At 36.7% G+C, this 72,089-nt stretch overlaps 2 non-coding genes across 2 annotated transcripts; both read left to right on the forward strand.

Moving 5' to 3' along the window:
- Positions 1 to 38,793: 38,793 nt before the first annotated feature.
- Positions 38,794 to 38,901, forward strand: LOC130956663 (small nucleolar RNA R71). The gene has a single exon (XR_009077184.1). It is a non-coding gene; the product is annotated as a small nucleolar RNA R71 (small nucleolar RNA).
- A 5,881-nt stretch (positions 38,902 to 44,782) lies between these two features.
- On the forward strand, positions 44,783 to 44,890 carry LOC130950863 (small nucleolar RNA R71). Its single transcript, XR_009073756.1, has one exon. It is a non-coding gene; the product is annotated as a small nucleolar RNA R71 (small nucleolar RNA).
- The last annotated feature ends 27,199 nt before the right edge of the window (positions 44,891 to 72,089 follow it).

Consider the following 72,089-nt stretch of genomic DNA (forward strand, 5'->3'; position numbering starts at 1 on the left):
AAGAGCGAAAACAATTATTGAAATATAAATCTAAACATGGATTAAATTAGAAAGATCAAACGAATAAATCCATACAAATAGACAGAGCTCCTAACCTTAACAATGGAGGATTAGTTGCTCATGATTGAGAGGAAAAATAAGGATTTAGGTAACAATGTGTTGTGTGTCTAAATGTACAGAGTTTCTATTTATAACTAATCCTAATAAATCTAAAATCTAATTATCTAAAACTAAAAATAATATCTTTTCCTAAAAGATAAGATTTGAATTTTAATTTGAATTAATTGACAAGTCTTCAGCTGATGGGTGGGGACCACTTGCTTTGTCCTTTCTGCAGCTTCTAATCTGTATTTTCTGGGCTGAAAACTGAGTCAAAATGTGGCCCAAAATCCACGCCAACGATTTCTGTAAATTCTGCAGATCACGCACGTCATGCGTACGCGTCAGTCACGCGTACGCGTCGCTGGTCTTCTTCGCAAGTCACGCAGACGCGTCAGTCATGCGGCCGCGTCGCTGAGCAACTCCTCAAATCACGCGTACGTGTCGGTCACGGGTACGCGTCGCCATGGATACTTCCAGATCACGCGTACGCGTCGCTCCTCGCAACCATCTCCTTTGTTTCTTGTGCTGCAGAAACTCCATCAAATTCTGCCGAATGCTACCTGAAATAAATAAAATTGTACAAAACTTAAAATAGCATCCATAGTGGCTAAAATATAATTAATTCTTAATTAAACTCAACAATTTAAGTGCAAATTCACTAGAAAAAGATAGAGAAGATATTCACGCATCACACACCTACACACCTCACTCAACATACATACCTCTAAGAAGAAAGAAAGACAAAGGCAAAGGGAGAGAGAAGTCGGAAAGGAAAAGAGGATGAAGGGAGAGGAAGGGAAAGGCAATGTCGGTGAGTCAAGGTGTTGTTATCATCGTTGTTATTGAAGAAAAAAGTGAGGAGAGAGGATGAGAAAGAGAAGCAACTCAAATAGTAGTGAAGAATTGAAGGAGGAATGAAGAGATGAAGAAGGAGGAGGGTGCAACGGCGATGGAGGGACGAAGAGAAAGGGACATCATGCAGAAAGGGAGAGAGAGATAACCGAAAAGGGGTTGACGGAGGAGTGTTGTTGTCACCGTCGTACGCTATTCTGGTCTTGCATCCCTCTATTCTGACAGGTCTCGACGCTACTACACTTGTTGTGCCCTTGTTCGGCAAAAACGCACCAAAGCTTTCAGACTCGTCAGCTGCATCACCCTTGTCTGAATTCTTCTATCCGTCAATTTATTCTGTTTTCATATTACCTTTACCTCCAATAATGATTTTCTATCTTTCTTTCATTTTGTTTTGCATTCACTGTGAGGGTGTTCAATGGGGTGTGAGAATGTTTAGATCTATTGATGAAAGTATTTTAATTGGTTGTTGATGTTGAATTTGAGAATGTTTTACTTTGTTGTTGTTATTGTTTTTCTTTATCTCTTCTTGCAGAATGTGCAAAAATAATGGATTTATGAAAATAGTGAGAGAAAAGGTACGGTATTTTTGTAAAAGGGTATTTTTGTTTAAAATTTAGAGAAAGAACGATTTTAAAACCAAATTAAATTTTAGAGACGAATTCGGAATAAAAAACAATTTGGAGATGAATTTTATTTCCGAGTTAAAACCATAGAATCCAAAATCGTACCTAACCCAAATATTAATGATCAATAATTATTAAAAATCACTAGAAATTCAGTTTTACATTTTTTTTAATTTTTAATTAATGATTTTAATTTGTGTTCTTATAAAATAGGTTTAATTACTCTATTGGTCTCTATAGTTTCACCAAATTTTTAATTAGGTTTCTATACTTTTTTTCTTTCAATTGGGTCCGTGCACTGCTTTTAATTCTGTAATTAAGTTCTTCCTAGTGTAAAAAATATTAGAATTAACGGAATATTTTTTCGCAAATTGAAAATATTTTTAATTAAAAACTTAATTAAATCTTTGACCTCATGTATTTTGGTAAAAATATTATGTTAATATTTTTAACATGAAAAAGATGTAATTACAAAATTAAAAAATAGTGTAAGGACTCAATTGAAAAAAAAGTATAGGGACCTAATTAAAAATTTGGAAAAACTATAGGACCAACAGAATAATTAAACCCTTAAAATATATGTTAGTTAAATATTTTAAGATACTAACAAATATATTTATAATTTATAGTAGTAAACAATAAATTTGTTTTATATATTGAGTATAATATTTCTAAAAATATAATATAAATTTTTTTGACATAGACTACATAGTAGTCAACGTAGCATCGGCTTACAATTCTATAATAGGTCAGACAATATTAAATTGACTTGCTACAGTAGTTTCTACCCCTCACATTTGTATGAAGTTTCCTACTTCTGGAGGAATAGTCACTATAAGAGGAGACAGAAACTAACAAGAAGATACTACCATGAAAACCTAAAACTAAGAAGGTATACAAAAGAAAAAGAAGTAAACACTATAGAACTTGGAGGTGACCGAGTTCGGGAAGAGTTGAGAGCCCAATCGGAAGGAAAGATCGAGGAAGTCCAGATTGGGGATGAAATCAGAAAAACAACCAACGTGGGGGCTAACCTTGGAGAATAGTTAAAACAAGACCTTATTAAGCTTCTGTAAGAAAATTCCAATATCTTTGCCTGTAAAGCTTCCTACATGCCTGGAATCCACCGCGTCCTTATGAGCCATAGGCTCACTGCCTATCTTGACTCCTGACCTGTTCAACAGAAATGACAAAAGCTTAGACTCGAATGAGCATAAGTCGTAGAAGAGCAAGTCTGACCACTTTTGGAAGCCGGATTCATAAGGGAGATAAAATACCTGTTATGGCTCACTAACGTGGTGCTCATGAAGAAACAGAATAGGAAGTGGAGTATGTACATTAATTACACTGACCTCAACAAAAATTATCCCAAGGACCCATATCCACTTCCTAGTATTGACGCTTTAGTAGATTCGGCCTCATGCTACAAATACTTGTCCTTTATGGACGCATATTTGGAATACAATCAAATTCTGGTGTATAAGCCGGATCAAGAGAAGACCTCTTTCATTACTCCTAAGATGAACTTCTGCTATGTGGTAATGCCCTTTAGGTTAAAAAATGCAAGAGCCACTTATCAAAGGTTAATAAGCAAGATGTTCTCATCCTACCTCAGAAAATTAATGGAGGTCTATGTAGATGATATGCTTGTAAAGACTAGAGAAAAAACCAGTATGCTATCCTACCTTACCAAAGTGTTCAACATGATAAGGCAGCACATGATGAGATTAAATCCTATAAAGTGCATCTTTACTGTAGAAGCCGAAAAGTTCCTAAGATTTATGCTCACTCAAAGAGGCATTGAAGCCAACCCAGACAAACATAGGGTCATCATGGAAATGAAAAGTCTGATCTGTTTAAAAGAGGTCTAACAGTTAAATGGTAGGCTAGCAGCCTTATCTAGATTCTTGGCCGGGTCGGCTTTGAAATCTTGCCATTGTTCACCATTCTCAAGAAAGAAAAGCAATTCCAATGGTCTCAAGATTGTGAGCAAGCCTTCCAAAACTTTAAAAATTCTTGAGCCAACCACCAATCCTGACTCAACCCAAAGAAGGAGAAGAACTCATATTGTGCGTAACCATTGCAGACAAGGCCATGGCCTTGTCCCTTGTCTGATAAGATAGGGGGCAACGACCTATTTATTTCACGAGTAATGCATTACAGGGGGTAGAACTGAACTATTAAAAAATAGAAAAATTTGCCTATGCTTTCGTCCTAGCCTTCAGAAGACAACGACCTTACTTCCAAGCCTACACTATCAAATTCCAAACAAACCAACCTATGAAGCATATCCTCCAAAAGATGGACATTGCAGGACAGATGCTACAATGGGTTGTGAAATTATTCGAGTTCGACCTTAAATATGAAATTCGTACTACAATCAAATCTCAATACTTGTCCAACTTTTTGGCCGAATACACAAGTGAATAACAAGGAAATCTAATAGCTTGGCATTTGTATGTGGATGGATCATCAAATAAAGCTGGTAGTGGAACAAGAAATATTCTTGAGAATGAAGAAGAAACTCGAGTAGAGCTTTCATTAAAACTCGAGCTTCCAACCTCCAACAACCAAGCCGAATACGAAGCCATACTTGTTGGCTTAAAGCTAGCTAAAGAAGTCAAAACATCAAAAGTCACAGTGTTTAGAGTGACTCCCAAGTGATAACCTCTTAGATAAATTGGGATTATCAATCTAAAGATCCTAACATGAAGAAGTACTTAGAAAAAATACTAGAGCAACTCAAACAATTTCAGGAAACAGAGGCCAGATATATAACTCGAGAACTCAATTACCGAGCTGATACCCTCTCTAAATTGGCTAGCACTAAGTCAGGGGGCAACAATAAAAGCCTGATCCATGAAACTTTTCATACACTATCAGTGCCTAAAGAAGTCGACAAGTTGGATGCACTGACAATCTCTAATCTAAACTTAGGTTGGATGACTCCTATTATCGAATATCTCAAATTTGATATCATCCCTAAAGAAGAAAGGGAAGCATGAAGACTCATAAGAAAATCACAGAATTATACCCTGGTTCATAATGTTCTCTATAGAAGAGGAGTATCTACACCCTTACTGAAGTGCGTCTCGACCTCCAAGACTAAAGAGGTCCTAGAAGAAATTCATAGTGACATCTGTAGAAATTACCTAGGAGCACGGTCACTAGCTAAGAAAGTGATATGAGCTGGCTTCTTTTGGCTGACCTTGCATAAGGAAGCGGTAGACTTTGTTAAAAAGTGCCCGCCATGACCTTTTGCAACATGGGGTTTGGACCTGCTCGGATCATTTTCACAAGCACCCGGACAGGTGAAATACCTCATAATTAGGATTCACTATTTTACTAAGTGGATTGAAGCAGAACCTTTGGCAACCATTATAGTCCAAAGAAGTCATAGATTTCCCTACAAAAACATTGTCACCAGATTTGGGGTCCCATACTCCATTATTACGGACAACGGTACTCAATTTACCGACTCGACCTTTAGAAACTTGGTGGCAAGTCTCAAGATTAAGTACCAATTTACATTGATAGAGCACTCTCAAGCCAATGGACAAGCAAAAGTTGTGAATAAAGTCATATTGGCTGGGCTCAAAAGAAGATTATAACATGCAAAAGGAGCACGGGTGGAAGATCTCACCCAAGTTTTATGGGCATATCGGACAACTCCTCACTCCACAACTGGAGAATCTCCGTTCTGACTTGCTTTTTATGGAATAGAAGCCATGATCCCTATTGAAGTAAATGGAGAGAGAAGCCAAGGGTAAGGTTCTACAATGAAGTAGAAAATCCAAGCTCAAAAAGAAGAACTCAACCTCCTCCTAGAAGTCCGAGAACAAGCTCGGATAAGAGAGAAAATGTTGAAACAAAGGATGTCTACAAGGTACAACAAGAAAGTCATCGGAAGAAACTTCACCATGAACGACCTCATACTGATCAGAAATGGAATCGGAGTATAGAAGTCGGACGAAGAAAAATTGGCTGCAAATTGAAAAGGACCTTACAATATCATTGAAGTCTTGGAAAAAGGTTACTACAAAATGCCCGACCTACAAGGGAACAAGCTCCCAAGGTCATGGCACGCATGCAATATGAAAAGATACTACAACTAGAAAAGTGCACATCGCTCCTTGGTGTACTCTTTTTTCCAACTTCATCGTTTTTTTTAAAGGGGTTTTCCTGAAGAGGATTTTAACGAGGCATTATAGCAAGGGCTGGTAATTAAAAATATAAAAACTCTTAGTATTAGAATAGCATTTGTAAATCATTTTTCATCAATGATAATTTATCTTATTTTCTACCAATTAATTTTTCTACTGCATGCACCGATTTAAGCCCGACCTAGATGGTTGGCAAGATAAAGTGACAAGGTCTAAATTGGTGTAAGAAGTTATATAAGTAGATCGTGGTCCGACTTCATTAAGTTGCTTGTACAAAAACAAGTTGGCAAAAGAGGCAAGCCTAAAACGAATTGCAAAAGTAACTTGATAAAAGGCCGACCTATTAAGGTCAGATTTAAGTCTCGAAAGTAAACTATCGTCTGACTCCACAACATTCCGTTAAAAAATATCTAAACAAAGTATCCAAGAAATTCCTCAACACTTACCGACTCCCAAAAAGAGGATAGCATCCTCAAATAACAAAAAGTTTGTTAAGTGATGTTTGACAAAATAAACAAAAGTGCGACAGGCAAGTCAAGCAATGCTATAAAAAATCACTTATACACCTCAAAATAAGTGTGATATGCAAAAGTTAGAGCACTTTAAAAAGACCCTAAAAAGATCGACGGAAACAAAATCATAGTAAAGAAAGTGAAAAATTGAGAGAGACAAAGCAAAAGCATAGAAGATGAAATGAAAAAAGAAGAAAAAAAAATGGCAACATTTATATATATATATATATATATATATATATATATATATATATATATATATATATATATATATATATATATATATATATACTAGTGGAAAAATGGTATATTTATCCTTCATTTAATGACAGGTGCAATTACCAAGGTAAATGAAAAGACGAGCGAACGATTACAAAAAGACGAAAGATTTAGATTAAAAAATGCGTCGAGTATCCGACCTAGCCCCAAGAAAGGTGGTATACCCGATGTGATGAACTGGAAGCCACAAAAAGTCAAGACCGACTTGGAATGCTTCAGTCCGAACCAAAGAAGCTCGGCCTCGAGTAGGGGCACTGTTCATACCCTGACCTACTACTTATCCAGGCCCAAAATGAATAAAACCCAATCTACATATATTGTCTAGACCAGTATCTACCCAACCTCATAGAGGTCGGACACTATGGCAGGGGCTTAATCCTTCTGACGATTGGATTTTTGACGGTTTAGAATTTCTCAAATAAAATCTCGTCAAAGTATAGTTTCTAAACCAAGCAATAATCCTTTCATACAAAAAGTTGTTTGTCACTAAAACAAACCCCTAAATTTATAAACCGAAGTATTCAAACCTCGGGTCGTTCTCCCTAGGAATTGTAATGAAGTGTTTTGTTATTGGTTGTGAGTTATTTTTGGGGTTTTGATAAGAAGCATAAAAGATAAATGGCAAGAAAGTAAACTACGGCCTAAAAAGGTCTTGGCAAGGGTTGGTGGTCAAGGATCTCTATCCTAATCACTAACCACAATATGGGAATTGGCAAGGATTAATCCCATTAAATCATCCTCTAACTAGTAGTAAAGGAAAGTCGAATGAGCTATATCAATCCTAGTCCATAAGTCCTAACTCTCCACCAATTCAATTAGTGAGAACTAGAGTCAATGGCTCCCAATCATCAATCATTTGGACATTAGTAACTCAAGAGTTCCTAAGTTACCTTTCCAAGCCAAGAGTATAAAATTCTACTCTAAAATCCAACCAAGCATTTCATCAAACACTTGGAAGGCATAAAAGGAAAGCATAGTAAATTGACAACAAGAATTAATTCTAACAACAATCAAATGTAAAGAATTAACAACAACAATTAAAGGAAACAAGATCTACATGAATTACCTCTTATTGAATTGAAAGAGAAAGGAAAGAACAAAAGTAGATCTACAACAAAACATAAGAACAACACAAAGGAAATTACAAGAAAAGAATGGAAGAAGAATGAATGTAACTACAAAGAATTGAGAGATAGAAGTGGAAGAAATCAAAGATTAAAACCTAGATCTAAAAACTAAACCTAATCCTAATTCTAATTCTAGAGAGAAGAGAGAGCTTCTCTCTCTAGAAACTAACTCTAAACTAATCCTAATGAGTGTGTGTGAACTAATGAGTTGGAATCCCCTTTTCTCTTCAATCCTTGGCTTTAAATAGCATCTTTGGCGCCAAAGTTGGTTGGGATTGGGCCCCACAACCCTTCAGAATTCGTTGGCCACGTTTTCATTAAAAAAATCATAAACCAACACCGACGCGTACGCGCACAGCACGCGTACGCGTCCATGGAGTGATTCGCAGGTGCGCGCAAGCGCCAGGTGCGCGCGCGCGTCCATGGGCGAGTTCAACTTCTTTGACTTTTCATGATTTCTCCACTTTGCATGCTTTCCCTCTTCACTCCTTTGATCCATTCCTAGCCCTTTTCAATCTGAAATCACTAACAAACATATCAAGGCATCTAGTGGAATCAAAGGGAGATTAAAACCATCAAATTAAGGGTCTAAAAGCATGTTTTCACATCTAAGCACAAATAAGGAGACAATCATAAAACCATGCTATTTCATTGAATAAATGTGGGTAAAAGATGATAAAATCTCTTAAAATCAATATAAGACAAACCGTCAAAACGGGGTTTGTCAACCTCCCCACACTTAAACCAAGCATGTCCTCATGCTTAAACCAAGAATGAAGTAAGGGTATGGCATTTATTCAATGGAAACTAACTAAATGCAATCTACCTATATGCAACTATCTAGATGAATGCAATTGCTTGGTCAAAATAAATTAATTCCCAAGAAGCATATATGAACAAGGGCTAAGGACTAACAAGTCTAATCCACAATTGATTTGAGTTATTAAATATTTTTTTACAAACTTGCATGAAGATTATGATCATAGGTGAAAACATGTAATTGAGCATCAAACCCTCACCGGATGTGTTTGCACTCTATTCGCTCAAGTGTTTAGGGTTGATTCACTCAATTCCCTCCTAATCATGCTTTCTAAGATTTGTTTTTCTTCTCACAATCAACAAATATTTCATGCATGCATACATATATCATGAGGTCTTTTCATAGGTTGTAATGGGGTTAGGGTCAAGGTAGGATGCATATTTGGTCAAGTGAGTTTGAAATTTGAATCTTCGATAAGCTTAAACTTCCCACCTAACCTATGACATCCTATACAATTAAATTCCAACCTAACTACCCATTTTTCACTCTTTCACATACTCATGTATTCCTTTTTAATTTCGCAACACCTATGCATGGATTTTATTGGACTATACTTTGATTTGGGGCATTTTGTCCCCTTTTTATTCCTTTCTTTTTTTTTCTTTTTCTTTCTTTTTCTGTATATTTTTTTTCCATATTATTTTTTTCTTTTTTCTTTTGTTTTTCTCATTTTTTTTATATACAAGAGCATCAATGCATAAGGTCTATACATTTGATCAATACATGAGCATGTACCCAATTCCCAATATTCTCAATAAAAATACAAAACTACCCTTTTATTCACCCAATGTCCCAAGGTTCCCACACTTGAATGATACACACACACTCTAGCCTAAGCTAATCAAAGATCCAAATAAGGACATTTATTGTTTTTCGCTTTAAGGCTTGTAATGTGCTAAAATTAAGAACAAGTGGGTTAATCGTAGGCTCAAATTGGCTAACAAAGGAATATAAAAGGATTGGCTATTTGGATAAGTGAGCTAATGAAATGATAGCCTCAATCATATAAATGCATGAATACACAAAATAATGGACATAAAGAATCAAACAAATCAAAGATTACAATCATAGAAAGAGAATAATGCACACAAGAATGGAAAATAAGTGGTTATAAGATGTAACCACACCATTAGGCTCAAATCTCACAAGCTTGTGTTTTTAGCTCAAAACATGATCCACAATATATATATTTCAAGCAAGTTCTATGAAAAGTTTTCACCCAAATCAATTAAGGTGCCTTATAGATAAAAATCTTGAAAATTTTTATTATTTTGACTAAGCTTATTGTGTATACATATACAAAAATTAAGAGAATGCAAGTAAAAATCCTAAAATCCTAGAATGAAATGTAAAAGTGTTGGGATTAGAAACTTGTCACCCAAAATCGTCGAACGGTCGGACGACCTCCCCACACTTAAAAGTTTGCACCGTCCTCGGTGCACTCAAAGATGAGCAAGGGGGTACGACGACTCTCCGGATTGCTACGTGTTCTTAGTCTTGCTTCCGTTATTGCTTGTGGTGCATTCATCATGAAAAACAAAAATATAACACCATAAGGTAGGGTAATACAAAAGCAAGGAAGCATAATTGTTGGAATGAGGTAAATCACTAGAATTGAGTTAGTGAATTAGTGTGACATTAATGACAAATAAGTGTGTGAATTCTAAATTGCGCGGTTTAGAACACACATTAGCATAAAAGTTATGTCACAAGAGAAGCATGCACTTTACTCATTCTAGTATGCTTGAGATGCTTTAAGTGAACTTGTAAGGTAAAACAAGCATTAAAGAAGCATGAAAGCATTCAAGCCAAACACATATGGATGCATATAATCATAAAATACAATGCATTAAGGTAAATGCACAACATCATCCATCAAGAGGTTGCCTAATCACAAAATAAGGCTCAAATCACATGGTGGCCAAATCATGTAATTCAAGAAGAGTTACAAGCTCGAAGGCAATTCTCATCACTTGGTATTTTTCAAAAGATAAGCATGAAAAACTCAAGACCAAGTAGCAAAATATAACCTCAATCATTGGATCCAACAAAGATTATCTAAAAACATTAATGCTAAATTAGCATTTAGGCAATAAGGGGGAAGCAATGCATAGTAAACAAAGTCAATAATCCAACACTCGTAATGAAAAGAGAGAAAATAAAATGAAAACTAAACTAAAGCTAACTAATCAACTAACTAACTAACTAATTAACTAACTAACTAAAATAAATGGTTATCAATGGTGTTTGGAAGTGTTGGATGAGGGGTAGAAGAAGGGAAGAAGAAAGGGGACAGAAAGAAATGGAAAGAGGAGAAGAAAAGGAATGGATGGTGGTATAATGGACGCGATGCGTACGCGCACATGGTGCGTCCGCGTCGATGGTTTATTCCGAGAGTTGCGCGTACGCGTCATGTACGCGGGCGTGCGGGTGGGGTTGTGCCAAAGGCACAACGTTGGCATAGCATGGGCATAACTCTCTGGAAAATGTACCAGGAGAGCAGAAGGCATTATCGGCGCGCGCGCGCATAGTGTGCTTGCGCGTCAAACCGCAAGTTGCCAAAAGGGCGCGTACGCGTCAGGTGTGCGTACGCGCGAATTGAGTTATGCCTTAGGCCCAGTTTTCGCACCGTGCAGGCCTAACTCTCGGGTTAATGCATGGAAGGTGGAACTTCTCAACCGACGCGCACGCGCGCACGGCGCGCTCGCGTGGGTGGTCAAAAATGCTCAATGTACGCGTACGCACGCAGTGCGCGTACGCGTGGATGGTGCTCTGTTTTTCAAAATATTTATTTTTTCTATGTTTTTGCACCAATCTAAGCATTCTAAACCTCCAAACGGCTACCAAAACACCATAAAACCTTATTTAACATACTAAACTACCAAATACACTCAACTAACAAAACATGAAATTAGACTAATTCTACCAAATATTTACAAAAGAGAAAATGAAAAGATATTACCATGGTGGGGTGTCTCCCACCTAGCACTTTTGTTTATTGTCCTTAAGTTGGACTTATGGGAAGCTCCTCTCAAGGTGGCTTGTGCTTGTACTCATCTTGGAACTTCCACCAATGCTTGGACTTCCAATAAGCTCCATCATTCAAGATTAATATCTCCAAGCTTTGATGGAGTTCTTCACAAACCATGGGCTCCCAATGTTGATTCTCATGTGTTCCCAGATCCCATATTTTGTCTTCACACCCATCTCCAAGTTGATTATCATTAATCCATGTGGGTGGTGAGCAAGGTGAATTCTCAATAGAGTGACCAAACATCCTTCTAGGCTCATGTATTCTAGTTATACACCAACCTTTACAATTAAGCTTTGAGCATGCAACCATAATGAACCTAGAATGATATTTCAAACCACTAACCATTTCCTTTTTACTCTTAAAGCCACAAATATGTCTAAGTTGACCATCCGTCTCAAGTAAACCATATTCAAGGGGAATAATAAAGCTTAAGTATAAAGAATTTACCCACTTGAATGAAAAGATAGATGGTGTTGGCTTAGGGAGAGGTATCTCCAATGTGCTTGCAAGCTCTCCTCCCTTGTCAACTTCCACCTCTTCATAAACTTCTTCGTTTTCAATCCTTTGTTCATCATTTTCATCTAGCTCTTCTCCATCACTCAAATCATAAATTGGAGGACAAGAGAAATCTACCTCCACATCACTTTCAAATTCATTGGGAGAAGGTTCTTCAAATTTAAAGGATTTTCCACCAAGAAAATTGGATGCATGATCTTCATCACCAAGGGAACTCAATTCTTGCTTTATTCCTTCCAAGTCTTCATTCAAAAATTGTTTTGGAGGTTGTGCACTTTCCTCCTCAACATCAAATTCAATCTTCTTGGAGGGGTTTTCTTCAATTCTAAGTTCCCAAGGGGGTTCCGCATCTCCTAAGTCTTCAACCACTTCTTCCTCTTCTTCAATGGCCATAGGTTCCTCCAATTGTTCTAACACAAAGTAGCATTCCTCATTCTCCACCGGAGTTTTCAATCTCTCCTTCATGCTATGCTTTTCAATTGATTCTCCACATGTAACCATGGGAGTGCCTTGAGTACTCAAATATTGGGAGACTAAATTGCTTACTACCTTGGTCAAAGTAGCCATAAATTCTAGTGTCTCCCTTTGCATCTCTCCTTGCCCTTGAAGTATAAGGCTAAGGATTTCATCCATTGAAGATTGGAGTGGATAGGAGGGTTCATTGTCTTGGAGAAATGGTTCATTATAGGAAGGTGGTTCTTCTTGGTAAGGTGGTGGTGTGTATTGAGGTGGTTCTTGGGAGTAGTAATCTTGGAATTGTGGTTCCATGTATGGCTCATATGGTTCAAAAAGTGGTTGGTATGGTGGATATGAATCATGGTCATATGGAGGTGTTTGGTGAAAATAGGCTTGAGAGTGTGGTTGAGGCTCATGTTGAGGATATGACTCATAGGCATATGGTGGTGGTTCTTGAAAGTCACAAGGAGATTCACCATAGCCATTGGATTGGTATGCATCATGGAATGGCTCTTCTTCATAGTGCATTGGTGGGGGTTGTTGCCATGAGGATTGATCATAAGCATATGGCTCCTCCCACCTTTGATTATCCCATTCTTGATACATTTCTTCATTGTAATCTCCACTTCCTACAACATAGTTGTAACTACACTCATAGCCAATATGAGAATTCATAGTGGAAAGAGAAAACAAAAATCAAAAGATAATAGAAAACAAGAGAAATAAAATTCTACAACTAGCAAATAAAGCAAAGAGCAAGATATTTACACTATTCACATATATACAATAACCAATAACATAACACCATTGCAATTCCCCGGCAACGGCGCCATTTTGACGATTGGATTTTTGACGGTTTAGAATTTCTCAAATAAAATCTCGTCAAAGTATAGTTTCTAAACCAAGCAATAATCCTTTCATACAAAAAGTTGTTTGTCACTAAAACAAACCCCTAAATTTATAAACCGAAGTATTCAAACCTCGGGTCGTTCTCCCTAGGAATTGTAATGAAGTGTTTTGTTATTGGTTGTGAGTTATTTTTGGGGTTTTGATAAGAAGCATAAAAGATAAATGGCAAGAAAGTAAACTACGGCCTAAAAAGGTCTTGGCAAGGGTTGGTGGTCAAGGATCTCTATCCTAATCACTAACCACAATATGAGAATTGGCAAGGATTAATCCCATTAAATCATCCTCTAACTAGTAGTAAAGGAAAGTCGAATGAGCTATATCAATCCTAGTCCATAAGTCCTAACTCTCCACCAATTCAATTAGTGAGAACTAGAGTCAATGGCTCCCAATCATCAATCATTTGGACATTAGTAACTCAAGAGTTCCTAAGTTACCTTTCCAAGCCAAGAGTATAAAATTCTACTCTAAAATCCAACCAAGCATTTCATCAAACACTTGGAAGGCATAAAAGGAAAGCATAGTAAATTGACAACAAGAATTAATTCTAACAACAATCAAATGTAAAGAATTAACAACAACAATTAAAGGAAACAAGATCTACATGAATTACCTCTTATTGAATTGAAAGAGAAAGGAAGGAACAAAAGTAGATCTACAACAAAACATAAGAACAACACAAAGGAAATTACAAGAAAAGAATGGAAGAAGAATGAATGTAACTACAAAGAATTGAGAGATAGAAGTGGAAGAAATCAAAGATTAAAACCTAGATCTAAAAACTAAACCTAATCCTAATTCTAATTCTAGAGAGAAGAGAGAGCTTCTCTCTCTAGAAACTAACTCTAAACTAATCCTAATGAGTGTGTGTGAACTAATGAGTTGGAATCCCCTTTTCTCTTCAATCCTTGGCTTTAAATAGCATCTTTGGCGCCAAAGTTGGTTGGGATTGGGCCCCACAACCCTTCAGAATTCGTTGGCCACGTTTTCATTAAAAAAATCATAAACCAACACCGACGCGTACGCGCACAGCACGCGTACGCGTCCATGGAGTGATTCGCAGGTGCGCGCAAGCGCCAGGTGCGCGCGCGCGTCCATGGGCGAGTTCAACTTCTTTGACTTTTCATGATTTCTCCACTTTGCATGCTTTCCCTCTTCACTCCTTTGATCCATTCCTAGCCCTTTTCAATCTGAAATCACTAACAAACATATCAAGGTATCTAGTGGAATCAAAGGGAGATTAAAACCATCAAATTAAGGGTCTAAAAGCATGTTTTCACATCTAAGCACAAATAAGGAGACAATCATAAAACCATGCTATTTCATTGAATAAATGTGGGTAAAAGATGATAAAATCTCTTAAAATCAATATAAGACAAACCGTCAAAACGGGGTTTGTCACCTTCTTATATAAATCAGTAACTAACCCCCTCAATATCTCCTATTAATCTAGAAAGGAGATCTCAACAACCTCCCTAATAAAGGAAAAATGACTACCCAACTACTCAAACGGTGGTTATTGACTTTACATCTACACTTATAATACCCTGACATCCTCAGGTATAATTCGAACCCAATCTACTAGAAACCTACTTAAATCCTTGCTAACTTAAGCATTGGAGTCCCTTGCAGGTAACACCCCCACTCTTACTCACAAATAACTCAGACGGATTCATCCTCATTGGAGAAGATGTTAGTCAAATCCTCACAAAGACATTTGGACCTCACTATCAAGCTAAAAACGACCCAGTTTTAGGCCTCGAAACATTGGCACTGTTGCTGGAGACCTAGAAATCAAGACCATACGATGGCGGACGACATCCCATAAGATGGACACACAGCTTCCAATTCGGGAGCCTGAGAGGAAGAATAAAACAACGACAAATGAGTATTAGTCAAATCCGGACAGACACAAGATAAGTTCAGAAGTACACTTACCTAAAGGATCCGGGCCAAGGGATTCCATGGAGATCATGGGACTTGTCCTTGTACATTAAGGTTGGCTAGAACAACTCGAGTAGGAGCTAGAGCGACAACGAGAATCTGAAAGAGTTCTGAGAAGGAAAATTTGATGACGAAGGGAGATAGAAGAAAAGCTCTTGAAACTGGAGTCCGACTTTAAGGATAAGAAAACCCAAGCTAACCAAGAGAAATGCCTTTGACAGGCGAAGTTCCATTCATAGAAAAAAAATATGCGAACTAAAGTTTCTAGAAATTTTAAGAATCCAAACATGGATATTTATGATGGAACCATCGATCCGAGGCATCATTTGGATAATTTCAAATTCGAATATATAATAAATATGTAATTTAAACAAAGAGTGTGTTTAATTTGTGATTTTATTTTTTATTTTTATTTTTAGTATTTTTTATTTTCATCATTTAATAAAAATACAAAAATAAATAATAAAGTTTTATTGTTTTCATAAAATTTTAAAAATAAAATTTAATGAAAATAGAAAACAAACTTTTTGGTTGTGGACCATCAAACAAAAGTTCAAGATATACAATTTCCGTCTTAGAAGTTCACTATTTTGGTTTAGCTTATTTTGATGTATGCTATACAATCAACTGAACTAAGTCATTTTTTTAAGTTATTATTTAAATAAGGTGAATTTTATGGTATTTTTTTATTGTGATGTCTAAATTATTTAACTTACTTTTAGAAGTAAAAAATAAAATATTTAAAATAAAAATAAAATATTTAAAATTTATTAAATATTATTTATTTATTTTTTTAATAAATTAAGCATATTGTTACCTTTAATTATATAAGGTAAAAGATTGTTATTTTTATTAGTATAATAATTTTTAATTAAATATTTATGTAAAACATCTGTATGCTAATATATAGTATAAATAATATTGGGAAACATCTCTTACCATCATTTTATGGATGTCACTTTTCAATTATGCATCTTTTAAGAAAGTTATTTATTAAAATAAAATAACAAGAGATTTTAAAATTTTTTAAATAAAAAATAAATATTTTATTTATGGATATAAATAATTTGGAGCGTTTTTATCAATTTGCATTGTATTACATATCTCGTTTACAGTATAAATAAGATAAGGCCTAGACGCGCTTATATAAAGAACTCGTTCACAACGCTTCAAGTGTCACACTCATTACCCCTTGACCTTCATTTCTTCATTTGTCGAACATTTTTCTTGATATTTTTGAGATACTCGAATGTTATGGCACGTGTAGATGCATGAGACGATGACATCAACCACCTGAATACGACTTGGCACATCGCGGGAGCAATCGACTTCCATGTTAGTGTTGTTGTTTTTCTCTTTTAAATAAATAAGTATATAATTAAAGTTAGGGTACTTTTATAGATATAGTGTTGTTTATACATGAGTAAAATAGATTATGTTTTGGTAACATAAAATAGATTAGTTGGCATTTTATTAGCATTTGTTAGGTGGTGAAATGTATTTTTACTAAATGTTAATTAATTAATTTAATTTAAATTGTTAGTTAATTTAATTAATTTATTAAATATTTAGGTTTTCTTATTTCTTTAAATCAAATTTTATATTTTTAATTTTAATTTTGAATATGCTAGTAACTTATTTTACTAGATATTTGCTACAATGATGTTGGATAAATTTTTTAAATATTTGATTTTTAAAGTTAATTATTCTAAAATGTGAAATAATTATTTATTATTATTTTTATTTTTTTTAAATAAAAATCTTTACAATTGAAATAGATTTGTTATTAAAATATTTTATTTTTTAACAAAGGCCTCACCTACTACTCCCTAGGCGACTAAGTCATACTCTTGCACCACCGGTTTCTATTCTCCGTTCTGAGGCTGGGTTTAGCGATACAGTCCAGCTCAAGAACTTTGTCTTTGACAACTTCCTGATTATTGTATTCGTAGAGTATTGGTATCCAGAGACCCACGCTTTCCACTTGCCTTGGGGTGAGTGCACCATCACCCTGTAGGACATTGTGTTATGCACTCACGGAGAGTCGAGTAGGTACTTGCAAGATTTTCACACATGGTACCAGCACCTGACTTGGGAGTGGGTAGAGGAGCTCCTCGGTACTAGGTCTCTTTATGCTCAGCAATAGGGAAAGCAGAGGAAGGAGTCATTCTCCATCAAGCTGACGTAGTTGGGGGACTGGTGCACGAAATTGTGATTCATTCTTTTCACTTCAACAATCCCAGGTAATGGCTCCAAAAACTTGGTGTCAATGCCATGGTTCACAACTTCGCACAACTAACCAGCAAGTGCACTGGGTCATCCAAGTAATACCTTACGTGAGTAAGGGTCGATCCCACGGAGATTGTTGGTATGAAGCAAGCTATGGTCATCTTGTAAATCTCAGTCAGGCTTATCCATGTGGTTATGGGAGATTAGATAATTAAAAGATAAATAAAATAGGATAGAAATACTTATGTAATTCAATGGTGGAAATTTCAGATAGGCGTATGAAGATGCTGTGCTCCTCTTGAATCTCTGCTTTCCTGCTGCTTTCATCCAATTCTTCTTACTCCTTTCCATGGCAAGCTGTTTGTAGGGCATCACCGTTGTCAATGGCTACATCCCATCCTCTCAGTGAAAATGGTCCTATGCTCTGTCACAGCACGGCTAATCATCTGTCGGTTCTCAATCAGGTTGGAATAGAATCCCTTGATTCTTTTGCGTTTGTCATCACGCCCAGCCTTCAGGAGTTTGAAGCTCGTCACAGTTATTCAATCCCAGAATCCTACTCGGAATACCACAGACAAGGTTTAGAATTTCCGGATTCTCATGAATGCCGCCATCAATTCTAGCTTATACCACGAAGATTCTGTTGGGGAATCTAAGAGATATGCGCCCGGCCTAAGGTAGAACGGAAGTGGTTGTCAGTCACGCGCGTTCATAGGTGAGAATGATGATGAGTGTCACGGATCATCACATTCATCAAAGTGTTGTGCAACGTATATCTTGGAATAAGAATAAAAGAGAATTGAATAGAAAGTAATAGTAATTGTATTGAAACTTGAGGTACAGCAGAGCTCCACACCCTTAATCTATGGTGTGTAGAAACTCCACCGTTGAAAATACATAAGTGAGAGAGGTTCAGGCATGGCCGAATGGCCAGCCCCCAAAACGTGGTCACTGGATCAAAATACAATCCAGGGATCAAAACCAAGATGATAATATGATAGTAAAGAGTTCTATTTATAATAAACTAGCTACTAGGGTTTACAGAAGTAAGTAATTGATGTATAAATCCACTTTCGGGGCCCACTTGGTGTATGTTTGGGCTGAGCTTGGTCTATCCACGAGCTGAGGCTTTTCTTGGAGTTGAACTCCAAGTTATAACGTGTTTTGGGCGTTCAACTCCGGATCATGACGTGTTTCTGGCGTTTAACTCCAGACAGCAGCATGTACTTGGCGTTCAACGCCAAGTTACGTCGTCAATTTCCGAATAAAGTATGGACTATTATATATTGCTGGAAAGCTCTGGATGTCTACTTTCCAACGCCGTTGAGAGCGCGCATTTGGAGTTCTGTAGCTCCAGAAAATCCATTTTGAGTGTAGGGAGGTTAGATTCCAACAACATCAGCAGTCCTTTTGTCAGCCCTTTTCAGAGTTTTGCTCAAGTCCCTCAATTTCAGCCAGAAATTACCTGAAATCACAGAAAAACACACAAACTCCTAGTAAAGTCCAGAAATGTGAATTTAACATAAAAACTAATGAAAACATCCCTAAAAGTAACTAGATCATACTAAAAACTACCTAAAAACAATGCCAAAAAGCGTATAAATTATCCGCTCATCACAACACCAAACTTAAATTGTTGCTTGTCCCCAAGCGACTGAAAATAAAATAGGATAAAAAGAAGAGAATATACTATAAATTCCAAAATATCAATGAATATAATTCTAATTAAATGAGCGGGACTTGTAACTTTTTGCTTCTGAACAGTTTTGGCATCTCACTTTTTCCTTTGAAGTTTTGAATGATTGGCTTCTCTAGGAACTTAGAATTTCAGATAGTGTTATTGATTCTCCTAGTTAAGTATGTTGATTCTTGAACACAGCTACTTATGAGTCTTGGCCGTGGCCCAAAGCACTTTGTTTTCCAGTATTACCACCGGATACATAAATGCCACAGACACATAACTGGGTGAACCTTTTCAGATTGTGACTCAGCTTTGCTAGAGTCCCCAGTTAGAGGTGTCCAGAGCTCTTAAGCACACTCTTTTTGCTTTGGATCACGACTTTAATCACTCAGTCTCAAGCTTTTCACTTGGACCTTCATGACACAAGCACATGGTTAGGGACAACTTGATTTAGCCGCTTAGGCCTGGATTTAATTTCCTTGGGCCCTCCTATCCATTGATGCTCAAAGCCTTGGATCCTTTTTACCCTTGCCTTTTGTTTTTAAGGGCTATTGGGTTTTTCTGCTTGCTTTTTCTTTTTCTTTCTATTTTTTTCGCCACTTTTTTTCTTTTTTTTTTTTGCCGCAAGCTTCTTCTTTTTCACTGCTTTTTCTTGCTTCAAGAATCAATTTTTTGATTTTTCAGATTATCAATAACATTTTTCTTTGTTTATCATTCTTTCAAGAGCCAACAATTTTAACATTCATAAACAACAAGATCAAAAATATGCACTGTTCAAGCATTCATTCAGAAAACAAAAAGTATTGTCACCACATCAATATAATTAAATTAAATTCAAGGATAAATTCGAAATTCATGTACTTCTTGTTCTTTTGAATTAAAACATTTTTCATTTAAGAGAGGTGAAGGATTAATGGATTTATTCATAACTTTAAGGCATAGTTACTACATACTAATGATCATGAAGTAGAGACACAAAATATAGATAAACATGAAGGATAAAAACCGAAAAAACAGAGAAAATAAGAACAAGGAATGAGTCCACCTGAGTGAGGGTGGCGCCTTCTTGAAGATCCAATGGTGCTTTTTGAGCTTCTTTATGTCTCTTCCTCGCTTCTGTTGCATGATCCCTAGTGATTTTGGTGTTCCTATCCTTAGTTGCTTCCAATAATTATGTGGAGGAACATGTATCCCCTGAGGTATCTCAGGGATTTCTTGAAGAGGGAATTTCTCATGCTTTCTTGATGTGCAGTCAAATGCTCTTCTACTGGGCTATAAACCCTTTAGATGAGTCTTTCCATCTCCCATGACTTGGAGGTGGAAGCTTTTTGTCTTTCCTTTTTCTCTTTTTTTCTTCTTGTTTTTTTTTTTGAGGTTTCTGTGAATTGTTGATTTTTAGTTTCTCTTGACTTCCTCTTCAGAGTCCTTTCAGGTTCATGATCTGCTTCAATAAGAATGTTCTTGTCCTTGCTCCTGCTCATATAGGGAAGAAGAGAACAAGAAAAGAAAGAGGAATCCTCTATGTCACAGTAAAGAGGTTCCTTATTGATAGTAGAAGAAGAAAGGAATAAAAAGTGGAGAATCCAATCACAATGGTGAGGATAGAGGCAGTGATTGGAGATGAAGAGAGGTGAAGAGAAGTGTTAGTAAATAAATAAAATAAATAGAAAGAGATGAGGGGGAGAGAAATTCGAAAATAATTTTGAAAAATGGGTTAGTAATTTTCGAAAATTAAAACTAAAATTTGAAACAATTAATTAATTAAAAAGAATTTTTGAAAAAGAGGGAGGTATTTTCGAAAATTAGAGAGGGAAAAGTAGTTAGGTGGTTTTGAAAAAGATAAGAAATAAACAAAATGTTTAATTAGTTAGTTGAAAAAAAAGATATTAAAATCAATTTTGAAAAGATAAGAAGATAAGAAGTTAGAAAAGATATTTTAAAATTTTTTTGAAAAAGATAAAATTTTGAAAAAAATATGATATAAAAGATATGATTTTAAAAGATATGGTTTTGAAAAGATAAGATTGAAATTAGTTTTGAAAAATATTTGAATTTTAAAATCACAATTAATGACTTGACTCACAAGAAATCACAAGATATGATTCTAGAACTTAAAATTTGAATCTTTCTTAACAAGAAAGTAATAAACTTGAAATTTTTGAATCAAAACATTAATTTTTGATGCAATTTTCGAAAATATGATGAAAAGATAAGAAAAAGATTTTGAAAATATTTTGAAAAGATTTTTGAAATTTTCGAAATGATGAAAAAATGGAAAAGATATGATTTTTGAAAAAGATTTTAAAAAGATAAGATTTAAAAAGATAAGATATTTTTTTGATTTTTGAATTTTTTTTTTGATGAGAGAGAAAAACACTAAAAATACTCAATGCATGAAAATTTTGGATCAAAACACATGATGCATGCAAGAACACTATGAATGTCAAGATGAACACCAAGAACACTTTGAAGATCATGATGAACATCAAGAACATATTTTTGAAAAATTTTCAATGTAAAGAAAACATGCAAGACACCAAATATAGAAATTTTTCATGTTTAGACTCTACGAATGCAAGAATGCATATGAAAAACACCATACAACACAAAACAAGAAAATATGAAGATCAAACAAGAAAGTTCATCAAGAACAACTTGAAGATCATGATGAACACTATGAATGCATGAATTTTTTCGAAAATTTTATGCAAGAAAAAGATGAACATGCAATTGACACCAAACTTATGACTTGACACAAGACTCAAACAAGAAACACAAAATATTTTTGATTTTTATGATTTTCTAATTTTTTTTGTATTTTATTTGATTTTTTTTCGTAAAATATATAGGAAAAATAAAATAAGAAATTCAAAAATTTTTAATATGAATTCCAGGAATCTTCGCAATGTTAGTTTAAAGCTCCAGTCCAGGAATTAGACATGGCTTAATAGCCAGCCAAGCTTTTGTGAAAGCCCCGGTCCAAAACACTAGACATGGCCAATGGCCAGCCAAGCTTTAGCATACAGCTACTAATCAAATTAGCTTGCCTCTATGAAAATGGTTTTGAAGCCTCAGTCCAAAAGAATTTAGACATGGCTTTACAGCCAGCCAGGCTTCAACATGCTTCATGAAACTCTAGAATGCATATTAAAAAAATTTTTGAATAATTTTCGAACATAGGGAGAAGATTTTGAAAAGATTTTCGAAAAAAAATTTTTTTAAAATAAAAATTACCTAATCTGAGCAACAAGATGAACCGTCAGTTGTCCATACTCGAACAATCCCCGGCAACGGCGCCAAAAACTTGGTGCACGAAATTGTGATTCATTCTTTTCACTTCAACAATCCCAGGTAATGGCTCCAAAAACTTGGTGTCAATGCCATGGTTCACAACTTCGCACAACTAACCAGCAAGTGCACTGGGTCGTCCAAGTAATACCTTACGTGAGTAAGGGTCGATCCCACGGAGATTGTTGGTATGAAGCAAGCTATGGTCATCTTGTAAATCTCAGTCAGGCTTATCCATGTGGTTATGGGAGATTAGATAATTAAAAGATAAATAAAATAGGATAGAAATACTTATGTAATTCAATGGTGGGAATTTCAGATAGGCGTATGAAGATGCTGTGCTCCTCTTGAATCTCTGCTTTCCTACTGCTTTCATCCAATTCTTCTTACTCCTTTCCATGGCAAGCTGTTTGTAGGGCATCACCGTTGTCAATGGCTACATCCCATCCTCTCAGTGAAAATGGTCCTATGCTCTGTCACAGCACGGCTAATCATCTGTCGGTTCTCAATCAGGTTGGAATAAAATCCCTTGATTCTTTTGCGTTTGTCATCACGCCCAGCCTTCAGGAGTTTGAAGCTCGTCACAGTCATTCAATCTCAGAATCCTACTCGGAATACCACAGACAAGGTTTAGACTTTCCGGATTCTCATGAATGCCGCCATCAATTCTAGCTTATACCACGAAGATTCTGTTGGGGAATCTAAGAGATAGGCGCCCGGCCTAAGGTAGAACGGAAGTGGTTGTCAGTCACGCGCGTTCATAGGTGAGAATGATGATGAGTGTCACGGATCATCACATTCATCAAAGTGTTGTGCAACGTATATCTTGGAATAAGAATAAAAGAGAATTGAATAGAAAGTAATAGTAATTGTATTGAAACTTGAGGTACAGCAGAGCTCCACACCCTTAATCTATGGTGTGTAGAAACTCCACCGTTGAAAATACATAAGTGAGAGAGGTTCAGGCATGGCCGAATGGCCAGCCCCCAAAACGTGGTCACTGGATCAAAATACAATCCAGGGATCAAAACCAAGATGATAATATGATAGTAAAGAGTTCTATTTATAATAAACTAGCTACTAGGGTTTACAGAAGTAAGTAATTGATGCATAAATCCACTTCCGGGGCCCACTTGGTGTATATTTGGGCTGAGCTTGGTCTATCCACGAGCTGAGGCTTTTCTTGGAGTTGAACTCCAAGTTATAACGTGTTTTGGGCGTTCAACTCCGGATCATGACGTGTTTCTGGCGTTTAACTCCAGACAGCAGCATGTACTTGGCGTTCAACGCCAAGTTACATCGTCAATTTCCGAATAAAGTATGGACTATTATATATTTCGGGAAAGCTCTGGATGTCTACTTTCCAACGCCGTTGAGAGAGCGCCATTTGGAGTTCTGTAGCTCCAGAAAATCCATTTTGAGTGCAAAGAGGTCAGATTCCAACAGCATCAGCAGTCCTTTTGTCAGCCCTTTTCAGAGTTTTGCTCAAGTCCCTCAATTTCAGCCAGAAATTACCTGAAATCACAGAAATACACACAAACTCCTAGTAAAGTCCAGAAATGTGAATTTAACATAAAAACTAATGAAAACATCCCTAAAAGTAACTAGATCATACTAAAAACTACCTAAAAACAATGCCAAAAAGCGTATAAATTATCCGCTCATCAGGGACCAAGTACGACATATGCCAGCTACTATAAATGCAGCCACCCTTCGTCAGTACACGAGGTGTTATACCTTGTTGCTGATTAGGATTAAATGATGACAAACAAATCAAACAATTAGGTCTATATCAGGTGGCTACCTTTATTGGAGGACTTCGAGAGGTGCCACAGTTTGTCTTGGGGATCTGCTGTGCTTGTCTGGACATACCACTCCTTATGCTCTGTAGCACATCGATCTACCAATGATATTGCTGGATACACTTCTCTACTAGTCTCATAGATCTACCATAGATTTTCTCAACGGTGTCCACCCGAGAGATAGATTTTAACATTTTCGTTGTTCATGAGGTAACTATTTTCATGTACGGTTATTGTACCTTCTATGTATGTAATTCAAAAGTTTGTTGTATAAATCAAGAGATTGTTATTGTTGCATATGTTCACAGGTTAATAGGTATGACCCAGCAGAGTAGAGACCAATTTGACCAGCAGGTCCTCTGATGGCATCTTTCATTGGATCAGTTACAATTGGATGAGGTACGTAAATGTGTTTTAGTTAGTTTTCTCTAAATGATTAGTCCTCCTATGTAATGAACTGAACCTAATGATTATATCAAACTTTATTTTGCAGTTTCTATGGACGGTGTATAACGACCCAGCCTTACAAGTCATTATTCCAGACTAGTTGAGAGAGGAGACAGAGTGGGGGACATGGATGAGTGTTGTTTCCCTTGTCTGCTTCAACATTTTTTAGTTTCAGCATTTTGAACGGGTGAAATGCTAGTTCGATGACGAGCAGTGGGCGCCTGGAGACCCGGTCAATGTCAACCTGTTCCTGACCACCACAAGACATGGCGAAGATGTGTGGTGGCCCACTTGTCATCAGGGGTGGTTTGATAGATGGAAGTCTTGATTTGAGGAAGGCCACAGAATCTTTATTCAGCCATTTGCTTACTACCGATTGGCCTAGTTCCAACATGCTTACCGCATTAGACATCTATTCGGCCAAGACGTGCTTGATGATCCCATACTTTTTTCTCTCACGGATGACGTGCAGCCTACCACCATTTAGTTTAGGGACATGCTTGACCTATGACGTGGGCCAAACGTCCGTTTACAATTTCTCAAAAAGAACTGCATTGCATGTATAGTTCTAAAGCAACAAATGATCCAAATCAAAGTTTAATTTTGTTTGTCACGAATACAAATGAATAAAATCTGAGAGGATTAAATCTCAGGTCATCTCTCAAAGAAATTGCAGTGAGGTGTGCATATTATCAGTTATGAGAATAAGGGGGTTTTAAAAACAATTAACAAGAAATTAATTGACAAGAAAGTAAAGCTAACAACTAAAAGGGTATAAATGCTAAAATAATAAGGGGGTTTTAAGAACAACTAACAACCCTAAATCACCAATCAATATTGGACATCAATGACTCTCGTGTCACTAACCACGACATGACAATTACAAGAGCAAACCCAATTAGTCAACCTTTAAAAGTGAGATAAGTCAATCGGACTTAGTCAATCTCAATCCATTGGTCTTACTCGTTAATGGAAATGAGATTAGTTAAAATCTCTAAATTATCAATTAATTTAGATATTAGTGACTCAAGGTTATCTGAATTACTCAATTCCAAGCCGAGAGTGTAAAATATATCCTAAAACTAAGAGAAGTATTTTCACAAACACTTGGAAGGCATAAAAGTAAAACATGATAACATTGCAATAATAATAAAATCTAAAACTACCAAATACAAGGAAGAAATAACAACAATTAAAAGGAGCAACAATAAGCATAAAACATAAACTGCATTAAAGAAAATCAAAATTAACAAGAGTTCATAAAACTAAAAGCAAGTAAAACTAAGGAAAGTAATAAAATAAAGGAAATAGCAAGTAAAACTACAAGAATTAAGATGCTAGAATAATAAAAAGTAAGAAAAGCTAAATTAAGACAAAATCAGAACCTAAATCTAGGAAGAAATTAAACTAAAAACCTTTGATCCTTCTTGAGTCTTGCATCATATACTTCAGAAATGTGATGGATTGGACCCAAGAAATCCCTGAAATCATGACCCGCATGTTTACTTAAGTAACACGTGCTGACAATCATGCGTACACATGACGGATGTGTACGCGCAAATTGGTGATCCTCCAGAAGATGCGTATACATGAGGTATACGTACACGCAACTTGAAATTCATGCGTATGCATAAGGTGAGCGTACGCATGACCATGAGGAACTCCAAACTTCATTTCTTTATGAATTCTCTACTTTTGCATGTTTTCTCTTCACTTCTTCAAGCCATCATTGCCTTCTAAGTCTGAAATCACTCAACAAACATATCAAGGCATCAAATGAAATATAAGTGAATTAAATTTAGCAGTTTAAGAGTCTAAAAAGCATGTTTTCAATAATTAAGCACAAGTAGGAGAAATTCATAAAACTATGTTATTCCAGTGAATAAATGCAAGAAATTTGATAAAATCCACTCAATTCAATCCAAAATTTACTATAAAATTGTGGTTTATCAATCTTCCCACACTTAAACAATAGCATGTCCTCATGCTAAACATCAAGAAAGATAAGATCAAAGGGTATCAACATTTATTCAATGCAAGCTATCTAAATGCAATATGTCTAAATGCATGCAACGAACCTACCTAATACTACCTACCTCTATCTACCTTATTTTCTTCTATCTACTTGGTTAAAATAATTCAATTTCCAAGAAAGTATGTAAACAATCAAGGGCTAAAGACAATAGAAACCAATTCAAATCTAAAAATTGATTAGATTCATTGAAAATAATTTACAACTTGCAAGATAAGAGATAATACTAGGTGAAAATATAGAATTGAGCAATCGAAACCCTTACCAGATGTGTATACGCTCTAATCGTTCAAGTATATAGGGTTGATTCACTCAATTCTCTTCGAATCTTGCTTTATATGATTTATTTTTTCATCTAACAATCAACAGTTATTCAATACATGCATACAATTATCATGAAGACTTTTTTAAAGGTTGTAATGGGACTAGGGTAAAGGTAAGGATGTATATGGTCAAGTGAACTTGAAATTTGAATTTTTCATCAACTTAAACTGTCACCTAATCATATAATAACCTATAAAATTCTAATACAAAACTAGCAACCCATTATTTCACTTCTTCTTCCACACACTCATGCATTCTTTTTAATCACAACATATATGCATTCTTATTATTACCTTTCTTTGGGGCATTTTGTCCCCTTTTTATTCTTTTCCTCAATCATGGCCTCAATCATATAAATGCATGAATACACAAAATAATGGACATAAAGAATCAAACAAATCAAATATTACAATCATAGAAAGAGAATAACACAAGAACAAAAGTAGTAGTTAATATAATGTAACGACACATTAAGACTCAAAACTCACAAGGTTGTGTGTTCTAACTCAAAAACTATATTTTTCAAACAAGTTCAAATGAAAAATATTGACTCAAATCAATCAAGATGTCCTATTAAGAGTTTTCCTTGAAAATTTCATTATTTGACTAAGCTTATTCTACATATATAATATATGTAATGTGATTGGATGAAAAATCATCGAAATGCCTAAGTGCATTTTCTATTCTAAATCAATCCAAAATATCATATATATAGAAAATTAAACTAGGTTCAATTATCGCATTATCCGATTACAACCAACTACTAAAGACTAAAGGCATATATACAAGCCAAAAATAAAAGTACTGTAAACTATAAGATACCAGTTATGTACAAACCAAACTAATAAAAGTGAAATAAACTAAAATATATCCAAAATATCAAAATGCTACCAAAATATCCAAAAAATGGCATAATAAAAACTAAAATTGAAGTGTTTGAAATGGAAGAATTTTCACCCAAAATGCTAATTTGGTGCATGACCTCCCCACACTTAAAATCAAGCATCTTCCTCGGTGCTCATGAAATCATGCAAAGTGGACGTAATCATCGTTGTCTCCACCGTCAGCTGGTGGATCCTGCTCCTCCTTCTCATTGTGCTCTAAGGAGTGTCCAACTCTTATATCCTCTCGTCTCAAGCCCGGTGTTGGCGCTTGATGTTCTCATAGCATCGCTTGGAGCGGTGCTCCAAATGATCTATATCCTCAATGAGCCAGTAGACCAGATGATAGAACGGCTATGATGATAATGATGGGGCTGTTGGTGGCTGTGCTGGATGCTCTAATAGTTCTGCTACTGCTGAAAAAGTGACTGCCTCTATGGTGGTGGTCCTCCTGCGTCCTTGGCATCTGGTAGATGACTGAGGCTTGAACCAGTTGCCATGTGGAATGATTCTCTTGCTACCGGTAACTGTTGGCTTCTCATCCGCATCCTACCAAACTACCTTAGCTCTCAGACCTAGCTGTGTAATCAGGCACGGAAATGCCAGGTTGCCAATGTGATGCTTCTGATCTATAGCCTTTCTGATGAGCCTTGGAAGCTACAGCTGCTTCCCCTCCAAGACACACCAGATCAGCACGGCCATGTCCGCAGTGATATCTGTCGCATGTGTACTAGGCATCACATGATTTGATAAGATCTAATGCCAGAGCCTAGCCTCAATGGTGAGATACTTGATTGCTATGACTTTCGGACCTGGATTCGACAGACCATAAATCCAAGGGCTGTTCGGGTGGATGGCTATCACGTGTAAAACTGCGTCCCAATCAAACATTATCATTTGAATGTCCTCATCCGCCTTCAAAAATTTATCCTTCTCATTAGCTTTAGATGGAAAATGGAGAACCTCTTCAATGGCCTCTTTTGTAACCAATATCTGCTTGCCGTAGAGGAGAATTGTGTCAAGGGTCTCGCTGTAATAGTTACAATAAAACTCACGAAGCCATGACGTGTTCACTCCTACCAGGTCCCGGTCTAAGAATACCATCCCCGCTAAGTGATCTGATGCTCAGTAAATCTTTACAGCTCAATTGGGATCTAAAGCTTCCTCTCAACATGGAGGCTCCTCTTCTAAAGAAAATCTGGGAATGTTAGCTCCGAGTAGAGATTTGCAAACTTAGACGGATCATTGGAGGGTGTGTTCTGATTAACTCTGTCTCTCTCATTGATTTGCCTCTCTGAAAGTGGCTCATCCATTGTTTCAGTGGTCTGTTGAGTTCTCTTCCTCTTACTCGGGCCAGTGGCCTTTATTTTACCCTTTTCTTTTCTATCTGTCATCCTGAAAAGAAGTAGAGAAAATAGGTATATGAAATCTATTCTAAAGCACACAAAGTAGAAATATATAAGCAAGCAGTATAATAAGAACTGAGGTCAATAATCAAGTGTATCTAAAGTGAAAGGATAAAACAGAATTGATTAGAAGTGGAAGTGAGATGACAAAGCAAAATCAAGCAGAGATCACATTCCAATAAATTAAAGTCAATCAAAGCAAGTTAACTTGCCTGTTCAATAAAAAAAAAGTAAGGAAATATTGTTGCTATGCACCAAAAAAAAAAAGAAAAGAATTAGTTGAAAAAGAAAGTGTTAATTGAAAAAGAAAAGTTAAATGTTATGTACATAACAAGCATGATCCTTAACTTTGAGAATTTTTCAAAAAAATATAAAACAAACAAGCTCACATTCAACTTCACAAGTAAAGCAATATGCTACAAATGATTAATTCAAGTATGTGTAGCGCACATATTCAATCAAATAAGGTCCATATGTCATTAAAGCATATGCTTGAGCAATTGATGATGACTAAACAAAAATGACTTAAAGACAAAGTACTAGTCAATCATCAAAGCATTCAAAACCATTATTGCAAGCTTGATGTTAAATTGAAAAGTTTAAGCCTAATGTAAAAAAAAAATCATTCAAGGACAATCCAAGTGAAACAATTGGTGTTACATAGGGTAAAAGTCATCAAACTTGCAAAATCAGATAAATAACATCAAATATGCAAGATTCATAAAGTTTTGGTCAATTAGAAACTTGAAAATACTCACTTCAATGGAGTTAGGTAAAATGAATTGAAAACAATCATTAAAGTAAAAATTTTGACCAAAAACTTTTTTTAAAGTCATTGATGCAATTTCAATAACAAATTGGTGCACAAAGTCTTATTGACATAGAAAACCGTCAATAAAAACCTTGTATTACCAGTTCATATAACACATCTTCAAATAAAAATAAAAAAATTAGCAGCATAACAGCAGTAAACAAGAATTCAGATAACTAGACAATTAGTCAATTGAGTTGGTCATAGTGTCATAGCTTTGTTGGCAATAATGCCAAACAAGTTCATTAGAAAACTTAGCTCAATTGGCAATATAGCCAAGATGATAAAGAAAATAATAACACAAATCAACAGCATAATTCAGCAAAAGTATGACACTTTACTCAGTCAACTATTTTTCAAATGAATTCAGTAATTCCTTACTCAATTCAAGGGAATTCAGACAATAATGTATAATTGAGCAAAGTACAGATTCAGCATAACAACCAAGAACAATAATACCGTCAATTATTCAACAATCAAATTCAGAAAAATTCAATCCAAACACATTCATTGCAGCAAATTAAACAGTCCTAAAATCCTCTACACACTATGTTCAACCTACCTAACTACCTAAAATAACAGAAGCATTCAATCTAACTACTTCGAACTAATCAAAATTAACTAATTACACTGACAAATTCAATCCTGAGATGAGAAAGCAGAGTTACGGACCAGAAATGAGAGACTTGTTTCCAGTTAACCTTCCCCTCTCCCAAGGTTCTTAGTTTAGGACTGAGACGGATTTCTTGCTCCTTCGTAAGGATATTTTAAAGAAGCTAGACCCTTTCATGAAGCTAGAGTTGAAAGATGATAGGAATTTCTTTCCTTTTAGGCTGAAATTAAAATAGAAGAAAAAAGGACAAACCTGGAATGAAGAAGGAAGCAGAGAAGAGAAAGGAAAAAGGAGGTGGTACAACAGCAACAGAACAATGGCGGCCATTGGGGTAGTGTTGCCTGCAGAGCTGACTGTGCCATGGCAGTGGACGGTGGCAAGCAGAAGAAGGAGAGATAAGGAAGAAAAGAAAAAGAAGAAGGAGAAATGGGAGAAGGAAAGGAGAAGAGGGGTGTTGGTGGCGGCTATGGTTGTCGCTAGTGGTGTGTATGGTGGCATAAATATTGGCAATCGAGGTTGGGAATTGGAGAGAACCTGAGACGAAGAAGATGAAAGGGAATGGGGGTGTGTGTGCCAGTTTAGGGTTCGCACAAATGGGGCTAGATTTTTGAATTTGTGCGTACGCTTAAAGCATGTGTACGCGCAAGTTGTAGAAGAAAAGTTGTGCGTATGCATGGTGTACGTACAACACCATTTTGGTTCTGGAAAGGGGTCATGCGTGTGCGAAAGGGATGTGTATGCATGAGTGGAATCTTTATATATATATATATATATATATATATATATGGTTGTGCATGCGCATAGTACACGCACAAACCAAGTTTGGTTAAGTTTTGGTATCATGTGTACGCATGGTGTACGCACGATACTCTCACACAATGCTTATATTTCTGTTTGGATGTCGTGCGTACGCATCAGGCAGGTGTACGAAAAAATTGGTGAAATTTCATGGGTTGCGTGTACACATCAGGCATGTGTACGCACAAGTTATGCTCTGTTTTTCAAACTTTTCACACTTCTTACTCCAAAATAAGCTTCTTAAACACCTAACAAGATACCAAAGCAATACCAAAACGTATTAAACAAGCTAAACTACCAATTAAACTAAATAAACCTAACTAAAAATGAAAATTCAACTTATTCACCAATATGTACAAAAGTGAAGATGGAAAGAATTTACCATGGTCGGGTGTCTCCCACCTAACACTTTTAGTTATAGTCCTTAAGTTGGACATTTTGGCGAGCTTCTTGTCATGGCGGCTTATACTTGAACTCATCCTTGAACTTTCACCAATTCTTGGACTTCAATTGATTGCCAGAATTTCCAACGAAGTGCACCAAGCTCTGATGAACTTCCACACAAGTCAGGAGCTCCCAAAATTGATCTTCATGTATGCGGGAACCCAAGCCTTGTTCTTACACTCGCCTTCTAGTTGATCTTCAAAATTCGTGTAAATGAGATATACACATACTTATTTCGTTTATACTGTAAACGAAATAAGTAATGCAATGCAAATCGATAAAAATGCTACATATTATTTATATTCGTAAATCAAATATTTATTTTATTTATTTAAAAAAATTTGAGATTTTGCAATTGATACGAAAAAAACTAGTATTAAATTCTAAGAAATATTACTTTTATAGAAAATTTTCTAATCCGATTGGTCAACCAATAATTTATTCATGACTTGATAATGTATTTTCATTATTGAATAAAATGTTTAATGACCCTATCAAAATTAACCTCACATTCTTAAAAGGATACTAAATTAGTGTAAAACGCACAATTAAACCAAATCCAACTCAAAATTATACAATTCACCCAAACCTAAAAATGTTACATGGATCTCCCTAATGCACCTCTCTATATAAATCGAATCAGCCAGACTCGATTTAGCAACTCTCATAGTAAATCGAATGACCATAACTCGTATTACTAAGGAAACATGCAAGTTAAATCAGTCTGAGTCGATTTATACATGCATGCATGTTGTCCTAGTAAATTGAATCATTATAGCTCGATTTACCCATGCACGTACGTCCACAATAATTTGAAACAACCTGTTTTGATTTATCCACAGTTTGTTGCACATAGTAATTCGAATTGGCCTGTTTTGAATTACATACAATGTGCGCCCATGGTAATTCGAATGAGACTCATTCGATTTACTAAGATTATTCCTATAAATAGAATTCAAATTGAGCTCATTCGAACCACAACTCAAAAACCCTGCCCCACCAAATCCTAGAGAAACCTCAGCCCAAACACTCTAACATTTGAATATTCTGCTAATAGGGGATAACATGGACTATCTTTATCCTTTTGACAGAGTTGCCCATTGGTGCACAAAATTGTTATCTCAATGGCACCAACAACTTGGTACGCACAATTGTAATATCACTCTTTTTCACAACTTCGCACAACTAACTAGCAAGTGCACTGGGTCGTCCAAGTAATAAACCTTACGTGAGTAAGGGTCGATCCCACGGAGATTGTCGGCTTGAAGCAAGCTATGGTCATCTTGTAAATCTCAGTCAGGCAGATTCAAATGGTTATAGAGTTTTAATAATTAAAAGATAAATAAACATAAAATAAAGATAGAGATACTTATGTAATTCATTGGTGGGAATTTCAGATAAGCGTATGGAGATGCGTTGTTCCTTCTGAATCTTTGCTTTCCTACTGCTTTCATCCAGTCCTTCACACTCCTTTCTATGGCAAGCTGTTTGTAGGGGGATCACCGTTGTCAATGGCTACCGTCCATCCTCTCAGTGAAAATGGTCCAGCTACGGGTTACGTAGGGCTAATCATCTGTCAGTTCTCGCTTGTGTTGGAATAGGATCCAGTGATCCTTTTGTGTCTGTCACTACGCCCAACAGTCATGAGTTTGAAGCTCGTCACAGTCATCCCATCCCAGATCCTACTCGGAATACCACAAACAAGGTTTAGACTTTCCGGATCTCAAGAATGCTGCCAATGGATTCTAACTTATACCATGAAGACTCTGATCTCATGGAATGGAAGGCTCTGTTGTCAGGAGAGGCAACCTTGCGTCATGGATCAGGAATCCAAGAGATACACACTCTAGCTTTCGTAGGTAGAACGGAAGTGTTTGTCAGACACGCGTTCATAAGTGAGAATGGTGATGAGTGTCACGGATCATCACATTCATCCGATTGAAGTGAGAGTGAACATCTTAGAATAAGAATAAGCTTGAATTGAATAGAAGAACAATAGTACTTTGCATTAATACTCGAGGAACAGCAGAGCTCCACACCTTAATCTATGGTGTGTAGAAACTCCACTGTTGAAAATACATAAGAACAAGATCTAGGCATGGCCGAATGGCCAGCCTCCCCAAATGGCATATGAATTCGAAAAAATGGGGAAAAAAAACCCCTAGTACAATAGTAAAAAGTTCTATTTATACTAAACTAGTTACTAGGGTTATAAAAATAGGTAAACGATGCAGAAATCCACTTCCGGGCCCACTTGGTGTGTGCTTGGGCTGAGCATTGAAGCTTTCACGTGTAGAGGTCTTCCTTGGAGTTAAACGCCAGTTTGTAACTTGTTTCTGGCGTTTAACTCTGCTTTGCAACTTGTTTCTGGCGTTTAATGCCAGAATAGGGCAGAAAACTGGCGTTAAACGCCAGTTTGCGTCATCCAAACGCAGGCAAAGTATGAACTATTATATATTGCTGGAAAGCCCTCGATGTCTACTTTACAACGCAATTGAGAGTGTGCCATTTGAACTCATGTAGCTCTAAAAATTCCATTTCGAGTGTAGGGAGGTCAGAATCCAACAGCATCAGCAGTCCTTCTTCAGCCTCTGAATCAGATTTTTGTTCAGGTCCCTCAATTTCAGCCAGAAAATACCTGAAATCACAGAAAAATATACAAACTCATAGTAAAGTCCAGAAATGTGAATTTTGCTAAAAAACTAATAAAAATGTACTAAAAACTAACTAAATCATACTAAAAACTATGTAAAAAAATGCCAAAAAGCGTATAAATTATCCGCTTATCACAACACCAAACTTAAATGGTTGCTTGTCCCCAAGCAACTGAAAACAAATAGGATAAAAAAAAGAGAATATACAATGAATCTCACAATATCAATGAAACTTAGTCCCAATTAGATGAGCGGGGCTAGCAGCTTTTTTCTTCTGAATAGTTTTGGCATCTCACTTTATCTTTTGAAATTCAGAATGATTGGCATCTATAGGAACTCAGAATTTTGGATAGTGTTATTGATTCTCCTAGTTCAGTGTGTTGATTCTTGAACACAGTTACTTTATAAGTCTTGGTCGTGGCCCTAAGCACTTTGTTTTCCAGTATTACCACCATATACCTAAATGCCACAGACACATAACTGGGTGAACCTTTTCAGATTGGGACTTAGCTTTGCTAGAGTCCCCAATTAGAGGTGTCTAGAGTTCTTAAGCACACTCTTTTTGGATTACGACTTTAACCACTCAGTCTCAAGCTTTTCACTTAGACCTTCATGACACAAGCACATGGTTAGGGATAGCTTGATTTAGTCGCTTAGGCCTGGATTTTATTTCCTTGGGCCCTCCTATCCATTAATGCTCAAAGCCTTGGATCCTCTTTACCCTTGCCTTTTAGTTTTAAGGGCAATTGGCTTTTTCTACTTGCTTTTTCTTTTTCTTTTTTTTTCTTTTAACTTTTGCCACTTCTCTTTTTTTTTTCCACAAGCTTTCTTATTCATTGCTTTTTCTTGCTTCAAGAATCAATTTCATGATTTTTCAGATCATCAATAACATTTCTCTTTGTTCATCATTCTTTCAAGAGCCAACAATTTTAACATTCATAAACTTCACTATAAAAAATATGCACTATTCAAGCATTCATTCAGAAAACAAAAAGTATTGCCACCATATCAAAATAATTAAACTAATTTCAAAATAAAATTTGAAATCTAAGTACTTCTTGTTCTTTTGTAATTAAGCATATTTTTCATTTAAGAGAGGTGAATGATTCATGGAATTATTCATAGCTTTAAGACATAGACACTAGACACTAATGATCATGTAATGAAGACACAAACATAGATGACACAATAAGCATAAAAACTGAAAACAAAAAAATAAATAGACAAGGAGATTAAGGAATGAGTCCACCTTAGTGAGGGTGGCGTCTTCCTCTTGAAAATCCAATGGAATGCCTGAGCCCCTCTATGTCTCTTCCTTGCCTTTGTTGCTCCATCCCTAGTGATTTTGGTGCTCCTATCCTTAGTTGCTCCCAATAGTTGTGTGGAGGAAAATGTATCCCTTGAGGCATCTCAGGGATTTCTTGACTTGTTGAGGTCCATGAGTGGACTCTCTTGTTTGCTCCATCCTTTTTTTAGTGATGGGCTTTTCCTCTTCAATGAGGATGTCTTCCTCTATGACAATTCTAGCTGAATTACTTAGGGATTGCCTTTTTCTTGGCCACAACTTCATAGAAGTGGTCTTGATGGACCTTTGAGATGAATTTTTCCATCTCCCATGACTCGGAGGTGGATGCTTTTGCCATCCCTTTCCTCTTTCTAGAGATTTCTCCGGCATTAGGTGCCATAAATGGTTATGGAAAAACAAAAAGCAATGCTTTTACCACATCAAACATAAAAGGTTTGCTCGTCCTCGAGCAAAAGAAGAGAGAAAGAAGTGGGAGAAGAAGAGAATGGAGGAGATGGAGGGAGATAGTGAATTTGGTCAAGGGGGTAGAAGGTGGGGATCTTGTGGGGTCTACAGATCCTGAGGGGTCAAGGATGTATCATCTCTGCTCCTATTAGGCATGTAAAACGCCCTTACTGTGCAATCCTGGCGTTTAACGCCAGATTGCTGGTTGTTTTTGGCATTAAACGCCAGCTTTTATTCCTTTCCTGGCGTTAAATGCCATGCTGCAATCTGTTTCTGGCGTTTAACGCCAGATTGTAGCCTGTTTCTAGTGTTTAATGCCAGTCTGATGCTTGTTTTTGGTGTTTAACGCCCAGAATGGTGCCAGACTGGGTGTTAAACGCCCATTCTGCTACCCTTACTGGCGTTTAAACGCCAGTAAGTTGTTCTTCTAGGGTGTGCTATTTTTAATGCTATTTTTTGGTTTTTCTTTGATTTTTGCAGTTATTTTTGTGATTCCACATAATCATCAACCTAAAATATGAAATAACATAGATAAATAAAAATTGGGTTGCCTCCCAATAAGCGCTTCTTTAATGTTAATAGCTTGACAGTGAGCTCTCATGGAGCTTCATAGGTGTTTAGAGCATTGTTGGGACCTCCCAACACCAAACTTAGAATTTGAATGTGGGGGTTCAACACCAAACTTAGAGTTTGGTTGTGGCCTCCCAACACCAAACTTAGAGTTTGACTGTGGGGGCTTTATTTTACTTGTAGTGAGAGAAGCTTTTCTTGCTTCCTCTCCATGGTTACAAAGGGAGATCCTTGAGTTTTGAACACAAGGTAGTCCTTATTCAGTAAAAGGACTAACTCTCCTCTGTCCACATTAATCACAGCCTTTGCTGTGGCTAGGAAGGGTCTTCCAAGGATGATGGAATCATCCTCATCCTTCCCAGTGTTTAGGATTATGAAATTAGCAGGCATGTAAAGGCCTTTGGCCTTTACTAGCACGTCCTCTACCTGTTCATAAGCCTTTTTCATGGATTTATCTGCATCTCTAATGAGAATTTTGCAGCCTGTACCTCAAAGATTCCCAGTTTCTCCATTATAGAGAGTGGCATGATATTAATACCTGACCCAAGGTTACACAGAGCCTTCCCAATGGTCATGGTGCCTATGGTACAGGGAATTAGGAATTTACCAGGACCCTATTTCTTTTGAGGTAATGTTTGCCTAACCAAGTCATTTAGTTCATTAGTGAGCAAGGGGGTTCATCCACCCAAGTCTCATTACCAAATAACTTGGAATTCAGCTTCATGATTGCTCCAAGGTACTTAGCAACTTGCTCTTCAGTAATATCTTCATCCTCTTCAGAGGAGGAATAGTCATTAGAGCTCATGAATGGCAGAAGCAGGTTCAATGGAATCTCTATGGTCTCTAGATGAGCCTCAAATTCCTTAGGTTCCTCAAATGGGAACTCCTTTTTGTCAAGAGGACGTCCCATGAGGTCTTCCTTACTGGGATTCACGTCCTCCTCCTCCTCTCTAGGTTCGGCCACACCAAGTAAGGTTATGGCCTTGCACTCTCTTTTTGGATTCTCTTTTGTATTGCTTGGGAGAGTACTAGGAGGAGTTTCAATGACTCTTTTACTCAGCTGGCCCATTTGTGCCTCCAAATTTCTAATGGAGGACCTTGTTTCATTCATGAAACTTAGAGTGGCCTTAGATAGATCAGAGACTATGTTTGCTAAGCTAGATGGGCTCTGCTTAGAATTCTCTGTCTGTTGCTGAGAAGATAATGGAAAAGGCTTGCTATTGCTAAACATGTTTCTTCCACCATTATTAAAGCCTCGTTAGGGCTTTTCTTGATCCTTCCATGAGAAATTTGGATGATTTCTCCATGAGGTATTATAGGTGTTTCCATAGGCTTCACCCATGTAATTCACCTCTGCCATTGCAGGGTTCTCTGGATCATAAGCTTCTTCTTCAGAAGATGCTTCTTTAGTACTGTTGGATGCATTTTGTAATCCATTCAGACTCCGAGAAATCAAATTGAATTACTGAGTCAACATTTTGTTCTGAGCCAATATGGCATTCAGAGTATCAATTTCAAGAACTCCCTTCCTCTGAGACATCTCATTACTCACAGGATTCCTTTCAAAAGTGTATATGAACTGGTTATTTAAAACCATGTCAATGAGTTTCTGAGCTTCTGCAGGCATTTTCTTCAGGTGAATAGATCCACCTACAGAATGGTCCAATGACATCTTAGACAATTTAGACAGACCATCATAGAATATATCCAGGATGGTCCATTCTGAAAGCATGTCAGAAGGACACTTTTTGGTCAGTTGCTTGTATCTCTCCCAAGCTTCATAGAGGGATTCACCTTCTTTCTGTCTGAAGGTTTGAACATCCACTCTAAGCTTGCTAAGCTTTTGAGGAGGAAAGAACTTGGCTAAGAAAGCCGTGACCAGCTTATCCCAAGAGTTCAGGCTATCTTTAGGTTGAGAGTCCAACCATATTCTAGCTCTGTCTCTTACAGCAAAAGGGAAAATCATAAGCCTGTAGACTGGTGCACGAAATTATTATCATCAACAATGGCGCCAAAGACTTGGAGCTCTCAAACGTGAATCACACTTTGTCACAACTTCGCACAACTAACCAGTAAGTACAAAGGGTCATCTAAGTAATACCTTACGTGAGTAAGGGTCGATCCCACGGAGATTGTCAGCTTAAAGCAAGCTATGGTCACCTTGTAAATCTCAGTCAGGTGGATTCAAATGGGTTATGGAGTTTTCATAATTAAAAGATAAATAAATCATAAAATAAAGATAGAAATACTTATGTAATTCATTGGTAGGAATTTTAGATAAGCGTATAGAGATGCTTCATCCCTCTTGAATCTTTACTTTCCTACTACCTTCATCTAATCCTTCATACTCCTTTCCATGGCAAGCTGTATGTTTGGTTTCACCGGCGGCAATGGCTACCTCTCATCCTCTCAGTGAAAAAGGTCCTCTACAATTTCCCGCATGGCTAATCAGCTGTTGGTTCTCGAACATGTAGGAATAGGATTTACTATCCTTTTCCGTCTGTCACCACGCCCTACAATCGCGAGTTTGAAGCTCGTCACAGTCATCCCATCCTAGATCCTACTCGGAATACCACAGACAAGGTTTGGACTTTCTGGATCTCAAGAATGCTGCCAATGGATTCTAGCTTATACCACGAAGACTCTGATCTCAAGGAGTTGAAGGCTCTGTTGTCAGGAGAGGCAATCAACACGCATGAGTCAAGAGTCCAAGAGATACACGCTCAATCTTAAGTAGAACGGAAATGGTTGTCAGTCACGCGTTCATAGGTGAGAATGATGATGAGTGTCACGGATCTTCACATTCTTCAGGTTGAAGTGTGAGTGAATATCTTAGAACAACAATAAGCTTGAATTGAATAGAAAATAGTAGTAATTACATTAATACTCGAGGAACAGCAGAGCTCCACACCTTAATCTATGGTGTATAGAAACTCCACCGTTGAAAATATATAAGTGGTCTGGAGGTCCAAGCATGGCCGAATGGCCAGCTTCCCCAAATATGAGAATGTATCCAGAATTGTCTCTATGATCCGAAGATGAAAATATAATAGTAAAAGGTCCTATTTATAATGAACTAGCTACTAGGGTTTACAGAAATAGGTAAATGATGCAGAAATCCACTTCCGGGCCCACTTGGTGTGTGCTTGGGCTGAGCATTGAGCTTCACACATGTAGAGGCTTCTCTTGGAGTTAAACACCAGCTTTGGTGCCAGTTTGGGCGTTTAACTCCAACTTTTATGCCAGTTCTGGCGTTTTGACGCCAAAAAGGGAAGAGAGATGGCGTTTTGACGCCATTTTACGTCATCAAAAATCGCGCAAAGTATGGACTATTACATATTGCTGAAAAGCCCTGGATGTCTACTTTCCAATGAAATTGAGAGCGCACCATTTGAATTTTGTAGCTCCAGAAAATCCACTTCGAGTGCAGAGAGGTCAGAATCCAACAGCATCTGCAGTCCTTTGTTAGCCTCTGAATCAGATTTTTGCTCAGTTCCCTCAATTTCAGCCAGAAAATACCTGAAATCACAGAAAAACACACAAAGTCATAGTAAAGTCTAGAAATGTGAATTTTGCTTAAAAACTAATAAAAATATACTAAAAACTAACTAAATCATACTAAAAACTATATAAAAACAGTGTCAAAAAGCATATAAATTATCCGCTCATCACAATACCAAACTTAAATTATTGCTTGTCCCCAAGCAACTGAAAACAAAATAGGATAAAAAGAAGAGAATATACAATAAATCCCATAGTATCAATGAAGCTTAGTCCTAATTAGATGAGAGGGGCTTGTAGCTTTTTGCTTCTGAACAGTTTTGGCATCTCATTTTTTCCTTTGAAATTCAGAATGATTGCCATCTATGGAAACTTAGAATTTTAGATAGTGTTATTGATTCTCCTAGTTCAGTGCGTTGATTCTTGAACACAGCTACTTTTATGAGTCTTGGTCGTGACCCTAAGCACTTTGTTTTCCAGTACCGGATACATAAATGCCACAGACACATAACTGGGTGAACCTTTTCAGATTGTGACTCAGCTTTGCTAAAGTCCCCAGTTAGAGGTGTCCAGAGTTCTTAAGCACACTCTTTTGCTTTGGATCACGACTTTAACCACTCAGTCTCAAGCTTTTCACTTGGAACTGCATGCCACAAGCACATGGTTGGGGACAGCTTGATTTAGCCGCTTAGGCCTGGATTTTATTTCCTTGGGCCCTCCTATCAATTAATGCTCAAAGCCTTGGATCCTTTTTACCCTTGCCTTTTGGTTTAAAGGGCTATTGGCTTTTTCTGCTTGCTTTTTCTTTTTCTTTTCTCTTTTTTTTGCCATTTTTTTTCCGCAAGCTTTCTCATTCACTGCTTTTTCTTGCTTCAAGAATCAATTTCATGATTTTTCAGATTATCAATAACATTTCTCTTTGTTCATCATTCTTTCAAGAGCCAACAACTTTAACATTCATAAACAACAAGATAAAAAAATATGCACTGTTCAAGCATTCATTCAGAGAACAAAAAGTATTGTCACCACATCAAAATAATTAAACTAGTTTCAAGATAAAATTTGAAATCCAAGTACTTCTTGTTCTTTTGTAATTAAGCACATTTTCATTTTAGAGAGGTGAAGGATTCATGGAGTTATTCATAGCTTTAAGAGATAGACACTAGACACTAATAATCATGTAGTGAAGACACAAATATAGATAGAACATACAGCATAAAGCTAAAAAATAGAAAAATAAATAGACAAGGAGATTAAGGAATGAGTCCACCTTAGTGAGGGTGGCGTCTTCCTCCTCTTGAAGGACCAATGGTGCTCTTGAGCTTTTCTATGTCCCTTCCTTGCCTTTGTTGCTTCATCTTTAATTGCTCCCAATAGTTGTGTGGAGGAAAATGTATCTCTTGAGGCATCTCAGTGATTTCTTGATGAGGGAATTCCTCATGCTCTTGTTGAGTGCCATGAATGGGCTCTCTAGTTTGCTCCATCCTCTTCTTAGTGATGGGCTTGTCCTCTTCAATGAGGATGTCTTCCTCTATGACAATTCTAACTGAATTGCATAGGGATCACCATTTTCTTGGCCACAACTTCATAGAAGTGGTCTTGATGGATCTTTGAGATGAATTTCTCCATCTCCCATGACTCAGAGGTAGAGGCAGTTGCCTTTTTTTTCCTCTTTCTAGAGGTTTCTCTGGCCTTAGGTGCCATAAATGGTTATAGAAAAACAAAAAGCAATTCTTTTACCACACCAAACTTAAAATATTTGCTCGTCCTCGAGCAAAAGAAGAAAGGAAGAAGAGGAAAATAGAGGAGAGGGAAGGTGTATGTGTTTTGGCCAAGGGGAGGGGAAGGTGTGTATGATATGTAAAAATGAAGGAGTGAAGAGGGTTATTTATAGGAAAAGGGAAGGAGAGTGGCCGAAAGGTTTGGGTGGGTTTGGGAGGGAAATGGTTGGTGAATGGTATTTGGGGAAGAGATATGGAGGTGATTGGTGAAGGGTATTTGGGGAAGAGTGTTATAGAAAGGTGTGAAGAGGAGAGAGAGTGAGTTGAGGTTGGTGGGGATCCTGTGGGGTCCACAGATCCTGAAGGGTCAAGGAATTCTCATCCCTGCTCCAATTGGGCATTCAAAACGCCTTAGAGTGTAATTCTGGCGTTTAAACGCTAGTTTGCTGCCCTGTTCTGGCGTTTAAATGCCAGCTTTCCTTCCTATTCTGGCATCTAAATGCCAATTTGTTGCCCTGTTTTAGCGTTTAAATGCCAGTCTGGTGCCCTGTTCTGGCGTTTAAACGCCTAGAAAGGTGCCAGATTGGGCGTTTAAACGCCCATTTTGCTCCCCTTACTGCGTTTAAACGCCAGTAAGCCCTTCTTCCAGGGTGTGCTATTTTCAATGCTGTTTTTCATTTTTTCTTTATTTTTGTAATTGTCTTTGTGACTTCACATGATCATCAACCTAAAAAGAAAAGAAAATAATATAGATAAAATTAAAATAAAATTAGGTTGCCTCCTAATAAGCGCTTCTTTAATGTCAATAGCTTGACAGTGAGCTCTCATGGAGTATCACGGATGATCAGAGTATTGTTGAGATCTCTCAACACCAGACTTAGAGTTTGGTTTTGGCCTCCCAACCCCAAACTTAGAGTTTGAATGTGGGGGCTCTGTTTGACTCTGTATTGAGAGAAGCTCTTCATGCTTACTCTTCATGGTTACAGATAGAAAACCTTGAGTCTTTACTACAAGGCATTCTTTATTCACATGAAGGATCAACTCTCCTCTGTCAACATCAATCACATCTCTTGCTGTGACTAGAAAGGGTCTTCTAAGGATGATGGATTTATCCTCATCCCTCCTAGTGTCTAGGATAATGAACTCAGCAGAGAAGTAAAGGCCTTCAACCTTCACTAGCACGTCCGCTAATAGTCCATAAGCCTTTTTCATAGATTTATCTGCCATCTCCAATGAGAATTTGGTAGCCTGTACCTCATAGATTCCCAGTCTCTCCATTACAGAGAGTGGCATCATGTTTATCATTGACCCCAGGTCACACAGAGCTTTTTCAAAGGTCATGGTGCCTATGGTACAGGGTATTAAGAATTTACCAGGATCCTATTTCTTTTGAGGTAAATTTTGCTGAACTAATGTATTCAGTTCATTGGTGAGCAAGGGAGGCTCTTCCTCCCAAGTCTCATTACCAAACAGCTTGGCATTCAAATTCATGATTGCTCCTAAATATTGGGCAACTTGCCCTTCAACAATGTCTTCATCCTCCTCAGAAGATGAATAGTTATCAAAGCTCATGAATGGTAAGAGGAGGTCCAAGGGAATCTCTATGGTCTCTGTATGAGCCTCAGATTCCTTTGGTTCCTCATTAGGGAATTCCGTACTGACCATTGAACGTCCCCTGAGGTCTTTCTCATTGGGATTCACGTCCTCCTCCTCCTCTAAAGTTTCGGCCATGTTGATTATATCAATGGCCTTGCACTCTCCTTTGGGATTCTCTTCTGTATTGCTTGGGAGAGTGCTAAGAAGAGTTTCAGTAACCTTTTTACTCAGCTGGCCCACTTGTACCTCCAAATTTCTAATGGAGGATCTTGTTTCAGTCATAAAACTAAGAGTGGCCTTAGATAGATCAGAAACTATGTTTGCTAAGCTAGAAGGATTTTGCTCAGAGTGCTCTGTCTGTTGCTGAGATGATGATGGGAAAGGTTTGCTATTGCTAAACCTGTTTCTTCCACCATTGTTATTATTGAAGCCTTGCTTCTGTTGATCCTTCCATGATAAATTTGGATAAGTTTTCCATGAATGATTATAGGTGTTGCCAAAGGCTTCACCCATGTAATTCACCTCTGCCATTGCAGGGTTCTCAGGATCATAAGCTTCTTCTTCAGAAGATGCTTCTTTAGTACTGTTGGATGCATTTTGCAATCCATTCAGACTCTAAGAGATCATATTGACTTGTTGGGTCAATATTTTGTTCTAAGCCAGTATGGCATTCAGAGCATCAATTTCAAGAACTCCTCTTTTTTTAGGCGTCCCATTACCCACAGGATTCCTCTCAGAGGTATACATGAACTGGTTATTTGCAACCATTTCAATAAGTTCCTGAGCTTCTGCAGGCATTTTCTTTAGGTGAATGGATCCACCTGCAGAGTAGTCCAGTGACATCTTGGAAAATTCAGACAGACCATCATAGAATATATCTTATGTGGTCCATTCTGAAAGCATGTCAGAAGGACACTTTTTGGTCAGTAGCTTGTATCTTTCCCAAGCTTCATAGAGGGACTCACCATCTTTTTGTCTGAAGGTATGAACATCCACTCTAAGCTTGCTCAGCTTTTGAGGAGGAAAAAACTTGGCTAAGAAAGCCATGCCCAGCTTATCCCAAGAGTCCAGGCTATCTATAGGTTCTGAGTCCAACCATGTTCTAGCTCTGTCTCTTATAGTAAAAGGGAAAAGTATAAGCTTGTAGACTTCAGGATCAACTCCATTGGTCTTAACAGTATCACAGATCTGCAAGAACTCAGTTAAGAACTGATAAGGGTCTTCTGATGGAGGTCCATGAAACTTGCAGTTCTGTTGCAGTAGAGAAACTAATTGAGGCTTTAGCTTAAAATTGTTTGCTCCTATGGCAGGGATTGAGATACTTCTTCCATAGAAGTTGGAAGTTGGTGTAGTAAAATCACCAAGCATCTTTCTTGCAATGTTGTTTGGTTCGGCCATAATTTTTTCTTTTGCTGCTTCCTTTTTGAAAATTTCAGTGAGGTCCTCTTCAGAGTTTTGTGCTTTAGCTGCTCTTAGCTTCCTCTTCAGAGTCCTTTCAGGTTCAGGATCAACTTCAACAAGTATCCCCCTTTTTTTTCCTGCTCATATGAAAAGAAGAAAACAAAGAAAGATATGGAATCCTCTATGTCACAGTATAGAGATTCCTTGAGGTGTCAGAGGAAAACAAGAATAGAAGGATGAGGTAGGTAAGGCAGAATTCGAACACACAAAGAAGGAGTGAGTCAGAATTGACAATGGAGGAGGAATGTTAGTGTTAAAAAAAGAAAGGGGAAAAATTTTTTCGAAAATTAAAATTTAATTTTGGAAATAATTAGTTAATTTAAAAAGAATTTTGAAAAAGAAATTAATGATTTTCGAAAATTAAGAGTGAAAAGGTGGTTTTGAAAAAGATAAGAAATAAATTTGAAAAAGATAAGAAGTTTAGAAAATATTTTTTGAAATCAAATTTTTGAAAAAGATATGATTTGAAAAAGATATGATTAAAAAGATATGATTGAAATTTATTTTGAAAAAGATTTGAAAAAGAAATTTTAAAAAGAGTTGATTTTGAAAATTGAAGTTGATGACTTGACTAACAAGAAACTAAAAGATATGATTCTAAATTTCAAATATTGAATCTCTCTTAACAGGAAAGTAACAAACTTGAAATTTTTGAATCAAGATTTTTGAAAATATGAGGAAAAGATTTGATTTTTGAAAAAGATATGTTTGAAAAGATATGATTTTGAAAAAGATATGATTGAAAATATTTGATTTGAAAAAGATTTGATTTTGAAAAAAAAAAGTATGAAGATTTGAAAAAGATTTGATTTGAAAACAAAATTTCTCTCCTTGTGTCATCCTAGCGTTAAACGCCCAGGAGCTGCATGTTTTGGGCGTTTAACGCCCAATTGCTGCATAGTTTGGGCGTTTAAACGCCAGTTTTCCTTCTTCACTGGGCGTTTTGAACGCCCAGCTTTTTCTCTGTAATTCCTCTGCTTTATGTTCTTGGATCTTCATTTTGCTAAATCCTTTATTCAAGAAGATATATTTTCAATTTTGAAAAACAACAAAATGATTCGAAACATATAATTCTTGGATCAAAATATAAGATATATGTAAGAACATTATGAACGTCAAGATGAACACCAAGAACAATCTTGAAGATCAAGATGAACATCAAGAACTCAGTTTTCTTAATGAAAGAAAACATGGAGGACACCAAACTTAGAACTTTCTCATGTTTGGGCCATATGAATGCAAGAATGCATATGTAGAACATCATGTAGTGCAAATCAATAAATCATGAAGATCAAGCAAGGTAATTCATCAAGAACAACATGAAGATCATCAAGAACACAATGCATGTGTTTCGAAAATTGCAAGACAATTAAAATCATGCAATTGAAACCAAACTTAAAATTTGGCCCTAGATTCAAACAAGAACCATGAGATATTTTTGAGTTTTTATGATTTTATGAATTTTTTTGGATTTTTCAAAAATTATTTTGGAAAAACGCAAACAAATAAAAAACTTTTGAAAGATTTTTGAAAACTTTTTGAAAAGAAAATAAGAAGAAAATTACCTAATCTGAGCAACAAGATGAACCGTCAGTTGTCCAAACTCGAACAATCCCTGGCAATGGCACCAAAAACATGGTGCACGAAATTGTGATCATCAACAATGGCGCCAAAGACTTGGAGTTCTCAAACGTGAATCACACTTTGTCACAAATTCGCATAACTAACCAGCAAGTGCACTGGGTCGTCCAAGTAATACCTTACGTGAGTAAGGGTCGATCCCACGGAGATTGTTGGCTTGAAGCAAGCTATGGTCACCTTCTAAATCTCAGTTAGGCGGATTCAAATGTGTTATGGAGTTTTCATAATTAAAAGATAAATAAAACATAAAATAAAGATAGAGATACTTATGTAATTCATTGGTGGGAATTTCAGATAAGCGTATGGAGATGCTTCAGCCTTCTTGAATCTCTGCTTTCCTACTGCCTTCATCCAATCCTTCATACTTCTTTCCATGGCAAGCTGTATGTAGGGTTTCATTGGCGTGAGTGGCTACCTCCCATCCTCTCAGTGAAAAAGGTCCTCTACGGTTTCCCGCATGGCTAATCAGCTGTTGGTTCTCGATCATGTAGGAATAGGATTTACTATCCTCTACGGTCACCACGCCCTACAGTCGTGAGTTTAAAGCTCGTCACAGTTATCCCATCCCAGATCCTACTCGGAATACCACAGATAAGATTTAGACTTTCCGGATCTCAAGAATGCTGCCAATGGATTCTAGCTTATACCACGAAGACTCTGATCTCACGGAATGGAAGGCTTTGTTGTCAGGAGAGGCAATCAACATGCATGAGTCAGGAGTCTAAGAGATACACACTCAATCTTAAGTAGAACGGAAGTAGTTGTCAGTCACGCATTCATAGGTGAGAATGATGATGAGTGTCACGGATCATCACATTCGTCAGGTTGAAGTGCGAGTGAATATCTTAGAACAAGAATAAGCTTGAATTGAATAGAAAATAGTAGTAATTGCATTAATACTCGAGGAACAGCAGAGCTCCACACCTTAATCTATGATATGTAGAAACTCCACCGTTGAAAATACATAAGTGGTCTGGAGGTCCAGGCATGGCTGAATGGCCAGCCTCCCCAAATATGAGAATGTATCCAGAATTGTCTCTATGATCCGAAGATGAAAATACAATAGTAAAAGATCCTATTTATAATGAATTAGCTACTAGGGTTTACAGAAATAGGTAAATGATGCAGAAATCCACTTCTGGGCCCACTTGGTGTGTGCTTGGGCTGAGCATTGAGCTTCACATGTGTAGAGGCTTCTCTTGGAATTAAACACCAACTTTGGTGCCAGTTTGGACGTTTAACTCCAACTTTTATGCCAGTTCTGGAATTTTGACACCAGAAAAGGGCAGAGAGATAGCGTTTTGACGCCATTTTACGTCATCAAAACTCGCACAAAGTATGGACTATTATATATTTTTGGAAAGCCCTGGATGTCTACTTTCCAACGCAATTGAGAGTGTGCCATTTTGAATTTTGTAGCTCCAGAAAATCCACTTCGATTGCAGTGAGGTCAGAATCCAACAACATCTGCAGTCTTTTGTCAGCCTCTGTATCAGATTTTTGCTCAGGTCCCTCAATTTCAGCCAGAAAATACCTGAAATCATAGAAAAACACACAAACTCATAGTAAAGTCCAGAAATATGAATTTTGCTTAAAAAATAATAAAAATATACTAAAAACTAACTAAATCATACTAAAAACTATATAAAAACAGTTCCAAAAAGCGTATAAATTATCCGCTCATCATAGACCTCGGGATCAACCCCAATTGTCTTAACAGTATCACAGATCCACAAGAATTCAATTAAGAACTAAAAAGGATCTTCTGATGGAAGTCCATAAAACTTGCAATTCTGTTTCATCAGAGAAATTAATTGAGGCTTTAGCTCAAAATTGTTTGCTCCAATGTCAGGGATTGAGATGCTTCTTCCATGTAAGTTGGAATTTTGTGCAGTAAAGTCATCAAGCTAAGCATCTTCCTTGCATTGTTGTTGGGTTTGGCCATGTCTCTTTCTTTTTTGAGATTCTCTGTAAGGTTTTCTCTGGATTGTTGTGCTTTAGCTTCTCTTAGCTTCTTCTTCAGAATCCTTTCAGGTTCACGATCTGCTTCAACAAGAATGTCCTTGTCATTGCTCCTGCTCATATAAAAAAGAAGAGGACAAAAACAGAAGAGGAATCCTCTCTGTCACAGTATAGAGACTCTTTTATGTGAGTAAAAGAAGAAAGGAATAGAAGAAGGAGAAGAGAAAAATTCAAACTCAGATAGAGAAGAGAAGAGGGTTCGAATTCTGAGTAGAAGAGAAGTGTTAGTAGATAAATAAATAAATAGAAGAAGATGAGAGAGAGAGTTTTCAAAAATTAATTTTAAGAAAATGAAATTATTTTTGTTTTTATTTTAATTATGATGTTAGTTTCGAAAATTAGGAGAAGAAATAGAATAAAATTAAAATTTAAAACAATTAGTTAAATAAAAAGATTTTGAAAAAGAGGAAGGTGATTTTCGAAAATTAGAGAGAGAAAATTAGTTAGGTGGTTTTGAAAAAGCTAAGAATTTTAAAACAAACAAAAAGTCAATAAGTTAGTTGAAAGAGATTTGAAAATCAATTTTGAAAAGATAAGAAGTTAGAAAAGATTTTGAAATTGATTTTGAAAAAGATATGATTTGAAAAAGATATGTTTGAAAAGATATGATAAAAAGATATGATTGAAATTTATTTTGAAAAAGAATTGAGAAAGAAATTAAAAATATTTGATTTTTTAAAATTAAAATTGATTACTTGACTAACAAGAAACTAAAAGATATGATTCTAGAATTTAAAGATTGAACATATCTTAATAAGAAAGTAACGAACTTGAAATTTTTGTATCAATCACATTGATTGTTAGTAAAGTTTTTGAAGAATTGAAATAAAGATAAGAAAAAGATTTTGAAAATCAATTTAAAAAAAATTTCGAACAAATAAAAGAAAAAATGAAAAAGATTTGATTTTTGAAAAAGTTTTGAAAAGATAAGATTTTTTTTAAAATAAAATCTTGACTTGACTAACAAGAAACAACCAATTTTAAAATTTTTTGACTAAGTCAACCCAAAGATTTCGAAATTTATAAGAGAAATAAGGGAAAGATATTTATTTTTTATTTTTTTGATTTTTTGAATTTAATGAGGAGAGAGAAAAACACAAAAATGACTCAAAACATGAAAAATTAAGATCAAACAAAGAAAACATGCAAGAACACTATGAATGTCAAGATGAACACCAAGAATACTTTGAAGATCATGATGAACATCAAAAACTTATTTTTGAAAAATTTTTGGATTTTTCTATAAATAACTTCTCAACTCATTTCACACATTGCAACCCCAATTTTTGGATTATGGAATTCAGGAACTTAGTGAAGCTCATTGATGGTTTCAGAAAAACACTAAGGGGATCGTTATCAGTAAACTTAATTTCAGAACGTGTTTTTTTCTTAAAAGACCCTCTATAGTGTACCAATACTAAAAAACTATCCTCACTAGTCATTGTGTTTTACTCTTATAAGGAATTCACATTCATATCATATTTATATACGTTGGCCTCACACTAAATCGAATTTGCCTAGTTCGATTTATGAATGCATAGTAATTTGAATCAGCCCTATTCAAATTATAAAAGAACAAAATCAAAAGTAAATCGAAATAGCTTGTTTCGAATTACTAGGGATGATACATGCATACATAAATTGAATCAATGTGATTCGATTTACCAGGCGACGTTACATGTATGCATAAATCGACTCAAACTGATTCGATTTGTATTTTTCTTGGTAATTCAAATTGGACAACTTCAATTTAGTAGGAAAATTGGCAAATCGAATAAGACTCATTCGATTTATATAAAACATGCATTTAGTAGATTCATATATAATATTTTTAGATTTGAGCAAATTGTTTAATTTTGAGTTGAATTTGGTTTAATTGTATGATTTATCCTAAAAATTACAAACACAGGTTATATTTAAAAGTTTTCATAGAATGATCTATGCCCATGCATTATTAGTTATGGTGCTTTTATTTCCTATTTATTTTTGTGGAGAAATTAATATTTGTTGCAAATCCCAAACTTTATTAATTACCTTTGATAGGAGAACGACCTTAAGGTAGCATTTGGTGGAGAGACAGAGACTGAAAGACTAAGACTGAGAGACAAAGACTAAGAGACAGAGACAGAAATAAATTTTAGTATTTTGTTTGGTGTAAAATGGGAGACAGAAATTAAAATAAGAATGAAACTCTAATTTAATTTGTACGAAAAAGAAAATTAAAATTAATTAATTGAAATGAGGGTATTTTAGGTATAAAATGTTATTAAAGTTTCGGTTTCTATCTCTAAAAATTTCAATCCTTGTTAGGAATGGCAAAAATCCCCAACGGAGTGGGTACCCGTGGGGATTTACCCGTCGAGGGGCAGATATGGGGGGAAGTTTATACCCGCAGGAACGGGGGACGGGGCCCCGTTTATTATACGAGGCGGGGGCAGAGATAGAGGTCCCCGTCCCGTGGGGTCCCGTATAATCCCCGTATATATAAAAAGACAATAATACCCTGCCATATATATATGAAAGTGAGGAGTTGAAAATTTGCAACCCTAGCCGTCACTCACACTCATTCTCCCTCTCTTCTTCACTCCTCTCTTCTCCTCTCACCACTACTAATTACCACTGGTGTCCGCCATCTCCTACCCTCTCACTGCCGCCAACATGAAGCTCATACCCTCTTCTCACGCGTTTGAGTTTCACCATCCCGTTCGCAATCGCAACATCGTTGTCGCATCTGGCCAGTCAAGGAAAACATCGCCGTCTCCGCCTGACCCAGTCGAGCAGAGCATCTTCGTCGCCACCTGGGACCCAGCCGAGGTAGCAGTGCCAGCGTTGCTACAAAGCCCCTTCGCTAACCTTCGCGTCTTCGCCTCTCCGCGCCTTCTCGTCTTCACCTCTTCGCTTTGTCGCCGATCTTCACCGTCAACTCAACTGCTCTTTCTCTCAATAAAATTTGTGAACTACCATTTTAATTTATTCAGTTGTGATTTTAGGGTTCGTCTATCATATTATTTCTACAATTTTAGTTTGCTTTATAGAATTAATACTGATTTATTTTAATTTGTTTTGAAGAATTTGTTAATTTTATTTTACTTTGAAGAACTTGTTAATTAGCTTTGAAGAACTTGTTTTGATTTATCTTAATTTGATTTGAAGAACTTGTTAATTTTAATTTGATTTAAAGAACTTGTTAATTTTAATTTGTTTTGAAGAACTTGTTAATTTGCTTTGAAGAATTTGTTCTGATTTATCTTAATTTGTTTTGAAGAATTTGTTAATTTAATTTTGCTTTGAAGAACTTATTCTAATTTATCTTAATTTGTTTTGAAAAACTTGTTAATGTTAATTTATTTTGAAGAACTTGTTAATTTACTTTAAAGAATCTGTTCTGATTTATTTTATTATGCTTTGAACAATTTGTTAATTATTATAGTATTATTTCTGACTCTGATTATTCCTAATTTTGATTCTATTCATTACAATTTATATTTTTCTAATTTATGTGTTTTGATTTTTGTGATTTATTTGAAGTTTTATGATTCCTGGAATTTGTGATTTTTGTGATTTCTTTGAAGTTTTTTTATTCTTGAGATTTGTGATTTTTTGTTCGATGTAGGATTTGATTTAAATAAATTAGAATCTACTGTCACTATCATCACAGGATGAAAGAAGGCTTGAGAATTATATTTTTTAGTTTTTGAATATGTTTAGTTGTTTTAATGTTTTATAAATATATTTAGTAGAGATGTTTGTTGTTTATTACTCTTTAAGTATTTGGAGACAATGAAAAATATGTTTGTAAATACAATTGGGGATGGTCTTTGTTTTTTTTTTCTATTTTTTCTGTTTTGTTCATATTTTTTTATGTTTATTATTTTTTATAAAAATTTGCGGATATCCGTGGAGATCCCGATCCCCGGCAGATACGGGGTCTCCGTTATTCGTCGCGGAGACGGAGCGGGGACGGGGACAGGTTTTGGAGGCGCCCCCTCCCCCATGGGGACCCGTTGCCATCCCTAGTCCTTGTGTCCTCACTTTATGGAGGTACTGAAATATTAAAATTTTAGGGATAGAGACAGAAATTTTAGTACTAGTATCTAAACCAACAAATATAATACTGAATCTCAATATCTCAATCTCTGTTCTAGTACCTCAAAACAAACGCTACCTAATTGTTTTTTTTTTTTTTTTTTTTTTTTTTTTTTTGTAAAACTCAAATCCAATACGTTCATATGGCACCGGCATATAAATGATAATCTAGTTCATATATGATTCATCAGAAGAAATGCTAGGTTCTTTCTATAACGGGGCAATGCTAGAAATTGAGGTCCCATTCCTAACACCAAGGAGGCACCCCTCAGAAAATGGTACCAGAATAGACCACCATTGACTACTTGTTCCACCTTATGGGTCATATGATATAGCTGGCTAGGGAAATTATTTAATTAGCATCTTCTTAAATAATTTTTTATTCATGATTTCTTATTCCTAACTGAGAAAAGAAAGAAAATTCGTTATTACACAATAAATATATATATATATATATATATATATATATATATATATATATGTGTGTGTGTGTGTTATATATCTAGATCTTTTATACATATATTGAATCAAAAGTACATTAAATTTGCGAAAGCAAAGCATGTAATTAATGGACTAGTAGTATAGCTGTAAAAATGATCAAATTCAGTGACAAGGAGAGCTCGCAATCCCGTTAATTGAATTCAGATGCGCATCCCTCGCATTTGAATATATCTTTATCGAAATAGGCATTTTTATTTAAATAAAAAATCATATTATTTACCAATCTAAACCAAAATGGGATAATTATGAATTTATGCATTCAGCCACATTTTCGCAAGCTGCACTTACGAAAATAACTTTTGAAGTAGTCCAGACTCCAGACTATAAATGCGAAAACGCAAATAGAATGTTTGCTTGATTTTTAGTTTTTTACGTGTTACAATTACGAAAATATCTAAAATTTTACTCTATTTTTACGCAATGAAAATGCGTGCAATTTAAATTTCAATTTTCGCAGCTCATGCCGACAAAAATAAAAGGAAAATTTATGTATATATACGCAATTATGGCATAAATTAATTTGGTTATGGATAAAATAATTGTGATAAGCTTAAATATGGATGCACGGTGAGTTGTCTATAAATATGGACTTGCGTTGCCCAGTGACCTGCAAAATGCAAGTAACATTTTGTAGGCGATGAAATAAAAAATCTGAAGCTACTGCAAAACGCAAGCTGCGATTGAGCTGGAAAGGGAACTAGGTTGCGAAACGTGTTCTGTATGTTGACAGGAGCAGGTGTTGTCCAGTATGGGGCTAAGCAAAACGCAGGTTGCGTTTGTCAGCATTGCAGAGCAAAATGGAGATTGCGTTTTGCAGCCTTCTTAACTGCATGCGCGCCACGTGTCTTAGAGGATGTTCACCTGGGTCCTTAAAAGCCAAAACGCAAATAACTAGGGAAGTCAAGTAAAAAACGAAGTTACTGAAGCAAATTGAGAAAGAGTTGAAGGAGAGTGAGAAAGCAAGAGTGAAGAGGGTTAAGAGTGAAGAAGCAAAGTGTGGAAGTAGAAAAAGTATATAGTACAGAAAAAAATGATGCGTAATTTTACCAAATTAAAAGAACATATTATTGAGTATTTGGATCATTTTCAATGGATAAATAATTTTTTTATAATATTTAACGATAAATATATATTTATTTGAATTTTATTTATTTATGTTGTAATTAGTACTATTGTGATTATTAATATTATTATTACTAATATTATATTATTATTTATTTCTCATTACAGTTTAACTTTTTTATTATTGTTATTATATTATTATTGTTATTATTAGGCAAATTAATTTCTATATTATTAGTGAAGTTATTATTATTATTATTATTATTATTATTATTATTATTATTATTATTATTATTATTATTATTATTATTAGGAGAATAATTTATTAATATTTTTTAATAATAATATTGTGTAATAATTTATTATTATTATTTAGTGATTTATTATTATTTTTCATGATAATAATAATCCTGTTTAGTAAACAGTTTTTTAATAATGTAGAAAGATATTATTTTTTAATAATTTATTAATATTTTCTAATAATAAGTAATACTGTTTATTAATAAAATATCGTTTAGGATAATGATAATATAATAAATAGTTATTATTATTGTTATTATTGTTATATTTGAGTAATTATTATTATGATTAGTATATTATTATTTGTTTATAATACTGGTTATGATAGTAAGAATAAGTTATTATTAATTTTTAATAACTAATAATATGGTTTAATAATTTATTATTAATTTTTAGTGATTTATTATTATTTTTTATTCATAATAATGATAATAATACACTGTTTAGTAAAAAATTTATTAATTTTAATAGTTAACTAATATTTTGTAATAATAAATAATATTATTTAATAATAGAATATTGTTTATTATTATTATTAGCCATTATAGAATACTGTATAATAGTTATTATTATTTTCTAGTAATAAATAATAAATAAATATTTATGACTTGTTAATAATTTATTATTATTTTTTAAGATAATAATAATAATAATAATACTGTTTAATTATTGTTGTTAATTTATTTTGAATAAATTATTAATTGATATTATTTAAAATTTAATAAGCATTATTTTTCTTTTTGTAGACTATCAGGAATTTGCTGCCTAAAAAATTCGATCTGCCAGATATCTTTAATGAGGTAGCTACAGCGGCATTGGTATTGACTGTGTTTCAATACGTTTCGCGAGTAGGCAAAATAAGAGGTCATTCTGCATTACTGAGTGCTTTGGTGGAACGCTGGAGGCCGGAGACTCACACATTTCATCTTTCGGTCGGTAAAGTGATGGTGACGCTGGAAGATGTGAGCTATATTCTTGGTCTCTCGGTTAATAGGGAGGCCGTTACGGGTAGATCAGACAGCAGTCACCAGTTTTTGGTGGAGAACTGCATTGCGTGTTTTGGTCGGGAGCCTGGTCCGCAAGATCACGTGTTGGGAAAGGTTAATATTGCATGGGTCCGGCGGTGCAGAGACACCGAGTCGTGTGATACTCAGGAGTCTGTTGTGGGGTACGTCCAGGCGCACATTTTCTGCTTGCTCGGAACCGTTGTGTTTTCGGATAAGTCGACCACTTCATTGAACTCGAAGTTTCTACCGCTTGATGCCAAGGCATCTAGGCCAGTTTCACTGACCTTTTCTTTACTGTTTTAGGGTAGTTTCATGCATTTTCTTAGGAAATAAGCAAGTTTTGGATGAAAATACACTTACACCTTGATTCAAGCAATTATTGTGAACTTTACATAATTTCATGAGGATTAGGCAGGAATTGCATGATATAATTGATGATGCATAATCTCATGACTTGGAACAAAGCTCTGATGCACTTTAATTGCTTGATTTCAGGACAAAGGAAGCTAGAAGGAGCCACGTTAGCAGCCACGTTAATCTAATTAACGTAACCACTAACGTGGAATGGGGACAAGCTTGTAGCGTTAATGGAAAAGGTGATCACCAATAACGCCTTCGAAGCCATCATAGCCCACGTTAGTTGCAACGTTAACTACATTAACGTGGTAGCTAACGTGGAGGAAAAGAGGAGCTCCAACGTTAGTGGTAAAAGTGAATGCCACTAATGTTCCACAAAGGCACAAATTAAGTCACGTTAAGAGTCACGTTAACCTAATTAACGTGAACTCTAACGTGGGATGAGGAATCAATTACTAACATTAGTGACACTCACCTTTGTCACTAACGTTGGACCAACCCAAGAGTGCCCACGTTAGTGGTCACGTTAAGACTACTAACATGAGAAGTAATGTGGAGCTAAGCATGATAAGCCAACATTAGTGACACTCACCTTTGTCACTAACATTGGAGATGGCAATCACTACCACGTTAGTAGCCACGTTAATCCAATTAACGTGAACTCTAACGTGGGAAGGAGGGGTGTTTGGAGCGTTAGTGACAAAGGTAAGTGTCACTAACGCTCTCGAAGCTTAGGCATGCTCACGTTAAGAGTCACGTTAGTTATACTAACGTGAACTCTAACGTAGGGAAATGGGGCAAAAGGCAACATTATTAGAAAAGGTGAGTTCCAATAACGTTTGTGAAGGACCAAGAGGCAACGTTAGTGGTCACGTTAGTGCCTCTAATGTTGAAGTTAACGTGGATCATTTTGGGTTGGAACGTTAATGAAAAAGGTGATCGTCACTAACGTTCTCGAACCCACATTTTCACTTAACGTTAACACCACTAACGTCCTAACTAACGTCCATGCCTAACTCACACTTTTCTACAAACAAAGCTGAGCCCACTGAAGATTGTAACTGCTTCAACACAAGATCAAAGGCTCATATCCAAGACTTGAAGAACTAACTAGAAGATCAAGAAGAGTAGTATATATAGGAGTAGTTTTGAACTAGAGAGTTTGGCACTTTTGGAGAACTACACCTTGTATATTTACTTTTCTGCACTTTTAGTCACTCTAGAATGTATTCTTCTTCATCATTTTCCCTTTCTAGAGCTATGAACAACTAAACCCCCTTTCATTGGGTTAGGAAGCTCTGTTGTAATTTGATGGATCAATTATAGTTTGCATTCTTCTTCTTTTTTCTTTTATCTTGATTTACTAGAAAGCTTTCGATCTTAATTCAATTGGTTGGTTATCTTGAAAAAGAAACTCACCATAATTGGATCTCCTCTGAGCCTTGGAAAAGGGATGAGGAGATCATGCTAGAAATGCTTTCTCATGTTGGACCAAATTGAGGTTTGGGCGGATATAGTGACATGTAATCCTCCTAACACTTTGATTTGGAAATACATGTGGTATAATCAATGACCATACTCCATCTCTTTCCATCAGCAATTAAATCAAGGAATTGGAAAATTGTTCAAGTTTAGAGAGATTGGGTTGCCAAGGAATTGGGATCCAATCACCTAAGATTGCCAAGGAGATCAATGAATGCATTGATTGAGGAAGAGATGAGAATGAACTTGATCCGGAGAATGCGACATCTCTTAAGCCCAACGAATCCCCCATTTCTGATCTTACCCATTCTCTTTACTTTCTGCCATTTATCTTTACGCTCACCTTCCCAAATCCCCATTTAAGATTCTGCAATTTACTTTCTGTAATTTACTTTTCCGTCATTTAATTTTCTGCAATTCTCAACTCAATTTCTGTTTAGCTCAACTAGCACATTTTTCCAACTAAAGTTGCTTGACCAATCAATCCCTGTGGGATTCGACCTCACTCTATTGTGAGTTTTTACTTGACGACAATTCGGTATACTTGCCGAAGCAAAATTTGTTGAGAGACAAGTTTTCGTGCATCAAGTTTTTGGCGCCGTTGTCGGGGATTGATTTTGTGTCGACAATGATTAAGTTGGAAGATCACTAGATTGAGCATTTTTCTTTTGTTTGTTATTTTACCTAGTCATTTACCTTCAGTTCATCTACCTTATTCCTTTATCCCCTCTACCCTATCTGTTTTCTTTTTCTTTATTATTACTTACAATTCTTCTCACTAACCCACTAACTGTTTGATAATTTGTACCACTTACACTAACAGCCACTCTAACAAGAATAATCACTCCATTTTATTTCTTGTTGTGTGCTCTGTTAGTTGTATGACAGGGAGAAGAAGCGGGGCTTCAACTTCTTTCGATTCCGAACCAGAGAGGACCCTCTTTAGATTAAGGAGGGAAGCAAGAGGAAAAAGAGTTGTTGGTGCTGAGGAAGAGGAAGAGTACTTTGAAATAAACATGGAGGAGAACTTGGAAAACAACCATGAAGAAGAAGCTCACAACCATGCCAGAGAAGGCCCTGTGAATTATGCTGGGCAAGAAAGAAGAGTGCTAGGCTCTTACATCAATCCAAACCCAGGAAATTGTGGAAGTAGCATCCAAAAGCCAACCATACAAGCCAATAACTTTGAATTGAAACCCCAGCTCATCACCCTTGTTCAAAACAACTGCTCATTTGGAGGAAGTGCCCAAGAAGACCCCAATCAACATCTAACCACCTTCCTGAGAATATGTGACACTGTGAAGTCTAATGGTGTTCATCCGGATGTCTATAGACTACTTTTGTTCCCCTTTTCACTCAGGGACAAAGCATCTAAATGGCTGAAATCCTTTCCGAAGGAGAGCTTAACGAATTGGAAAGATGTGGTGAACAAATTTTTGGCAAGATTCTACCCTCCTCAAAGAATCAATAAACTGAGAGCTGAGGTACAAACCTTCAGGCAACAACATGGTGAAACTCTCTATGAGGCATGTGAGAGGTTTAAGAACTTAACAAGAAGGTGCCCACCAGACATGTTCAATGAATGGGTTCAACTGCACATTTTCTATGAAGGTCTTTCTTACGAGTCAAAGAAGGCCGTGGACCATTCATTATGGGGCTCTTTAAACACGAAGAAGACCATTGAAAAAACCATAGATGTCATAGAGACTGTGGCTGAGAATGACTACTTCTATGCTTCTGAAAGAAGCAACACTCGAGGAGTGATGGAGCTGAACCACATGGATGCACTGCTGGCTCAAAACAAGATGATCACCAAGAAATTAGCGGATCTTACCAAGAAGGTGGAAGAAAACCAAGTTGCAGCAGTCATCACTTTATTACCAGCTCAAGAAGGAGTGAATGCAGGAGAAGAAGGTGACTATGAATAAGCCAATTATGTTAGAAATTCACCCAGACAGACCCATGATCCATACTCCAAAACTTACAATTCTGGATGGAGGAACCACCCTAATTTTGGGTGGGAAAACCAACAAGATCAAGGCCAAGACCAGAGACGCCACAACCACAATCCTAATAACAATGCAACTCACCAACATCCCTCACAGAGATCCTATCAACACCCATCTAATCATCCTTCTCAACCATCTAACCTCAACCCACCATCACCAACCGAAGATAGACTTTCCAGAATTGAGACTCTACTTGAAGACATATATAAAGAAGTCTAAGACAATAGAGTGTTCAAGGATGAAGTGCGAGCCAATATAAAAAACCAGGGAGACACCATCAAGAGGCTGGAGTCCCATGTGGGGTATCTATCTCAACAGTTCTCCAAACCTACTGATAGTTTTCCAAGTGACACAGAGAAGAACCCAAGAGGAGAAACAAAGAAAGTAAGGTGGGAAGAATGCAAGATGATCACTATAAGTGATGAGAGAAGTGTAGAAGAAGTGCACACACAAACAGAACACTTCCAAGACAATCCAAAGAAAAAGCATGAAGGGAGAAATCAAGCACCCTATCCCATACACAGGGAGGAGCTAAAGAAAGGGGAGACCCTAAACCCATATGCACCCTTTCTCCAAAGGCTCAAAGGTGGTGTAGCAAGGAGAATGTATTCAAGGTTCCTCGATATGTTTGCATCTCTTGATGTAAATATACCATTCATTAAGGCCCTCTAACAGATGCCCTCCTACATCAAGTACATAAAGGAGTTGCTGGCCAAAAAGAGTTCACTAAAGGGTGGGCAAACAATAATGATGAACATAGAATGCAGTGCTCTCATTCAAACAGAGCCACCTACAAAGAAGAAGGACCCAGGGAGTTTTCACATCCCATGTGCTATAGGAGAGACAATGATTGATAAGGGACTCTGTGACCTGGGAGCAAGCATTAACCTAATGCCTCTATCCCTTATGAAAAAGCTTTAAATCAATGAGCCAACACCCATGGACGTAATCATCAAACTGGCTGACAAAACTCAAAAACAGGCAATAGGAGTGGTTGAAAATGTGTTAGAGAAGCTTGGAAACTACCTCCTGCCCACAGACTTTGTTATCCTGGAGATGGAAGAGAATCCCATCCATCCCATCATCATGGGGAGGCCATTCTTAGCCACAGCCAAGGCGCTTATAGATGTGGAGTGAGGAGAGCTAGTAATGAGGATATACGATGAACAGCTCACCTTCAACATCTTCAAATCCTCACAAGAAGCAGATCATGATAACAAAGAATCAAAGGAAAAGCACAATAAGGAGCTGATGGAAGAGACAAGCATGGGAGCACAAGCACCACACCTGAGAACCCCCTATGGTTGATAAGTAATGTAGTCAGAAGAAGCAACAACTAAGTGTAACCCAAGAGGAGCTAGACCCACCAGAGGCATATGAGACAAGCAACAAAACCCTCCTGAAAGAAGAAACCATAAGGAGCAAAGTAACATCGAGGGACACAAGGAAAAAGGCCCCAAGGGGATGGAAGAACAAGAAGATCCCTACAGAAGATTTCTCTCCAGGAGATGAAGTGGTCTCTACCTATATTCCACCTATCCCACCTCATCTCCCTACCATCCTATCTCAGCTGCCTCAAGTGTACACCATCAGCAAAATTTTGTCCTTAGAACATGTGGAGCTTCTTAACAAAGCCATTGGAGATAGATTCACTGCAAGAGAGGAAGATTTGATGCACTACTAACCACCCTGACAAAGGCCAAACGTCAAGCTAATGACGCTAAATAAGCACTTCATGGGAGGCAACCCATGTTTTATACCCTTTCCTTTTAATCTTTAATAGTAGTTAATAAAGTAAGGTTCATGAATTCTAAATCAACTTCGACAAACACCTATAAGAATCCTTACATGCAGCATATAGTACATGATAAGTTTGGTGTTCAAGGCACACCAAAAGGGCTTGAACACACTCCATATTATGAGAGTCCTAATCAAATCTTGTTGCACCATATGATCACAAACAAGTTTGGTGTCACCAACGTTGCATGCATGGGCATTTGATTGGTCGGTTGATTTGCATTCAAGAATAGCATCTAGTTAGTCAAAAGCAAAAAGAAAAAGAAAAAGGGAGGTGGCTAGCTTCCGAATTTTTTTTACCGCCACAATTCAAACTAATCTCTCTTTCCTTTTGTTTTGCAAGGGATTTGAAGGGAATGTTGGAAGAACTTGATGGGATAACCAATTGAAAAGGGGGGGTTCGGCCACTTCACCCACAGAACTACACACTTGTCTTCAAGGGGAGCACATTGGGAAGTGTTGCCATGCAACATTGGGAGTAGGATAGCCTTGGAGACCGAACCAATCAATTCATAAAGGTGGTAATCCTTGTGCCCATCCAATGCCAAACCCTAACCGTCCATTATTGAGCCATACTATCAATCCACACCCTTCAATCACCAATCATCCTCCTATATAAATGACTCTCACTCCGTACCTCTCTATATTCAAACATCCGTTCACTCTATCTCTTGTTCTTCTTTCTTTCGAAACTTTACACCTTCACAGCACCAATTCCTACTCATGGCATCCTCGAGCTCTAAAAGAAAAAAAAGGAAGGAACCTATGGAGCAACCCCCTTTTGATGAAAAGAAATTTAGAACCTTTTACCATGCATTGCAATTTGGGTGGATGGCTGAGAAAGAAATCATATATGAGTTAGGCCTCCAAGTTACAAAAATTGAGTGCCCTGAAATCACAGAAAAGGTGGTAAAGAGAAGATGGGAGCTCCTCACTGATCCGGTCACAAGAGTAAACGCAACTCTTGTAAAAGAGTTCTATGCAAACGCGGTCAGATATCATAAGGCAAATGAATCCTATACAAGCTTCGTAAGAGGGATGACGATGGATTTTAGTCCCATGAGCATCATGAGGGTGTTAAAACTACAAATCATACCATTCGAAGAAGAAAGCTATCAATTCAGAATAGATAGCAATCCTGACTATGATCAGATTGTAAAAGATATCTGCATACCAGGAGCAGATTGGGTAAGAGATAAGAAACCCAAATTCATTAAGAGAGGAGATCTCACCCCTAAAGCAAAAGGGTGGTTCGAAATTGTAAGGAGATCCATCCTCCCCGCCGAAAACAATTTAGAGGTAAACCTTAAGAGAGCTACAATGGTACAATGTATACTCAAGGGGGGAGAGATCAAGGTTCACGAGCTCATAGCTCAGGGCATTCGGAAGTTTGCTGAGAAAAGTGATTCTAGAGGAAGACTAGGCTACCCCAGCACCATTTTCCGTCTGTGTGCAAAGGCTGGGGTGGTGTTCGAAGATGGAAACCCCAAGTGGATAAACGTCGGCCTCCCAATTACTCTTTGATGGATGCATGCCATTGCACCTCCCCTACCTCAACGAAGACTAAGAAAGAGGCCAGCTCCTCAAGTGGAAGAAGGACAAAACCCGGAGGAACAAGCCCCAGCCACTTTAGACATGCATCAATTACAAGAAGCTATTGATGGCTTGTCTAGGCAATACATGAAAAATCAAGGGGCACAGAAGGAACTTCAACTGCGAATGATGGATCGACAAGAAGAATCACTCTCTAGATGGATGAACCAACAAGGGGAGTGGCAAAAGCAATTGATGGAGCAGCAACTTGAACAAGGGAGACAGTGGGGTGACTCCTTCCACAAGTTGAACCAAAAGCAAGATCAACAACAAGAAGCCATCCAAAAGCTAATCAACATCCAAGCACATCAAGATGCACATATTCATGAGTTGCATTGGAAACAAAGAGAACAGGCAGATTTTTTTGATGAATACAGAGTGTTCTCGGAAGGAGTCTATATGAGTGAAACCGGTTACCATGTAAACACTCAAGCCAGGCTCAGATATTTAGTCGGACAACTGCCTGTATTGCACCCTGGGATCACGAGGTATGAGGACGTAAAGGATGAATTAGCACGAGTGGAACGAGAAAGGGCCGAAAAGAGTCATGAATCAGTAAAGAAGGCACTAGAAAATTGAAAAATAGCCAGAATGAATCAGATGCAAGGAAGTGCAAGTGGACATAAAGAGGACAAACATGGGAGAGAGCATGAGCATTCCAATGAGTAAAAGGTGGTGGAGTTCCCTCTTTGTTTTATTTTTTTTAAGTTTTAAATAAGGAAAATCATTTATGAAATAGAACACGCTTCCATAGTAGCTTAGGAACTTTCAATTCTACCTTTAAAATTTTAGTGTTTAAGTCTAAATGCTTGGTCTAGGCCCCTAGATTTCATTGTCATCTTGCTTATATGTATGCTTGTCCTTCTAAGTCAATTAAAAAGAAAATGTTATGAAAAACAAGAGTGGACTTATTTTGTGAAGCAAATTCTGAATGTTTGTGGTAGGGTCATTGATTAGCTAAGTTGGTTCACCAACAAGGTGTATAGGCAACTATATGCTCCAATTCACACGCTTGAGGCACACCCTATGAGACTAACCAAACAATAAGATCCCAATAAGAGAAGAGAAAGAACAATAGGAGTTTGAAAAGGAAAGAAAAACAATAAGAAATAGGGCTAGGCACCAAGGGTTTGAATATTGAGGCATATGTCTGTGGTGTTCTTGTGCAAGGGATATGCTTGGATGAATAAGCTCTTAGGGGTACCTTATCACCTGGTAACTTGGGTTAACTAATCCAGGATTATCAGCTGAAAGTCCACCATCAAGAGCAACCTTTGCTACAGAGCACTTAGTAACCCAAAGAGGTGCTGGACACCAAGGTCTCAAGAAAGAAAAAAATAACAAACTATGTGCCTGTGTTGTGTATGTATGGGGGAAAGAGACTTGAGGGAGTAAGTCCTTAGGGGTGTCTTAACACCTAGCACCTTGAACCAACTGGTTCGGGAGTGTTGGCTGAAAGCTTATCATAAAGAGTCGCCCTCTCACAAAGCACTTAGCCTAAAAAGAATGCAATAAAACCTGGAAAAGAAGGGAGGATCAATAAATAGGAAGTCTCAAAGGATGCAATCAAGTGAGTCTTCAAGGGCATGATAAAGGCCTGAAAACTAGTGAAGGAATAAACCTAAGTTGCTATGCATTAAACCCCACAAACCAGGGATTTGAACTTCTATATAATTATTTGTTTATCTTGTTCTTTCATTCATTTTTCCTATGTTTCAATACTTGCTTAGGGACAAGAAAGCTTTAAGTTAGGTGTTGTAATTCCAGGGCATCTAGGCCAGTTTCACTGACCTTTTCTTTACTGTTTTAGGGTAGTTTCATGCATTTTCTTAGGAAATAAGCAAGTTTTGGATGAAAATACACTTACACCTTGATTCAAGCAATTATTGTGAACTTTACATGATTTCATGAGGATTAAGCAGGAATTGAATGATATAATTGATGATGCATAATCTCATGACTTGGAACAAAGCTTTGATGCACTTTAATTGCTTGATTTCAGGACAAAGGAAGCTAGAAGGAGCCACATTAGCAGCCACGTTAATCTAATTAACATGACCCCTAACGTGGAATGGGGACAAGCTTATAGCGTTAATGGAAAAGGTTGGTATGAAAGGCTTAGTGCCTTCCTATTAGAAAATCATTTTCAAAGGGGAACCACCGACACTACTTTGTTCATTAAAGTTTCTAATGATGACATCCTTCTTGTTCAAGTTTATGTGGATGATATTGTGTTTGGATCAGCCAATGAGTCCTTGTGTGAAGAGTTTGGAAAACTCATGACTAGTGAGTTTGAAATGAGTTTAATGGGAGAGCTAACTTTCTTTCTTGGTCTCCAAATTAAACAAACTTCTAGTGGTACCTTCATTCACCAAGGCAAGTATGCAAAAGAATTGATAAAGAAATTTGGCTTAGAGAATTCCAAACCAATGGGAACTCCAATGCATCCTAACACTAAACTTGAAAAGGATGATGATGGCCTAGATGTGGATGAGACACGGTATAGAGGAATGATTGGTTCATTAATGTATCTTACATCCTCTAGACCGGATATTGTTCAAAGTGTGGGTGTATGTTCAAGATTTCAATCTCACCCAAAAGAGTCTCATCTTTCGGCTATTAAGTGCATCATTAGATACATTAAGGGAACATGTGATTATGGCTTGTGGTATCCAAAATCTGATGATTTTTGTGCAGTAGGGTTTTGTGATGCAGATTATGCGGGAGATCGAGTGGATAGAAGGAGCACCTCGGACATGTGTTGCTTCCTTGGAAGCTCACTCAACATGTGGTCAAGCAAGAAACAAGCCACAGTGGCTCTATCCACAGCTGAAGCTGAATATATATCCGCATCTGCTTGTCGTTCACAATTAATTTGGTTAAAAACTCAATTGGAAGATTATAAATTAAAAATCAATAGCATACCCTTATTTTGTGACAATATGAGTGCAATAAATATTTCCAAAAATCCTATTCTGCACTCAAGAACAAAGCACATTGAAATCAAATATCATTTTATTAGAGAACATGTGCAAAAGGGTACTATTGATATTCAATTTATAAAATCTGAAGAACAACTTGCTGATATTTTTACAAAACCCCTCTGTGAAGATAGATTCTGTTTGTTAAGGAAAAGCTTGGGAATGATTGATTTAAATCATGTTGAAAATTTGTGAATTTCTGATTCTGTTCAATTTTATCTCGCAGGAATGGACGAGATAAAAATAAATACATGATGGGAGAGCTATGCTTAAGGGGGAGACTGCGCAGAAACAAATTCCAATGGGCCCCACAAAACCCCTTTGACTGTTTTGTTAGTTATTCATTTTTTGAAATCAAATCTCAAAGTTGTCCTATCATGTCTAGTTGAAAGAGGGATAATGTCAAATCAAATCCTTATTTTTTTAACTAATCCCTTGATTCAAGGAACCTTCTTTTCAAATCCTTGGGAAACCGCTCTGGTTAATAACCGCGCATGATGACTATTAACCACCCTCATTATCTCTCTCCAATCAACATTTATTGCTTCCTTAACCTCTCTCCACTCTCCACCTTCTGCCAACCCTTCTTCTTCCACCCCCATTATCTTTCTTCACATAATGAAAAAGAAAATTGCATCAAGAAAAAGTGGAAGAATCAGTCTCTCTCAAAAACCGTTCACTCCACAAACACACACACATATTCATATTCACTCTACATCTTCCTCTCCCTCTCAATCTGCCAAACAAACACCCACCATGAGAAAGAAGATTGCTCACAAGAGTTCTGGCCGTGGCAAAAATAAGGAGCCCAGTGTTGAAGAAGAATCGTCTCAAACCTCACCCGTTCCTTCCCCACCACCACGTTCACCAAAGAAGGCTACACCACACAAATCAGGAAGAAGTTCTCAGAAGCCCAAAGGTTTTGTGTTGCATGAAACCAGGGAACCAGCAAATCTTGAGTCACTGGAATTCAAGAACAAGTTTCACAAGCCACACTCTCACTATGATCCATCCAGATTCTTGACTTGTGCATTCTATGAATTTCATCAAGAAGTTTTGGAAAAGAGGCATATCTGTCCCTCATACTTGGTGAATCTTGATCAACTGGCAGCCAAAAGAATTATCTTGCAACCTCTGTTTGACAACATCAAATGGTCTCCACTGCTCCACACTCACAAAATGGTATATCCAAAATTGGTTAGGCAATTTTATGCGAATCTCAGACTGATTGATGGTAGTCTTCACTCCTATGTGAAACGTGTGCATCTCTCTCTGAATACTGAAACCATCAGTGCTGCTCTTGGCTACACTGATGAAGGACCGAGGGTAATACATGAGTGACAAATGGGATGATCATGTTGGGCTTACTTACAAACAAGTTCTCTCTCATATCTGTGCAAACATGTCTGGATTAGATGGCACTGTTCCTACTCACAAAGCTCTTGGACCAACCAATTCATTGCTGTATCGCATCACTACCCACATTTTAACTCCACAAAGTGGTTCTCACAATAGGGTAACCGTATCTGATTCTTTAATAATTTTTGCCCTTGTTACTTCTTCTCCTATTTCATTTGCTTATCTCATCATTAGACATATGTGGGAGTCTGTAAGAAGTACCAAAAAGGCTAATTTACCTTATGGAATGTTTCTCAGGTGTATTTTTGAGTACTATAAGGTAGATTTAACAAATGAAACTGTGGAGAACAAATTCTCTATGATCAAAGGCAGTGGTGCTGTCAATGGAACAAAGAGTAAGAAATCAATGCCAATGGACAGCGACCTTGAAAGTCAGTTTGAATCCTCCAAAGCAACCGAGTCAACAAGGGAAATCCTCACCGAATTCTCTAATATGTCTACACTCATGATTCAATTTCATAGGGCTGCTCGAAAGCTAGCCTATGAAAATGAACGAGCTTGGGGGAGATGTAAAGAAAGAGTGGGTATGATGCTGGAAAACTTGGAAAAAGATCTGGGAGCTGGCAGTAAAGAAGATGTTGCAGACTCTGATCTCAATTTGTCTGATGATTAATGACTGTTTTCTTTTATTTGATATTGGCTTCATTAGGCTCAATCTGTTTTTTGTAAGAGCATGCCTTGATACTCACTGCTCTAGGATAATCTCTAGGATACTGTGATATACTTTTACTACTTTATCTTGAATATTTTGCTATGTTAATCATGTTTTGTGCAGGTGCCCCTTTGATGACAAAAGGGGGAGGAAATTTAGGTTCCAAAATTGAAATTGGAACAAATAAAAACAGGGGATGAGAACAGGGTTGAAATTTTCAAATTGAAAATTCATGATCACCCTTGTTCAAAAAAAAAAAATGCATGTTGTTATTGCATTTATTTTACTATGATCATCGCTGATTGAACTGCATTTGGCTTCTGATTCATTCATCATGATCAGTTTATTTGGCATTTGGTTTATAATGATGTTTAATTTATTTTGATGCCTGGCTGTTGATTCATCATTGATAAACTTGTTGGATTGAAAATTTATTTTTGGTAGTTCCTTTAAATTGTATAAAGTATCAAAAACTGCCTTATTTTATTTTGCAAATATTTTCCATCATGTTGTTTTGCTCTGATATATTAAACAGGAAAATGTTTGGATATTTTGAAATTGAGCAGAAAATCAGTTTATGATATCAAATGAGTTTTGATTATCAATTTAAAACTGCTCATAAATCAAGCATTCAACATTTCAAAATTAATATGTTGAATAACATTGTTACTTGTAGCTTGATTTAAATATCACAGGTTTAGTGCTTCCCTTGGTAAAATAGCATACATTAAGGGGGAGCCATGTGATAATTTGAAAGGGGGAGAAATTCAATCCTCAAAGGGAGTACTCGTACTCAATCTTTAAATTTCTTTCCATTTCAATTTTAATAATGTTTGTCATCAAGGGGGAGATTGATGAGTTTGGAAAACTCCAAATTAATATTTGTGATGAACAAACATTATTAAAATATTTAATTGTAAAATTATTAGTTCAATCTTCATTAATCATATGCTAATTGATAATTTTGTGATGCAGGTTTTTAATTGGGCCAGAAAACAAAATGTTATTGCAACTGAGCCCATATTTATTTTTGATGAAAGCTTCCTATGCTTGATCCGAAACCAAAATTACCAGGAAAGCAAATGCTTTTAGTGGGCCAAAATTCAATAGCCCAATGTGTTTTATGCATGCTATGGTCTGAAAAGAAAATGAAGTTGGGCCAAAATGAAATCTATTGCTACCAAGCCCAACATTAATAAATGTTTCCATGCTTTATCCGAATCCATGAAGCAAAGAAAAAGCCTCAATGCTTCCAACGGATTCCATTTCACTCTTTGGAAGGATTTGAAATTTAATTTACTAGCATGGGGAACATGAGAGAGAACTTGACTTTGATTTGATGGGAATCATTATGATTAATGCTACACGCTAACCCACTAGGGAAGTAAAAGCAACCCTTCAATTTGTTACATTTCATTAAATTGCTTTTACTCTAATTTCACATTCTCTCTCATCTCTTTCTTCTTTTTTCTTCGGTCATTAACCAGGAAGCCATGGAAGCTACTTGGAGCTACCGAAAGGAAAGGAAAGCAAGCCTAAAGACCATCGAGTTGATGGCACGAAAAAAAAATTAAAAGTATGTTGTGGCTGAGATTTTCACCAAATAAGGTAAGATTTGGTGAGATAATCTCAGATCCTTCATACTCAAAAAGAAGGATGAAGATTCGGCCAGCAAGGAGGATCTTTGGAGGCATGGCTTGTCTTTGATTCTTCTCAACCACCACAGGAAGTAGCTAGAGTGGCGAAGTGATGGTTGAGGCAGAGATTGAAGCAGATGAAGTCATCATCATCATGAAGCATCAAGGGCCAGAAATCCATCTTGGAGAGGAAGCCAAGGATGGAGCGCTCGGATTGATGAAGAGTGATGACCAAGGAAGGACTAGAGGTATTTGCATGTTGGTTTTTGCATGAGTTACCTCTTCTCTCTTTGTGGCTGAACCGGTTTTGTTGTGAAGGAAAAGAAGCTGAGCTCGGGTTTGTGTTTCAACTGTGAAAGCTTCACTTCTCTATAAAAGGGGTGAACAGTCATGGTTTGATTCAAGGAGTAAGATTTGAGAGTGCAAGGCACAGAGTTCTCAGAGCTACCTAAGCTAGCAGTTCTTCTTCTCCTTCAATGTTTTTTATTTTGTATTTTTCTGTTTAATTTTGTCATGTCTTGAGTCTCATGGAAAAAAGGCAAACAGTGAGGTTTGTATGAAAAAGCCATAGAGCGGAAAAAGGCAGAGAGTGCAAAATTAAAAGAAAAAGCCATAGATGTCTTAGAGTTCCTTTGTACATCTGTGTTGTGTTTCATGATACTGTGGGAATCCCCTTGTAAGTTGGGTTAGCACTTTACAAGTTGTAATCTGGATGATTATAGTGAAATTCCATCATTGTTGTGATGGAGACTGGATGTAGGCTGCACTGCACTTAGCAACTGAACCAGGATATATCTGGGTGTTATCTTCTCTCTCTTCCTACTTCAATTCTGTTTTTTACTGTTCAGATGAAAAATCAATAATGTCTCGTGTCAAGTGACGAGACAAAATGAAAATGTCTCGTGTCTAGGGACAAGCTAAAAACAGAAAAGCTTCCTCTAAGTCCAGCAAGTGTCAGCAAGCAAAAAGAGGGCTAAGATTCAACCCCCCCTTCTCTTAGCCACTGAAACCATCAGTCTTGGAAAAGAAATTCTCCATAATTGGATCTCCTCTGAGCCTTGGAAAAGGGATGAGGAGATCATGCTAGAAATACTTTTTCATATTGGACCAAATTGGGGTTTGGGCGGATATAGTGACATGTAATCCTCCCAACACTTTGATTTGGAAATACATGTGGTATAATCAGTGACCATACTTCATCTCTTTCCATGAGCAATTAAATCAAGGAATTGGGTAATTGTTCAAGCTTAGAGAGATTGGGTTGCCAAGGAATTGGGATCCAATCATCTAAGATTGCCAAGGAGATCAATGAATGCATTGATTGAGGAAGAGATGAGAATGAACTTGATCTGGAGAATGCAACATCTCCTAAGCCCAATGAATCTCCCATTTCTGATCTTACCCATTCTCTTTACTTTTTGCCATTTATCTTTATGCTCATCTCCCCAAACTCCCGTTTAAGATTCTGCAATTTATTTTCTGCAATTTACTTTCCAGCCATTTAATTTTTTGTAAATCTCAACTAAATTTCTGTTTAGCTCAACTAGCACACTCTTCCAACTAAAGTTGCTTGACCAATCAATCCATGTGGGATTCGACTTCACTCTATTGTGAGTTCAAATTGACGACAATTTGGTATACTTGCCGAAGGGAAATTTGTTGAGAGACAAGTTTTCGTGCATCACCGCTACTTCAGGATTTTCACCGGATTTCAGCATACAGTTGGGGGGTAGCCAGTTTGGTACGCCTATACAGATCGTTGTGTCGTGCATCACGATACAACTGCAAAGAGATGGATGGCCCACTGATACTGCTTTTTGTTTGGGCGTGGGAGCGTATCCCACTTCTGGCACCTATATCCTGCGATCAGCTTGGCGATGTTGGTATCCCACTCGCGCGACGGTATTATTATTATTATTATTATTATTATTATTATTATTATTATTATTATTATTATTATTATTATTATTATTATTATTATTATTATTATTATTATTATTATTATTAATTTGTTATTCTTATTAATATAATTATTCTATTTTTTGTTAGGTGGAGGCAATGGCGCCGACATACAAGATATATACGGCGGCCTACTACGCATTTTAGGCGAGGACTCGATGACATGGGAGTTGACGATGTAAGTTGTAACCATTAATGTCCAATGTTTTTATTCAGAAGAATAATTTTTCTAATCGAC

The sequence above is a fragment of the Arachis stenosperma genome, chromosome 1 (genome assembly GCF_014773155.1).
Source record: "Arachis stenosperma cultivar V10309 chromosome 1, arast.V10309.gnm1.PFL2, whole genome shotgun sequence".
NCBI lineage: Eukaryota > Viridiplantae > Streptophyta > Magnoliopsida > Fabales > Fabaceae > Arachis > Arachis stenosperma.